The sequence below is a fragment of the Silene latifolia genome, chromosome X (genome assembly GCF_048544455.1).
Source record: "Silene latifolia isolate original U9 population chromosome X, ASM4854445v1, whole genome shotgun sequence".
Lineage (NCBI taxonomy): Eukaryota > Viridiplantae > Streptophyta > Magnoliopsida > Caryophyllales > Caryophyllaceae > Silene > Silene latifolia.
The window spans coordinates 2,947,605-3,019,693 of record NC_133537.1 but is presented as its reverse complement, the minus strand read 5'-3'; the positions used below and the strand labels follow the sequence as shown (position 1 = coordinate 3,019,693).

The 72,089-nt window shown below is 38.8% G+C and overlaps 5 protein-coding genes across 5 annotated transcripts in view; 1 reads left to right on the top strand and 4 right to left on the bottom strand.

Moving 5' to 3' along the window:
• Positions 1–36,452: 36,452 nt before the first annotated feature.
• On the bottom strand, positions 36,453–38,822 carry LOC141622256 (NADH dehydrogenase [ubiquinone] 1 beta subcomplex subunit 3-B-like). Its single transcript, XM_074438302.1, has 2 exons — positions 38,504–38,822; positions 36,453–36,598 (listed from the first exon to the last, which is right to left on the bottom strand). Exon 1 carries the CDS (start codon positions 38,737–38,739, stop codon positions 38,539–38,541), a length of 201 nt encoding a protein of 66 aa, XP_074294403.1. The 5' UTR covers positions 38,740–38,822; the 3' UTR covers positions 36,453–36,598; positions 38,504–38,538.
• Positions 38,823–40,445: 1,623 nt separating this feature from the next.
• On the top strand, positions 40,446–41,366 carry LOC141621148 (16.9 kDa class I heat shock protein 1-like). The gene has a single exon (XM_074437840.1). It carries the CDS (start codon positions 40,608–40,610, stop codon positions 41,196–41,198), a length of 591 nt encoding a protein of 196 aa, XP_074293941.1. The 5' UTR covers positions 40,446–40,607; the 3' UTR covers positions 41,199–41,366.
• A 2,441-nt stretch (positions 41,367–43,807) lies between these two features.
• LOC141622255 (zinc-finger homeodomain protein 4-like) lies at positions 43,808–46,828 on the bottom strand. Its single transcript, XM_074438301.1, has 2 exons — positions 46,482–46,828; positions 43,808–45,497 (listed from the first exon to the last, which is right to left on the bottom strand). The coding sequence occupies exon 2, from the start codon at positions 45,015–45,017 to the stop codon at positions 44,121–44,123; it is 897 nt and encodes a 298-aa protein (XP_074294402.1). The 5' UTR covers positions 45,018–45,497; positions 46,482–46,828; the 3' UTR covers positions 43,808–44,120.
• Positions 46,829–62,377: 15,549 nt separating this feature from the next.
• Positions 62,378–69,272, bottom strand: LOC141622254 (uncharacterized). Its single transcript, XM_074438300.1, has 10 exons — positions 68,829–69,272; positions 68,375–68,450; positions 67,105–67,246; positions 66,695–67,012; positions 66,465–66,612; positions 64,168–65,112; positions 63,822–64,060; positions 63,642–63,715; positions 63,088–63,223; positions 62,378–62,746 (listed from the first exon to the last, which is right to left on the bottom strand). Exons 2-10 carry the CDS (start codon positions 68,428–68,430, stop codon positions 62,720–62,722), a joined length of 2,085 nt encoding a protein of 694 aa, XP_074294401.1. The 5' UTR covers positions 68,431–68,450; positions 68,829–69,272; the 3' UTR covers positions 62,378–62,719.
• A 974-nt stretch (positions 69,273–70,246) lies between these two features.
• The window catches only part of LOC141622252 (uncharacterized), a 3,832-nt gene continuing 1,989 nt past the window's right edge, over positions 70,247–72,089 (bottom strand). Inside the window, exon 2 of the mRNA XM_074438299.1 lies at positions 70,247–71,003. Within this exon, the coding sequence (XP_074294400.1) occupies positions 70,501–71,003 (503 nt within the window). The 3' untranslated portion in view covers positions 70,247–70,500. The remainder of the gene's footprint in view (positions 71,004–72,089) is intronic.

The window sequence follows — 72,089 nt, the reverse complement described above, 5'->3', positions numbered from 1 at the left end:
ATTCAGGGGTCCCTTAACAAAATTCTCCGGAAATCACATTGAAAGTTCCTCGGGTGAGATAAAGCTGCCACGCAAAGTTTGAGCACCAACGGAAGACATTTGGGGTGCGGTGTGCCTGAAACCAAAGCATTCGCGAAACTCGGATTATCGTGAAAAATGTGTTAAAGCTCGTTATTTGAGGTTTGAAATCGAACGAGTTGATTCCTGAAATCGAACAGTTGATTCTTGAAATGAGCTTGGACGCGTGATTGAAAAACGGGGAGAAAAAGAAACATGGTCCGTCGACCTTCCGAACGGCTGAAATTGAAGTGTATAATACACGGTTTTTCGGGATTACGGGGTCCGGAACAAAATTCTCCGGAAATCACATAGAAAGTTCCTCGGGTCAGATAAAGCGCCACGCAAAGTTTGAGCACCAACGGAAGACATTTGGGGGTGCGGTGTGCCTGAAACCAAAGCATTCGCCGAAACTCGGATTATCGTGAAAAATGTGTTAAAGCTCGTTATTTGAGGTGAAATCGAGCAGTTGATTCTGAAAATCAAACAGGTTGATTCTTGAAATGAGCTTGGACGCGTGATTGAAAAATAGGAGAAAAAGAAACATGGTCCGATCGACCTTCCGAACGGTTGAAATTGAAGTGTATAATACACGGTTTTTCGGGATTCCGGGGTCCCGGAACAAAATTCTCCGGAAATCACATTGAAAGTTCCTCGGGTCAGATAAAGCTGCCACGCAAAGTTTGAGCACCAACGGAAGACATTTGGGGTGCCGGTGTGCCTGAAAACCAAAGATTCGCAAAACTTCGGATTATCGTGAAAAATGTGTTAAAGCTCGTTATTTGAGGTGAAATCGAACAGTTGATTCACTGAAATCAAACAGTTGATTCTTGAAATGAGCTTGGACGCGTGATTGAAAAACAAGGAGAAAAAGAAACATGGTCCGGTACGACCTTCCGAACGGATAAAATTGAAGTGTATAATACACGGTTTTTCGGGATTCCCGAACAAAATTCTCCGGAAATCACATTGAAAGTTCCTCGGGTCAGATAAAGCGGCCACACGCAAAGTTTGAGCACCAACGGAAGACATTTGGGGTGCCGGTGTGCCACAAACCAACATTCGCCGAAACTCGGATTATCGTGAAAAATGTGTTAAAGCTCGTTATTTGAGGTGAAATCGAACAAGTTGATTCTGAAATCAAACAGGTTGATTCTTGAAATGAGCTTGGACGCGTGATTGAAAAAGAGGAGAAAAAGAAACATGGTCGTGCATCGACCTTCCGAACGGTAAAATTGAAGTGTATAATACACGGTTTTTTCGGGATTAGGGGTCCCTAACAAAATTCTCCGGAAATCACATTGAAAGTTCCTCGGGTGAGATAAAGCTGCCACGCAAAGTTTGAGCACCAACGGAAGACATTTGGGGGTGCCGGTGTGCCACAAACCAGCATTCGCCGAAACTCGGATTATCGTGAAAAATGTGTTAAAGCTCGTTATTTGAGGTTTGAAATCGAACAGTTGATTCTGAAATCAAACAGGTTGATTCTTGAAATGAGCTTGGACGCGTGATTGAAAAACGAGGGAGAAAAAAAGAAACATGGTCCGTCGACCTTCCGAACGGATAAAAAATTGAAGTGTATAATACACGGTTTTTCGGGATTAGGGGTCCCTTTAACAAAATTCTCCGGAAATCACATAGAAAGTTCCTCGGGTCAGATAAAGCGGCCACGCAAAGTTTGAGCACCAACGGAAGACATTTGGGGTGCGGTGTGCCTGAAAACCGACGTTCGCAAAACTCGGATTATCGTGAAAAATGTGTTAAAGCTCGTTATTTGAGGTGAAATCGAGCAGTTGATTCACGAAATCAAACAGGTTGATTCTTGAAATGAGCTTGGACGCGTGATTGAAAAACAGGAGAAAAAGAAACATGGTCCGTACGACCTTCCGAACGGATGAAATTGAAGTGTATAATACACGGTTTTTCGGGATTAGGGGTCCCTTTAACAAAATTCTCCGGAAATCACATTGAAAGTTCCTCGGGTCAGATAAAGCGGCCACGCAAAGTTTGAGCACCAACGAAGACATTTGGGGGTGCCGTGTGCCTGAAAACCAAAGATTCGCAAAACTCGGATTATCGTGAAAAATGTGTTAAAGCTCGTTATTTGAGGCTGAAATCGAACAGATTGATTCCTGAAATCAAACAGGTTGATTCTTGAAATGAGCTTGGACGCGTGATTGAAAAACGGGGAAAAAGAAACATGGTCCAAGTCGACCTTCCGAGCAGTTTGAAATTGAAGTGTATAATACACGGTTTTTCGGGATTCCGGGTCCCTTTAACAAAATTCTCCGAAAATCACATAGAAAGTTCCTCGGGTCGATAAAGCGGCCACGCAAAGTTTGAGCACCAACGGAAGACATTTGGGGTGCGGTGTGCCCTGAAACCAAAGTTCGCCGAAACTCGGATTATCGTGAAAAATGTGTTAAAGCTCGTTATTTGAGGTTCAAAATCGAAACAGTTGATTCCTGAAATCGAACATGTTGATTCTTGAAATGAGCTTGGACGCGTGATTGAAAAATAGGAGAAAAAGAAACATGGTCCGTCGACCTTAGAACGGCTAAAATTGAAGTGTATAATACACGTTTTTCGGGATTAAAGGTCCTTGAACAAAATTCTCCGAAATCACATTGAAAGTTCCTCGGGTCAGATAAAGCGGCCACGCAAAGTTTGAGCACCAACGGAAGACATTTGGGGGTGCGGTGTGCCTGAAACCAAAGATTCGCCAAAACTCGGATTATCGTGAAAAATGTGTTAAAGCTCGTTATTTGAGGTGAAATCGAAATTCCTGAAATCGAACAGGTTGATTCTTGAAATGAGCTTGGGCGCGTGATTGAAAAACGAGGAGAAAAAAGAAACATGGTCCGATCGACCTTCCGAACGGCTGAAATTGAAGTGTATAATACACGGTTTTTCGGGATTAAAGGGTCCTTGAACAAAATTCTCCGGAAATCACATTGAAAGTTCCTCGGGTCGGATAAAGCGGCCACGCAAAGTTTGAGCACCAACGGAAGACATTTGGGGGTGCGGTGTGCCACAAACCAAAGATTCGCAAAACTCGGATTATCGTGAAAAATGTGTTAAAGCTCGTTATTTGAGGTGAAATCGAAGCAGTTGATTCTGAAATCGAACAGGTTGATTCTTGAAATGAGCTTGGGCGCGTGATTGAAAAACGAGGAGAAAAAGAAACATGGTCAGTCGACCTTAGAGCGGTTAAAATTGAAGTGTATAATACACGGTTTTTGGGATTCAGGGTCCCTTTAACAAAATTCTCCGGAAATCACATTGAAAGTTCCTCGGGTCAGATAAAGCTGCCACGCAAAGTTTGAGCACCAAAGGAAGACATTTGGGGTGCCGGTGTGCCTGAAACCGATTCGCCAAAACTCGGATTATCGTGAAAAATGTGTTAAAGCTCGTTATTTGAGGTTTGAAATCGAGCAGTTGATTCACGAAATCGAACAGGTTGATTCTTGAAATGAGCTTGGACGCGTGATTGAAAAACGAGGAGAAAAAGAAACATGGTCGTGCGACCTTCCGAACGGATAAATTGAAGTGTATAATACACGGTTTTTGGGATTAAAGGGTCCCTAAACAAAATTCTCCGGAAATCACATAGAAAGTTCCTCGGGTCAGATAAAGCGGCCACGCAAAGTTTGAGCACCAACGGAAGACATTTGGGGTGCGGTGTGCCTGAAACCAAATTTAACAAAAACTCGGATTATCGTGAAAAATGTTTTAAAGCTCGTTATTTGAGGCTGAAATCGAACAGTTGATTCCTGAAATCGAACAGTTGATTCTTGAAATGAGCTTGGACGCGTGATTGAAAAACAGGAGAAAAAGAAACATGGTCAGTGCGACCTTCCGAGCGGCTGAAATTGAAGTGTATAATACACGGTTTTTCGGGATTAAAGGGGTCCCTTTACAAAATTCTCCGGAAATCACATTGAAAGTTCCTCGGGTCAGATAAAGCTGCCACGCAAAGTTTGAGCACCAAAGGAAGACATTTGGGGTGCCGGTGTGCCACAAACCAGGCGTTCGCAAAACTCGGATTATCGTGAAAAATGTGTTAAAGCTCGTTATTTGAAATTTGAAATCGAGCAGTTGATTCCTAAAATCGAAAAGGTTGATTCCTGAAATGAGCTTGGACGCGTGATTGAAAAACGGGGAGAAAAAGAAACATGGTCCTAAATCGACCTTCCGAACGGATGAAAATTGAAGTGTATAATACACGGTTTTTAGGGATTCCGGGGTCCCGGAACAAAATTCTCCGGAAATCACATAGAAAGTTCCTCGGGTCAGATAAAGCGGCCACGCAAAGTTTGAGCACCAACGGAAGACATTTGGGGGTGCCGGTGTGCCTGAAACCAAAGATTCGCAACTCGGATTATCGTGAAAAATGTTTTAAAGCTCGTTATTTGAGGTTGAAATCGAAATTCGAAATCGAACAGGTTGATTCTTGAAATGAGCTTGGACGCGTGATTGAAAAACGCGGAGAAAAAGAAACATGGTCCGATCGACCTTCCGAACGGCTGAAATTGAAGTGTATAATACACGGTTTTTGAGATTCCGGGGTCCCCGAACAAAATTCTCCGGAAATCACATTGAAAGTTCCTCGGGTCTGATAAAGCGGCCACGCAAAGTTTGAGCACCAACGGAAGACATTTGGGGTGCCGGTGTGCCACAAACCAAAGATTCGACGAAACTCGGATTATCGTGAAAAATGTGTTAAAGCTCGTTATTTGAGGTTGAAATCGAACAGCAGTTGATTCCTGAAATCAAACAAAGTTGATTCTTGAAATGAGCTCGGACGCGTGATTGAAAAACGGGGAGAAAAAGAAACATGGTCCGATCGACCTTCCGAACGGATAAAATTGAAGTGTATAATACACGGTTTTTGGGATTAAAGGGGTCCCTTTACAAAATTCTCCGGAAATCACATAAAAAGTTCCTCGGGTCGGATAAAGCGGCCACGCAAAGTTTGAGCACCAACGGAAGACATTTGGGGTGCCGGTGTGCCTGAAACCGACGATTCGCCGAAACTCGGATTATCGTGAAAAATGTGTTAAAGCTCGTTATTTGAGGTCAAATCGAACAGTTGATTCTGAAATCGAAAAGGTTGATTCTTGAAATGAGCTTGGACGCGTGATTGAAAAACAGGGAGAAAAAGAAACATGGTCCGATACGACCTTCCGAACGGATAAAATTGAAGTGTATAATACACGGTTTTTCGGGATTCCGGGTCCCTTTAACAAAATTCTCCGGAAATCACATTGAAAGTTCCTCGGGTCGAGATAAAGCGCCACGCAAAGTTTGAGCACAAACGGAAGACATTTGGGGTGTCGATGTGCCCAAACCAAAGCATTCGCCGAAACTCGGATTATCGTGAAAAATGTGTTAAAGCTCGTTATTTGAGGTGAAATCGAACAGATTGATTCCTGAAATCAAACAGGTTGATTCTTGAAATGAGCTTGGACGCGTGATTGAAAAACGGGGAGAAAAAGAAACATGGTCGATACGACCTTCGAACGGATAAAATTGAAGTGTATAATACATGGTTTTTCGGGATTAAGGGGTCCGAACAAAATTCTCCGGAAATCACATAGAAAGTTCCTCGGGTCAGATAAAGCGACCACGCAAAGTTTGAGCACCAACGGAAGACATTTGGGGGTGCCGGTGTGCCAGAAACCAGCATTCGCCGAAACTCGGATTATCGTGAAAAATGTGTTAAAGCTCGTTATTTGAGGTGAAATCGAATGATTGATTCTGAAATCGAACAGGTTGATTCTTGAAATGAGCTTGGACGCGTGATTGAAAAACGAGGAGAAAAAGAAACATGGTCCGTCGACCTTCCGAACGGATGAAATTGAAGTGTATAATACACGGTTTTTTCAAGGATTAGGGGTCCGGAACAAAATTCTCCGGAAATCACATTGAAAGTTCCTCGGGTCAGATAAAGCTGCCACGCAAAGTTTGAGCACCAACGGAAGACATTTGGGGTGCCGGTGTGCCTGAAACCAAACATTCGCCGAAACTCGGATTATCGTGAAAAATGTGTTAAAGCTCGTTATTTGAGGTTTGAAATCGAGCAGTTGATTCCTGAAATCAAACAGGTTGATTCTTGAAATGAGCTTGGACGCGTGATTGAAAAACAGGGAGAAAAAGAAACATGGTCGATGCGACCTTCCGAACGGCTAAAATTGAAGTGTATAATACACGGTTTTTCGGGATTCCGGGGTCCCGGAACAAAATTCTCCGGAAATCACATAGAAAGTTCATCGGGTCAGATAAAGCGGCCACGCAAAGTTTGAGCACCAACGGAAGACATTTGGGGTGCCGGTGTGCCACAAACCAGCATTCGCCGAAACTCGGATTATCGTGAAAAATGTGTTAAAGCTCGTTATTTGAGGCTGAAATCGAACAGATTGATTCCTGAAATCAAACAGGTTGATTCTTGAAATGAGCTTGGACGCGTGTTTGAAAAACAGGGAGAAAAAAAAACATGGTCCGGTACGACCTTCCGAACAGCTGAAATTTAAGTGTATAATACACGGTTTTTCGGGATTCCGGGGTCCCGGAACAAAATTCTCCGGAAATCACATAGAAAGTTCCTCGGGTCAGATAAAGCGGCCACGCAAAGTTTGAGCACCAACGGAAGACATTTGTGGGTGACGGTGTGCCACAAACCAGCATTCGCCGAAACTCGGATTATCGTGAAAAATGTGTTAAAGCTCGTTATTTGAGGCTGAAATCGAACAGGTTGATTCCTGAAATCGAACAGGTTGATTCTTGAAATGAGCTTGGACGCGTGATTGAAAAACAGGGAGAAAAAGAAACATGGTCCGTCGACCTTCGAACGGCTAAAATTGAAGTGTATAATACACGGTTTTTCGGGATTAAGGGTCCCTAAACAAAATTCTCCGGAAATCACATAGAAAGTTCCTCGGGTCGATAAAAAACGCCACGCAAAGTTTGAGCACCAACGGAAGACATTTGGGGGTGACGGTGTGCCTGAAAACCAACGTTCGCCGAAACTCGGATTATAGTGAAAAATGTGTTAAAGCTCGTTATTTGAGGCTGAAATCGAACAAGTTGATTCTGAAATCGAACAGGTTGATTCTTGAAATGAGCTTGGGCGCGTGATTGAAAAACGAGGAGAAAAAGAAACATGGTCCGTCGACCTTCCGAACGGCTAAAATTGAAGTGTATAATACACGGTTTTTCGGGATTCGGGTCCCTTTAACAAAATTCTCCGGAAATCACATTAAAAGTTCCTCGGGTCGAGATAAAGCTGCCACGCAAAGTTTGAGCACCAACGGAAGACATTTGGGGGTGCCGGTGTGCCACAAACCGACATTCGCCGAAACTCGGATTATCGTGAAAAATGTGTTAAAGCTCGTTATTTGAGGTCGAAATCGAGCAGTTGATTCCTGAAATCGAACAGGTTGATTCTTGAAATGAGCTTGGACGCGTGATTGAAAAACGAGGAGAAAAAGAAACATGGTCCGTCGACCTTCCGAGCAATTTAAATTGAAGTGTATAATACACGGTTTTTCGGGATTCGGGTCCCTTTACAAAATTCTCCGAAATCACATTGAAAGTTCCTCGGGTCAGATAAAGCTGCCACGCAAAGTTTGAGCACCAACGGAAGACATTTGGGGGTGCCGGTGTGCCACAAACCAAAGATTCGCCAAAACTCGGATTATCGTGAAAAATGTGTTAAAGCTCGTTATTTGAGGCCGAAATCGAGCAGTTGATTCCGAAATCAAACAGGTTGATTCCTGAAATGAGCTTGGACGCGTGATTGAAAAACGGGGAGAAAAAGAAACATGGTCCCATCGACCTTCGAGCGGCTAAAATTGAAGTGTATAATACACGGTTTTTCGGGATTCTGGGGTCCCTAAACAAAATTCTCCGGAAATCACATAGAAAGTTCCTCGGGTCATATAAAGCGGCCACGCAAAGTTTGAGCACCAACGGAAGACATTTGTGGGTGACGGTGTGCCACAAACCAGCATTCGCCGAAACTCGGATTATCGTGAAAAATGTGTTAAAGCTCGTTATTTGAGGTTTGAAATCGAATGAGTTGATTCCTGAAATCGAACAGGTTGATTCTTGAAATGAGCTTGGACGCGTGATTGAAAAACGAGGAGAAAAAGAAACATGGTCCGAGTACGACCTTACGAGCGGCTAAAATTGAAGTGTATAATACACGGTTTTTCGGGATTAAGGGTCCCTAAACAAAATTCTCCGGAAATCACATAGAAAGTTCCTCGGGTCATATAAAGCGGCCACGCAAAGTTTGAGCACCAACGGAAGACATTTGTGGGTGACGGTGTGCCCTGACAAACCGAAGTTCGCCGAAACTCGGATTATCGTGAAAAATGTGTTAAAGCTCGTTATTTGAGGTGAAATCGAGCAGTTGATTCACGAAATCGAACAGGTTGATTCCTGAAATGAGCTTGGACGCGTGATTGAAAAACGGGGAGAAAAAGAAACATGGTCCGATCGACCTTACGAACGGCTAAAATTGAAGTGTATAATACACGGTTTTTGGGATTAGGGGTCCCTAAACAAAATTCTCCGGAAATCACATAGAAAGTTCCTCGGGTCAGATAAAACGGCCACGCAAAGTTTGAGCACCAACGGAAGACATTTGGGGGTGCCGATGTGCCACAAACCAGCATTCGCCGAAACTCGGATTATCGTGAAAAATGTGTTAAAACTCGTTATTTGAGGTGAAATCGAACAGTTGATTCACGAAATCAAACAGTTGATTCTTGAAATGAGCTTGGACGCGTGATTGAAAAACGGGAGAAAAAGAAACATGGTCGAGTACGACCTTTCGAGCGGCTGAAATTGAAGTGTATAATACACGGTTTTTCGGGATTCCGGGGTCCCGGAACAAAATTCTCCGGAAATCACATAGAAAGTTCCTCGGGTCAGATAAAGCGACCACGCAAAGTTTGAGCACCAACGGAAGACATTTGGGGGTGCCGGTGTGCCACAAACCAACATTCGCCGAAACTCGGATTATCGTGAAAAATGTGTTAAAGCTCGTTATTTGAGGCTGAAATCGAACAGTTTGATTCCTGAAATCGAACAGGTTGATTCTTGAAATGAGCTCGGACGCGTGATTGAAAAAAGGGAGAAAAAGAAACAGGGTCCGGTACGACCTTCCGAACGGCTGAAATTGAAGTGTATAATACACGGTTTTTGATTCCGGGTCCCTAACAAAATTCTCCGGAAATCACATTGAAAGTTCCTCGGGTCAGATAAAGCGACCACGCAAAGTTTGAGCACCAACGGAAGACATTTGTGGGTGACGGTGTGCCTGACAAACCAAAGTTCGCCGAAACTCGGATTATCGTGAAAAATGTGTTAAAGCTCGTTATTTGAGGCCGAAATCGAACAGTTTGATTCCTGAAATCGAACAGGTTGATTCTTGAAATGAGCTTGGACGCGTGATTGAAAAACAGGGAGAAAAAGAAACATGGTCCGGTACGACCTTCTGAACGGCTAAAATTGAAGTGTATAATACACGGTTTTTCGGGATTCCGGGGTCCCTAAACAAAATTCTCCGGAAATCACATAGAAAGTTCCTCGGGTCAATATAAACGGCCACGCAAAGTTTGAGCACCAACGGAAGACATTTGGGGGTGACGGTGTGCCACAAACCAGCATTCGCCGAAACTCGGATTATAGTGAAAAATGTGTTAAAGCTCGTTATTTGAGGCTGAAATAGAACAGATTGATTCCTGAAATCGAACAGATTGATTCCTGAAATCGAACAGGTTAATTCTTGAAATGAGCTTGGGCGCGTGATTGAAAAACAGGGAGAAAAAGAAACATGGTCCGGTACGACCTTCCGAACGGCTGAAATTGAAGTGTATAATACACGGTTTTTCGGGATTCCGGGGTCCCGGAACAAAATTCTCCGGAAATCACATTAAAAGTTCCTCGGGTCAGATAAAGCTGCCACGCAAAGTTTGAGCACCAACGGAAGACATTTGGGAGTGCCGGTGTGCCACAAACCAGCATTCGCCGAAACTCGGATTATCGTGAAAAATGTGTTAAAGCTCGTTATTTGAGGTTTGAAATCGAGCAGTTGATTCACGAAATCGAACAGTTGATTCTTGAAATGAGCTTGGACGCGTGATTGAAAAACGAGGAGAAAAAGAAACATGGTCCCAGTCGACCTTCCGAACGGATAAAATTGAAGTGTATAATACACGGTTTTTCGGGATTCCGGGGTCCCGGAACAAAATTCTCCGGAAATCACATTGAAAGTTCCTCGGGTCAGATAAAGCTGCCACGCAAAGTTTGAGCACCAACGGAAGACATATAGGGGTGCCGATGTGCCAGAAACCAAAGATTCGCCGAAACTCGGATTATCGTGAAAAATGTGTTAAAGCTCGTTATTTGAGGTGAAATCGAACAGATTGATTCCCGAAATCAAACAGGTTGATTCTTGAAATGAGCTTGGACGCGTGATTGAAAAACGAGGAGAAAAAGAAACATGGTCCGATGTACGACCTTAGAGCGGCTAAAATTGAAGTGTATAATACACGGTTTTTCGGGATTAAGGGGGTCCCTAAACAAAATTCTCCGGAAATCACATAGAAAGTTCCTCGGGTCATATAAAGCGGCCACGCAAAGTTTGAGCACCAACGGAAGACATTTGTGGGTGACGGTGTGCCTGAAAACCAAAGTTCGCCGAAACTCGGATTATCGTGAAAAATGTGTTAAAGCTCGTTATTTGATGCTGAAATCGAACAGATTGATTCCTGAAATCGAACAAGTTGATTCTTGAAATGAGCTTGGACGCGTGATTGAAAAACGGGAGAAAAAGAAACATGGTCCTAAGATTTACCTTACGAACGCTAAAATTGAAGTGTATAATACACGGTTTTTCGGGATTAGGGGTCCCTAAACAAAATTCTCCGGAAATCACATAGAAAGTTCCTCGGGTCATATAAAGCGGCCACGCAAAGTTTGAGCACCAACGGAAGACATTTGTGGGTGACGGTGTGCCACAAACCAAAGATTCGCCGAAACTCGGATTATCGTGAAAAATGTGTTAAAGCTCGTTATTTGAGGCTGAAATCGAACAGATTGATTCCTGAAATCGAACAGGTTGATTCTTGAAATGAGCTTGGACGCGTGATTGAAAAACGAGGAGAAAAAGAAACATGGTCCCAGTTACGACCTTCGAGCAGGCTAAAATTGAAGTGTATAATACACGGTTTTTCGGGATTCTGGGGTCCCTAAACAAAATTCTCCGGAAATCACATAGAAAGTTCCTCGGGTCAGATAAAACGGCCACGCAAAGTTTGAGCACCAACGGAAGACATATGGGGGTGCCGATGTGCCACAAACCGAAGATTCGCAAAACTCGGATTATCGTGAAAAATGTGTTAAAACTCGTTATTTGAGGCTGAAATCGAACAGGTTGATTCCTGAAATCAAACAGGTTGATTCCTGAAATGAGCTCGGACGCGTGATTGAAAAACAGGGAGAAAAAGAAACAGGGCCGGTACGACCTTTCGAACGGCTGAAATTGAAGTGTATAATACACGGTTTTTCGGGATTCCGGGGTCCCGGAACAAAATTCTCCGGAAATCACATAGAAAGTTCCTCGGGTCAGATAAAGCGACCACGCAAAGTTTGAGCACCAACGGAAGACATTTGGGGGTGCCGGTGTGCCACAAACCAGCATTCGCCGAAACTCGGATTATCGTGAAAAATGTGTTAAAGCTCGTTATTTGAGGCTGAAATCGAACAGATTGATTCCTGAAATCGAACAGGTTGATTCTTGAAATGAGCTTGGACGCGTGATTGAAAAACAGGGAGAAAAAGAAACATGGTCCGGTACGACCTTCCGAACGGATGAAATTGAAGTGTATAATACACGGTTTTTGGATTAAAGGGTCCCTTTAACAAAATTCTCCGGAAATCACATTGAAAGTTCCTCGGGTCAGATAAAGCGACCACGCAAAGTTTGAGCGCCAACGGAAGACATTTGTGGGTGACGGTGTGCCACAAACCAGCATTCGCCGAAACTCGGATTATCGTGAAAAATGTGTTAAAGCTCGTTATTTGAGGCTGAAATCGAACAGATTGATTCCTGAAATCGAACAGGTTGATTCTTGAAATGAGCTTGGACGCGTGATTGAAAAACAGGGAGAAAAAGAAACATGGTCCGGTACGACCTTTTGAACGGCTAAAATTGAAGTGTATAATACACGGTTTTTCGGGATTCTGGGGTCCCTAAACAAAATTCTCCGGAAATCACATAGAAAGTTCCTCGGGTCAGATAAAACGGCCACGCAAAGTTTGAGCACCAACGGAAGACATTTGGGGGTGACGGTGTGCCACAAACCAGCATTCGCCGAAACTCGGATTATAGTGAAAAATGTGTTAAAGCTCGTTATTTGAGGTCAATTGAAATAGAGCATTGATTCACGAAATCGAACAGATTGATTCCCAATCGAACAGGTTAATTCTTGAAATGAGCTTGGGCGCGTGATTGAAAAACGGGAGAAAAAGAAACATGGTCCGATGCGACCTTCCGAACGTTGAAATTGAAGTGTATAATACACGGTTTTTCGGGATTAGGGGGTCCTTTACAAAATTCTCCGGAAATCACATTTAAAGTTCCTCGGGTCAGATAAAGCGGCCACGCAAAGTTTGAGCACCAACGGAAGACATATGGGGTGCCGGTGTGCCTGAAACCAAAGATTCGCAAAACTCGGATTATCGTGAAAAATGTGTTAAAGCTCGTTATTTGAGGCTGAAATCGAACAGATTGATTCCTGAAATCAAACAGGTTGATTCTTGAAATGAGCTTGGACGCGTGATTGAAAAAACGGGGAAAAAAAAAACATGGTCCGGTGCGACCTTCCGAACAGCTTAAATTGAAGTGTATAATACACGGTTTTTCGGGATTCCGGGGTCCCGGAACAAAATTCTCCGGAAATCACATAGAAAGTTCCTCGGGTCAGATAAAGCGGCCACGCAAAGTTTGAGCACCAACGGAAGACATTTGTGGGTGTCGGAGTGCCACAAACCAAACGTTCGCCAAACTCGGATTATCGTGAAAAATGTGTTAAAGCTCGTTATTTGAGGTGAAATCGAAGATTGATTCACGAAATCGAACAGTTGATTCTTGAAATGCGCTTGGACGCGTGATTGAAAAACAGGAGAAAAAGAAACATGGTCCGTACGACCTTCCGAACGGCTAAAATTGAAGTGTATAATACACGGTTTTTGGGATTCAGGGTCCCTAAACAAAATTCTCCGGAAATCACATAGAAAGTTCCTCGGGTCTGATAAAGCGGCCACGCAAAGTTTGAGCACCAACGGAAGACATTTGGGGTGCCGGTGTGCCTGAAACCAAAGTTCGCCGAAACTCGGATTATCGTGAAAAATGTGTTAAAGCTCGTTATTTGAGGCTAAAATAGAACAGTTTGATTCACGAAATCGAACAGGTTGATTCTTGAAATGAGCTTGGGCGCGTGATTGAAAAACAGGAGAAAAAGAAACATGGTCCGTCGACCTTCCGAACGGCTGAAATTGAAGTGTATAATACACGGTTTTTCGGGATTCCGGTCCCGGAACAAAATTCTCCGGAAATCACATAGAAAGTTTTTCATGTCAGATAAAGCAGCCACGCAAAGTTTGAGCACCAACGGAAGACATATTGGGGGTGCCGGTGTGCCACAAACCAAAGATTCGCAAAACTCGGATTATCGTGAAAAATGTGTTAAAGCTCGTTATTTGAGGTGAAATCGAACAGTTGATTCACGAAATCGAACAGTTGATTCTTGAAATGAGCTTGGACGCATGATTGATAAACGAGGAGAAAAAGAAACATGGTCCCATGCGACCTTCGAACGGCTAAAATTGAAGTGTATAATACACGGTTTTTCGGGATTCCGGGTCCCGGAACAAAATTCTCCGGAAATCACATAGAAAGTTCCTCGGGTCGGATAAAGCGGCCACGCAAAGTTTGAGCACCAACGGAAGACATTTGGGGGTGCCGTGTGCCACAAACCAGGATTCGCCAAAACTCGGATTATCGTGAAAAATGTGTTAAAGCTCGTTATTTGAGGTGAAATCGAACAGATTGATTCACGAAATCGAACAGGTTGATTCTTGAAATGAGCTTGGACGCGTGATTGAAAAACAAGGAGAAAAAGAAACATGGTCCGATGCGACCTTCCGAACGGCTTAAATTGAAGTGTATAATACACGGTTTTTCGGGATTCAAGGGTCCCGAAACAAAATTCTCCGGAAATCACATAGAAAGTTCCTCGGGTGAGATAAAGCGGCCACGCAAAGTTTGAGCACCAACGGAAGACATTTGTGGGTGCCGGTGTGCCTGAAACCAAATTCGCCGAAACTCGGATTATCGTGAAAAATGTGTTAAAGCTCGTTATTTGAGGTGAAATCGAACAGTTTGATTCCTGAAATCGAACAGGTTGATTCTTGAAATGAGCTTGGACGAGTGATTGAAAAACGGGAGAAAAAGAAACATGGTCCTGATCGACCTTCGAACGCTAAAATTGAAGTGTATAATACACGGTTTTTCGGGATTCCGGGTCCCCGAACAAAATTCTCCGGAAATCACATAGAAAGTTCCTCGGGTCAGATAAAGCGGCCACGCAAATTTTGAGCACCAACGGAAGACATTTGGTGGTGCCGGTGTGCCAAACCAAAGTTCGCCAAACTCGGATTATCGTGAAAAATGTGTTAAAGCTCGTTATTTGAGGCTGAAATCGAACAGGTTGATTCCTGAAATCGAACAGGTTGATTCTTGAAATGAGCTTGGACGCGTGATTGAAAAACGAGGAGAAAAAGAAACATGGTCCGATGCGACCTTCGAACGGCTCAAATTGAAGTGTATAATACACGGTTTTTCGGGATTCCGGGGTCCCCGAATAAAATTCTCCGGAAATCACATAGAAAGTTCCTCGGGTCAGATAAAGCGGCCACGCAAAGTTTGAGCACCAACGGAAGTCATTTGGGGTGCCGGTGTGTGCCTGAAACCAAAGATTCGCCGAAACTCGGATTATCGTGAAAAATGTGTTAAAGCTCGTTATTTGAGGTTTGAAATCGAACAGTTGATTCCTGAAATCGAACAGTTGATTCTTGAAATGAGCTTGGACGCGTGATTGAAAAAACGAGGAGAAAAAGAAACATGGTCCGGTACGACCTTCCGAAGTTGAAATTGAAGTGTATAATACACGGTTTTGGGATTCGGGGTCCCTAACAAAATTCTCCGGAAATCACATAGAAAGTTTCTCGGGTCAGATAAAGCAGCCACGCAAAGTTTGAGCACCAACGGAAGACATTTGTGGGTGCCGGTGTGCCACAAACCAGCATTCGCCGAAACTCGGATTATCGATAAAAATGTGTTAAAGCTCGTTATTTGAGGCTGAAATCGAACAGATTGATTCCTGAAATCGAACAGGTTGATTCTTGAAATGAGCTTGGACGCGTGATTGAAAAACAAGGAGAAAAAGAAACATGGTCCGGTACGACCTTCCGAACGGCTGAAATTGAAGTGTATAATACACGGTTTTTCGGGATTCCGGGGTTCCGAAACAAAATTCTCCGGAAATCACATAGAAAGTTCCTCGGGTCAGATAAAGCGGCCACGCAAAGTTTGAGCACCAACGGAAGACATTTGGTGGTGCCGGTGTGCCTGACAAACCAAAGATTCGCCAAACTCGGATTATCGTGAAAAATGTGTTAAAGCTCGTTATTTGAGGTGAAATCGAGCAGTTGATTCCTGAAATCGAACAGGTTGATTCTTGAAATGAGCTTGGACGCGTGATTGAAAAACAGGGAGAAAAAGAAACAGGGTCCGGTACGACCTTCCGAACGGCTAAAATTGAAGTGTATAATACACGGTTTTTCGGGATTCCGGGGTCCCTAAACAAAATTCTCCGGAAATCACATAGAAAGTTTCTCGGGTCGATATAAGCAGCCACGCAAAGTTTGAGCACCAACGGAAGACATTTGTGGGTGCCGGTGTGCCTGAACCAAAGATTCGCGAGAAACTCGGATTATCGTGAAAAATGTGTTAAAGCTCGTTATTTGAGGTGAAATCGAGCAGTTGATTCCCGAAATCGAACAGGTTGATTCTTGAAATGAGCTTGGACGCGTGATTGAAAAACGAGGAGAAAAAGAAACATGGTCCCGATCGACCTTCGAACGGCTAAAATTAAAGTGTATAATACACGGTTTTTCGGGATTCCGAGGTCCCTGAACAAAATTCTCCGGAAATCACATAGAAAGTTCCTCGGGTCAGATAAAGCGGCCACGCAAATTTTGAGCACCAACGGAAGACATTTGGTGGTGCCGGTGTGCCTGAAACCAAAGATTCGCCAAACTCGGATTATCGTGAAAAATGTGTTAAAGCTCGTTATTTGAGGCTGAAATCGAACAGATTGATTCCTGAAATCGAACAGGTTGATTCTTGAAATGAGCTTGGACGCGTGATTGAAAAACAAGGAGAAAAAGAAACATGGTCCGGTACGACCTTCCGAACGGCTGAAATTGAAGTGTATAATACACGGTTTTTCGGGATTCCGGGGTCCCGAAACAAAATTCTCCGGAAATCACATAGAAATTTCCTCGGGTCAGATAAAGCGGCCACGCAAAGTTTGAGCACCAACGGAAGACATTTGGGGGTGCCGGTGTGCCCTGAACCAAAGATTCGCCGAAACTCGGATTATCGTGAAAAATGTGTTAAAGCTCGTTACTTGAGGCTGAAATCGAACAGATTGATTCCTGAAATCAAACAGGTTGATTCTTGAAATGAGCGTGGACGCGTGATTGAAAAACAGGGAGAAAAAGAAACATCGTCCGGTACGACCTTCTGAACGGCTAAAATTGAAGTGTATAATACACGGTTTTTCGGTATTCCGGGGTCCCTGAACAAAATTCTCCGGAAATCACATAGAAAGTTCCTCGGGTCAGATAAAGCGGCAACGCAAAGTTTGAGCACCAACGGAAGATATTGTGGGGTGCCGGTGTGCCACAAACCAGCATTCGCCGAAACTCGGATTATCGTGAAAAATGTGTTAAAGCTCGTTATTTGAGGCTGAAATCGAACAGATTGATTCCTGAAATCGAACAGGTTGATTCTTGAAATGAGCTTGGACGCGTGATTGAAAAACAAGGAGAAAAAGAAACATCGTCCGGTACGACCTTCCGAACGGCTGAAATTGAAGTGTATAATACACGGTTTTTCGGGATTCCGGGGTCCCGAAACAAAATTCTCCGGAAATCACATAGAAAGTTCCTCGGGTCAGATAAAGCGGCCACGCAAAGTTTGAGCACCAACGGAAGACATTTGGTGGTGCCGGTGTGCCACAAACCAGCATTCGCCGAAACTCGGATTATCGTGAAAAATGTGTTAAAGCTCGTTATTTGAGTCTGAAATCGAACAGGTTGATTCCTGAAATCGAACAGGTTGATTCTTGAAATGAGCTTGGACGCGTGATTGAAAAACAAGGAGAAAAAGAAACATGGTCCGGTACGACCTTCCGAACGGCTGAAATTGAAGTGTATAATACACGGTTTTTCGGGATTCCGGGGTCCCGGAACAAAATTCTCCGGAAATCACATAGAAAGTTTCTCGGGTCAGATAAAGCAGCCACGCAAAGTTTGAGCACCAACGGAAGACATTTGTGGGTGCCGGTGTGCCACAAACCAGCATTCGCCGAAACTCGGATTATCGTGAAAAATGTGTTAAAGCTCGTTATTTGAGGCTGAAATCGAACAAGTTGATTCCTGAAATCGAACAGGTTGATTCCTGAAATGAGCTTGGACGCGTGATTGAAAAACGGGAGAAAAAGAAACATGGTCCTAAGATTTACCTTCGAACGCTAAAATTGAAGTGTATAATACACGGTTTTTCGGGATTCCGGGTCCCCGAACAAAATTCTCCGGAAATCACATAGAAAGTTCCTCGGGTCAGATAAAGCGGCCACGCAAATTTTGAGCACCAACGGAAGACATTTGGTGGTGCCGGTGTGCCTGAAACCAAAGATTCGCCGAAACTCGGATTATCGTGAAAAATGTGTTAAAGCTCGTTATTTGAGGCTGAAATCGAACAGATTGATTCCTGAAATCGAACAGGTTGATTCTTGAAATGAGCTTGGACGCGTGATTGAAAAACAAGGAGAAAAAGAAACATGGTCCTAGTCGACCTTCCGAACTAAAATTGAAGTGTATAATACACGGTTTTTCGGGATTCCGGGGTCCCGAAACAAAATTCTCCGGAAATCACATAGAAATTTCCTCGGGTCAGATAAAGCGGCCACGCAAAGTTTGAGCACCAACGGAAGACATTTGGGGGTGCCGGTGTGCCAAAACCAAGGATTCGCCGAAACTCGGATTATCGTGAAAAATGTGTTAAAGCTCGTTATTTGAGGCTGAAATCGAACAGATTGATTCCTGAAATCAAACAGGTTGATTCTTGAAATGAGCTTGGATGCATGATTGAAAAACGAGGAGAAAAAGAAACATCGTCCGTTTACGACCTTACGAACGGCTCAAATTGAAGTGTATAATACACGGTTTTTCGGATTCCGGGGTCCCGGAACAAAATTCTCCGGAAATCACATAGAAAGTTCCTCGGGTCAGATAAAGCGGCCACGCAAAGTTTGAGCACCAACAGAAGATATTTGGGGGTGCCGGTGTGCCACAAACCAGCATTCGCCGAAACTCGGATTATCGTGAAAAATGTGTTAAAGCTCGTTATTTGAGGTGAAAATCGAGCAGTTGATTCCGAAATCGAACAGGTTGATTCTTGAAATGAGCTTGGACGCGTGATTGAAAAACAAGGAGAAAAAGAAACATGGTCCGTGCGACCTTCCGAACGGCTGAAATTGAAGTGTATAATACACGGTTTTTCGGGATTCCGGGTCCCGAAACAAAATTCTCCGGAAATCACATAGAAAGTTCCTCGGGTGAGATAAAGCGGCCACGCAAAGTTTGAGCACCAACGGAAGACATTTGGTGGTGCCGGTGTGCCACAAACCAAAGATTCGCGAAACTCGGATTATCGTGAAAAATGTGTTAAAGCTCGTTATTTGAGGCCGAAATCGAACAGATTGATTCCTGAAATCAAACAGGTTGATTCTTGAAATGAGCTTGGACACGTGATTGAAAAACGAGGGAGAAAAAGAAACATGGTCCTATTTACCTTCCGAACAGTTGAAATTGAAGTGTATAATACACGGTTTTTCGGGATTCCGGGTCCCGGAACAAAATTCTCCGGAAATCACATAGAAAGTTTCTCATGTCAGATAAAGCAGCCACCAAAGTTTGAGCACCAACGGAAGACATTTGTGGGTGCCGGTGTGCCAAACCAAAGATTCGCCGAAACTCGGATTATCGTGAAAAATGTGTTAAAGCTCGTTATTTGAGGCCGAAATCGAACGCATTGATTCCTGAAATCGAACAGTTGATTCTTGAAATGAGCTTGGACGCGTGATTGAAAAACGAGGAGAAAAAGAAACATGGTCCGTGCGACCTTCCGAACGGTAAATTGAAGTGTATAATACACGGTTTTTGGGATTAGGGTCCCGAACAAAATTCTCCGGAAATCACATAGAAAGTTCCTCGGGTCAGATAAAGCGACCACCCAAAGTTTGAGCACCAACGGAAGACATTTGGGGGTGCCGTGTGCCACAAACCAAAGATTCGCGAAACTCGGATTATCGTGAAAAATGTGTTAAAGCTCGTTATTTGAGGCTGAAATCGAACAGTTTGATTCCTGAAATCAAACAGGTTGATTCTTGAAATGAGCTTGGACGCGTGATTGAAAAACGAGGAGAAAAAGAAACATGGTCCGTCGACCTTCCGAACGGTTTGAAAATTGAAGTGTATAATACACGGTTTTTCAGGATTCCGGGGTCCCGGAACAAAATTCTCCGGAAATCACATAGAAAGTTTCTCATGTCAGATAAAGCAACCTCGCAAAGTTTGAGCACCAACGGAAGACATATGGGGGTGCCGGTGTGCCACAAACCAGCATTCGCCGAAACTCGGATTATCGTGAAAAATGTGTTAAAGCTCGTTATTTGAGGTCGAAATCGAAGATTGATTCCTGAAATCGAACAGGTTGATTCTTGAAATGAGCTTGGACGCGTGATTGAAAAACAAGGAGAAAAAGAAACATGGTCCGGTACGACCTTCCGAACGGCTGAAATTGAAGTGTATAATACACGGTTTTTCGGGATTCCGGGGTCCCGGAACAAAATTCTCCGGAAATCACATAGAAAGTTTCTCGGGTCAGATAAAGCAGCCACGCAAAGTTTGAGCACCAACGGAAGACATTTGTGGGTGCCGGTGTGCCACAAACCAGCATTCGCCGAAACTCGGATTATAGTGAAAAATGTGTTAAAGCTCGTTATTTGAGACTGAAATAGAACAGATTGATTCCTGAAATCGAACAGGTTGATTCTTGAAATGAGCTTGGGCGCGTGATTGAAAAACAGGGAGAAAAAGAAACATGGTCCGGTACGACCTTCCGAACGGCTGAAATTGAAGTGTATAATACACGGTTTTTCGGGATTCCGGGGTCCCGAAACAAAATTCTCCGGAAATCACATAGAAAGTTCCTCGGGTCAGATAAAGCGGCCACGCAAAGTTTGAGCACTAACGGAAGACATTTTGGGGTGCCGGTGTGCCACAAACCAGCATTCGCCGAAACTCGGATTATCGTGAAAAATGTGTTAAAGCTCGTTACTTGAGGCTGAAATCGAACAGATTGATTCCTGAAATCAAACAGGTTGATTATTGAAATGAGCTTGGATGCGTGATTGAAAAACGGGAGAAAAAGAAACATGGTCCGGTACGACCTTCCGAACGGCTGAAATTGAAGTGTATAATAGACGGTTTTTCGGGATTCCGGGGTCCCGGAACAAAATTCTCCGGAAATCACATAGAAAGTTTCTCGGGTCAGATAAAGCAGCCACGCAAAGTTTGAGCACCAACGGAAGACATTTGTGGGTGCCGGTGTGCCACAAACCAGCATTCGCCGAAACTCGGATTATCGTGAAAAATGTGTTAAAGCTCGTTATTTGAGGCTGAAATCGAACAGATTGATTCCTGAAATCAAACAGGTTGATTCTTAAAATGAGCTTGGACGCGTGATTGAAAAACAGGGAGAAAAAGAAACATGGTCCGGTACGACCTTCCGAACGGCTGAAATTGAAGTGTATAATACACGGTTTTTCGGGATTCCGGGGTCCCTGAACAAAATTCTCCGGAAATCACATAGAAAGTTTCTCGGGTCAGATAAAGCAGCCACGCAAAGTTTGAGCACCAAGGGAAGACATTTGTGGGTGCCGGTGTGCCTGACCAAGTTCGCCGAAACTCGCATTATCGTGAAAAATGTGTTAAAGCTCGTTATTTGAGGTTGAAATCGAGCAGTTTGATTCCTGAAATCGAACAGGTTGATTCTTGAAATGCGCTTGGACGCGTGATTGAAAAACGGGAGAAAAAGAAACATGGTCCGTCGACCTTACGAACGGCTGAAATTGAAGTGTATAATACACGGTTTTTCGGGATTCAGGGGTCCCCGAACAAAATTCTCCGAAATCACATAGAAAGTTCATCGGGTCGAGATAAAGCGGCCACGCAAAGTTTGAGCACCAACGGAAGACATTTGGGGGTGCCGGTGTGCCTGAAACCAAAGATTCGCCGAAACTCGGATTATAGTGAAAAATGTGTTAAAGCTCGTTATTTGAGACTCGAAATAGAACAGTTGATTCCTGAAATCGAACAGGTTGATTCTTGAAATGAGCTTGGACGCGTGATTGAAAAACAGGGAGAAAAAGAAACATGGTCCGGTACGACCTTCCGAACGGCTGAAATTGAAGTGTATAATACACGGTTTTTCGGGATTCCGGTGTCCCGGAACAAAATTCTCCGGAAATCACATAGAAAGTTTCTCGGGTCAGATAAAGCAGCCACGCAAAGTTTGAGCACCAACGGAAGACATTTGTGGGTGCCGGTGTGCCAAAACCAAAGATTCGCCGAAACTCGGATTATCGTGAAAAATGTGTTAAAGCTCGTTATTTGAGGCTGAAATCGAACAGATTGATTCCTGAAATCAAACAGGTTGATTCTTGAAATGAGCTTGGACACGTGATTGAAAAACAGGGAGAAAAAGAAACATGGTCCGGTACGACCTTCCGAACGGCTGAAATTGAAGTGTATAATACACGGTTTTTCGGGATTCCGGGGTCCCGGAACAAAATTCTCCGGAAATCACATAGAAAGTTTCTCATGTCAGATAAAGCAGCCACGCAAAGTTTGAGCACCAACGGAAGACATTTGTGGGTGCCGGTGTGCCACAAACCAGCATTCGCCGAAACTCGGATTATCTCGAAAAATGTGTTAAAGCTCGTTACTTGAGGCTGAAATCGAACAGATTGATTTCTGAAATCAAACAGGTTGATTCTTGAAATGAGCTTGGACGCGTGATTGAAAAACAGGGAGAAAAAGAAACATGGTCCGGTACGACCTTCCGAACGGTTGAAATTGAAGTGTATAATACACGGTTTTTCGGGATTCCGGGGTCCCGGAACAAAATTCTTTGGAAATCACATAGAAAGTTTCTCGGGTCAGATAAAGCAGCCACGCAAAGTTTGAGCACCAACGGAAGACATTTGTGGGTGCCGGTGTGCCACAAACCAAAGATTCGCAAAACTCGGATTATCGTGAAAAATGTGTTAAAGCTCGTTATTTCAGGCTGAAATCGAACAGGTTGATTCCTGAAATCAAACAGGTTGATTCCTGAAATGAGCTCGGACGCGTGATTGAAAAACAGGGAGAAAAATAAATGGGTCTGGTACGACCTTCCGAACGGCTGAAATTGAAATTTATAATACACGGTTTTTCGGGATTCCGGGGTCCCGGAACAAAATTCTCCGGAAATAACATAGAAAGTTCCTCGGGTCAGATAAAGCGGCCACGCAAAGTTTGAGCACCAACGGAAGACATTTGGGGGTGCCGGTGTGCCACAAACCAGCATTCACCGAAACTCGGATTATCGTGAAAAATGTTTTAAAGCTCGTTATTTGAGGCTGAAATCGAACAGATTGATTCCTAAAATCGAACAGGTTGATTCTTGAAATGAGTTTGGACGCGTGATTGAAAAACAGGGAGAAAAAGAAATATGGTCCGGTACGACCTTCTGAACGGCTAAAATTGAAGTGTATAATACACGGTTTTTCGGGATTCCGGGGTCCCTGAACAAAATTCTCCGGAAATCACATAGAAAGTTCCTCGGGTCAAATAAAGCGGCCACGCAAAGTTTGAGCACCAACGGAAGACATTTGGGGGTGCCGGTGTGCCACAAACCAGCATTCGCCGAAACTCGGATTATCGTAAAAAATGTGTTAAAGCTCGTTATTTGAGGCTGAAATCGAATAGGTTGATTTCTAAAATGAGCTCGGACGCGTGATTGAAAAACAGAGAGAAAAAGAAACAGAGTCCGGTACGACCTTCCGAACGGCTGAAATTGAAGTGTATAATACACGGTTTTTCGGGATTCAGGGGTCCCGGAACAAAATTCTCCGGAAATCACATTGAAAATTCCTCGGGTCAGATAAAGCAGTCACGAAAAGTTTGAGCACCAACGGAAGACATTTGGGGGTGCCGGTGTGCCACAAACCAGCATTCGCCGAAACTCGGATTATCGTGAAAAATGTGTTAAAGCTCGTTATTTGAGGCTGAAATGGAAGAGGTTGATTCCTGAAATGAGCTCGGACGCGTGATTGAAAAATAGGGAGAAAAAGAAACAGGGTCCGGTACGACCTTCCGAATGGCTGAAATTGATACACGGTTTTTCGGGATTCCGGGGTCCCGGAACAAAATAATCCAGAAATCACATAGAAAGTTACTCGGGTCAGATAAAGTGGCCACCCAAAGTTTGAGCACCAACGGAAGACATTTAGGGGTGCCGGTGTGCCACAAACCAGCATTCGCCGATACTCGGAATATCGTGAAAAATGTGTTAAAGCTCGTTATTTGAGGCTGAAATCGAACAGGTTGATTTCTGTAATGTGCTCGGACGCGTGATTGCAAAACAGGGAGAAAAAGAAACAGGGTCCGGTACGACCTTCCGAAAGGCTGAAATTGAAGTGTAATACACGGTTTTTCGAGATTCCGGGGTCCCGGAACAAAATTCCCCGGAAATCACATAGAAAGTTCCTCGGGTCAGATACATCGGCCACGCAAAGTTAGAGCACCAATGTAAGACATTTGGGGGTGCCGGTGTGCAACAAACCAGCATTCGCCGAAACTTGGATTATCGTGAAAAATGTGTAAAAGCTTGTTATTTGAGGTGAAATCGAACAAGTTGATTCCCGAAATCGAACAGTTGATTCTGAAATGTGCCGGACGCGTGATTGAAAAACAGGGAGAAAAAGAAAACAGGGTCCGGTACGACCTTCCGAACGGCTGAAATTGAAGTGTGTAATACACGGTTTTTCGGGATTCGGGGTCCCGGAACAAAATTCTCCGGAAATCACATAGAAAGTTCCTCGGTTCAGATAAAGCGGCCACGCAAAGTTTGAGCACCAACGGAAGACATTTGGGGGTGCCAGTGTGCCACAAACCAGCATTCGCCGATACTCGGATTATCGTGAAAAATGTGTTAAAGCTCGTTATTTGAGGCTAAAATCGAACAGGTTGATTCCTGAAATGTGCTCGGACGCGTGATTGAAAAACAGGGAGATAAAGAAACAGGGTCCGGTATGACCTTCCGAAAGGCTGAAATTGAAGTGTATAATACACGGTTTTTCGGGATTCCGGGGTCCCGGAACAAAATTCTCCGGAAATCAAATAGAAAGTTCCTCGGGTCAGATACATCGGCCACGCAAAGTTTGAGCACCAACGTAAGACATTTGGGGGTGCCGGTGTGCAACAAACCAGCATTCGCCGAAACTTGGATTATCGTGAAAAATGTGTAAAAGCTTGTTATTTGAGGCTGAAATCGAACAAGTTGATTCCTGAAATCGAACAGGTTGATTCCTGAAATGTGCCCGGACGCGTGATTGAAAAACAGGGAGAAAAAGAAACAGGGTCCGGTACGACCTTCCGAACGGCTGAAATTGAAGTGTATAATACACGGTTTTTCGGGATTCCGGGGTCCCGGAACAAAATTCTCCGGAAATCTCATAGAAAGTTCCTCGGGTCAGATAAAGCGGCCACGCAAAGTTTGAGCACCAACGGAAGACATTTGGGGGTGCCGGTGTGCCACAAACCAGCATTCGCCGAAACACGGATTATCGTGAAAAATGTGTTAAAGCTCGATATTTGAGGCTGAAATCGAACAAGTTGATTCCTGAAATGAGATCGGACGCGTGATTGTTAAACAGGGAGAAAAAGAAACATGGTCCGGTACGACCTTCTGAACGGCTGAAATTGATGTGTATAATACACGGTTTTTCGGGATTCCGGGGTCCCGGAACATAATTCTCCGGAAATCACATAGAAAGTTTCTCGAGTTAGATAAAGCGGCCACGCAAAGTTTGAGCACAAACGGAAGACATTTGGGGGTGCATGTGTGCCACAAACCAGCATTCGCCGAAACTCGGATTATCGTGAAAAATGTGTTTAAGCTCGTTATTTAAGGCTGAAATCGAACAGGTTGATTTCTGAAATGAGCTCGGATGCGTGATTGAAAAACTGGGAGAAAAAGAAACAGGGTCCGATATGACCTACCGAACGGCTGAAATTGAAGTGTATAATACACGGTTTTTCAGGATTCCGGGGTCCCGGAACAAAATTCTCCGGAAATTACATAGAAAGTTCCTCGGGTCAGATAAAGCAGTCACGCAAAGTTAAAGCACCAACGGAAGACATTTGGAGGTGCCGGTGTGCCCTGAAACCAAAGATTCATTTGAAACTCGGATTATCGTGAAAAATGTGTTAAAGCTCGTTATTTGAGGCTGAAATCGAACAGGTTAATTCTGAAATGAGCTCGGACGCGTGATTGAAAAACAGGAGAAAAAGAAACAGGTCCTCCGGTCACGACCTCTCGAACGCGGTGAAATTGAAGTGTATAATACACGGTTTTTCGGGATTCCGGGGTCCCGAACAAAATTCTCCGGAAATCACATAGAAAGTTCCTCGGTCCAGATAAATCGGCCACGCAAAGTTTGAGCACCAAAGTAAGACATTTGGGGGTGCCGGTGTGCCACAAACCAGCATTCGCCGAAACACGGATTATCGTGAAAAATGTGTTAAAGCTCTTTATTTGAGGCTGAAATCGAACAAGTTGATTCCTGAAATCGAACAGGTTGATTCCTGAAATGAGCTCGGATGCATGATTGAAAAACAGGGAGAAAAAAAAACAGGGTCCGGTACGACCATCCGAACGGCTGAAATTGAAGTGTAATACACGGTTTTTCGGGATTCCGGGGTCCCGGAACAAAATTCTCCGGAAATCACATAGAAAGTTACTCGGGTCAGATAAAGCGGCCACACAAAGTTTGAGCACCAACGGAAGTCATTTCGGGGTACCGGTGTGCCACAAAACAGCATTCGCCGAAACTCGGATTATCGTGAAAAATATGTTAAAGCTCGTTATTTGAGGCTGAAATCGATCAAGTTAATTCCTGAAATGAGCTCGGACGCGTTATTGTTAAACAGGGAGAAAAAGAAACAGGATCCGGTACGACCTCTCGAACGGCTGAAATTGAAGTGTAATACACGGTTTTTCGGGATTCCGAGGTCCCGGAACAAAATTCTCCGGAAATCACATAGGAAGTTCCTCAGGTCAGATAAATCGGCCACGCAAAGTTTGAGCACCAAAGTAAGACATTTGGGGGTGCCGGTGTGCCACAAACCAGCATTCGCCGAAACACGGATTATCGTGAAAAATGTGTTAAAGCTCTTTATTTGAGGCTGAAATCGAACAAGTTGATTCCTGAAATCGAACAGGTTGATTCCTGAAATGAGCTCGGATTCATGATTGAAAAACAGGGAGAAAAAGAAACAGGGTCCGGTACGACCATCCGAACGGCTGAAATTGAAGTGTAATACACGGTTTTTCGGGATTCCGGGGTCCCGGAACAAAATTCTCCGGAAATCACATAGAAAGTTACTCGGGTCAGATAAAGCGGCCACACAAAGTTTGAGCACCAACGGAAGTCATTTCGGGGTACCGGTGGCCACAAAACAGCATTCGCCGAAACTCGGATTATCGTGAAAAATATGTTAAAGCTCGTTATTTGAGGCTGAAATCGAACAAGTTAATTCCTGAAATGAGCTCGGACGCGTTATTGTTAAACAGGGAGAAAAAGAAACAGGATCTGGTACGACCTTCCGAACGGCTGAAATTGAAGTGTATAATACACGGTTTTTCGGGATTCCGGGGTCCCGGAACATAATTCTCCGGAAATCACATAGAAAGTTTCTCGGGTCAGATAAAGCGGTCATGCAAAGTTTGAGCACCAACGGAAGACATTTGGGGGTGCAGGTGTGCCACAAACCAGCATTCGCCGAAACTCGGATTATCGTTAAAAATGTGTTAAAGCTCGTTATTTGAGGCTGAAATCGAACAGGTTGATTCCTGAAATGAGCTCGGACGCGTGATTGAAAAACAGGGAGAAAAAGAAACAGGGTCCGGTGCGACCTTCCGAACGGCTGAAATTGAAGTGTATAATACACGGTTTTTCGGGATTCCGGGGTCCCGGAACAAAATTCTCCGGAAATCACATAGAAAGTTCCTCGGGTCAGATAAATCGGCCACGCAAAGTTTGAGCATCAACGGAAGACATTTGGGGGTGCCGGTGTGCCCTGAACCAAAGATTCGCAAAAACTCGGATTATCGTGAAAAATGTGTTAAAGCTCGTTATTTGAGGCTGAAATCGAACAAGTTGATTTATGAAATGAGCTCGGACGCGTGATTGTTAAACAGGGAGAAAAAGAAACAGGGTCCGATACGACCTTCCGAACGGCTGAAATTGAAGTGTATAATACACGGTTTTTCGGGATTCCGGGGTCCCGGAACATAATTCTCCGGATAATTAATCTTTCAAACAAACTCCAAACTTAATCAACAAAATGAATGATATCATCCTTAAGACTCTTAATATGATCGAGAACAACAACAGTTTCATCCGCCGGTTGCTCCACATTGAGGACAGTTTCAGGAGCTACCTTGTAGATGTTCGATCCGTACTCAAGGACGCCAAAAAAGATGGCTTGACAGAGCAGCAGTTGTTGCAGCTATATGACGATATAGCAACTGCTGAACGGAACCTCCAAATAGCTAAGGAGGAGAGGACGGATATCATAGAAGAGAATAAGACTCTCTATGAAAATATAAGAATTGCATTTTTATTAATGTAATTTTTTTTTTAATTTATGTATTTATACATATATATATTAATTAATTAAGTTTATCATGCATTCCTCTCTATCATCTTGCTTCTTCTTTGTTTTATTTTATTTAATTTGTTTTACTAGCTAATTAAGCGAATAATACTTCGAGAAATAACATAATGATCGATAAAAACACATACATGCAAATGAAATAATTACAAAAAAAAAATAATGACGATGATAGACGATGAAACCAACAGTGACGGCGAGATTCACCTGATAATTAGAGAAAGTAAGAGACGATGAAATCAACAGTGACGGCGAGATGATAAAGCGACGATGAGAAAGAGAGAAAGAGACGATGAGAAAGTGTGTGTGTTTGTGTTTGTGTTTGTGTTTGTGTTTGTGTTTGTGTTTGTGTTTGTGTTTGTGTTAAGGTTTGTATTTTGTGGCTGTAGTTGATCTGTGTTTGTGTGGTTTATAGTATGGAAAGTATTGACAACGGTTGTTAAACAAAAACCGTTGTTAAAACGTTTTAACAACGGTTGTAAAATAAAAACCGTTGTTAAATAAGTTTTAACAACGGGTTTCAAAAATAACCGTTGTGATTACTTTTCACTAACTTTGCGCCAATTTTGCGCCAAATTATTAACAACGGTTGTGCATGTTTGACCCGTTGTTAAAACTTATAACAACAGTTATATAACCATACCCGTTGTAATTAATTTTAGTAAAATTCGCGTCATACATTCTACAACGTCTATTGTGATTTTCGTGAATAAGCGTTGTTAAAGGGGCGTTGTAGTTACCTGGATTTGTAGTAGTGGTAATTACTACCTTTGTCCTCGTCTTTTGTTATCTATTTGTATTGACACAAAGATCAAGAAAAAAAAGCGAAAATAATGATAAACTAAATAGTTATCTCACATGTCCACTTAACCATACTTGTGTAAAACTGACCTAGAGTATCAATTCAATAACATACTTGTAGAATCTTTATATTAAGAAATCTACTCAAGTAAGAGGTCACAATGCCCTTTACTATCAAGTGATGCGTATCGAGTTGCAGCAAGGAATGTGCAACCGGGAAAACCATTGGCAAATGGGTTATCTCCATGTACATGATGCTCACTGATTGGAGTTGAGCAGGAAAAGAGAAATCGGTATAGCATAGGTGATCCGAAAATCGATAACTTAAATGAGGATGATGAGTTTGTGTTCGATATTGGGGTAATGGGCAACGCAGCTCACGAATTATTATTATTAGAATTTCAGAAATAATTAGTTTATTAGCATATTAGTTAATTTCTTAAATTCCAGAATAAGCAAGTTAATTTTATTTCCTAGTTAACAGAATAAGGCAAGACGGTTTTAGGTAAGTTTTAGATTGTGTATTAGGTTAGCTAGGTCGGTTTATAACTCCTATATACGAAGGTCTAATGTATTGTTTATCACACATCAATTGAGAATTAATAAAAGTAAAAGTTGTTGCTTTGTTTGGTGTTTACAAGTTCTGTAAACCCTAGGATCGACGCGTTTCGTTCAATTCTCGTTATTGTTTGACGCGTTTCAGACATTAACACGATTGATAGCAACAGGTCTTGCGACTCAATCACCATTGTTCGAATTATAGGTCTAATTCGAGCAAATATCCCATTGTTTCAATATCTTGACAGGTTTTCAAACAAATATCCTTTTATCATTATTGTTCTTTATTCTGTTAAACCGCTTCCGCGCAATTTTCATATCATAAGGGTCTAATTCGAGCAAATATCCCATTGTTTCAAGATCTTGACAGGTTTTCAAACAAATATCCTTTTATCATTATTGTTCTTTATTCTATTAAACCGCTTCCGCGCAATTTTCGTATCAATAGGTCTCGTGGTTCGAGAATGAACCCCCGCAAAACTCTTGCAGTGTAGGCGTTGTTTGAAAAAGTTCACCAAATGAATGAGGTCTATGTCCCCGATTTTAACCGACTTTAACAGACATTTCTTAGCAAGAAGCTCAAGGTATCTAACATTGATGTCCTACACATAAGTCATATCCAGACCTTGTCTATACAGACAAATCAGGCAGGAGGAATCCAGAGTACATCAGCTTAGGCTGTGATTCGCTACCCGTGCTTAGAGGGAGAACACTGAACACCTATTCAAGTACAATTGGTCTTCCTTGTGACGGGTTACCATTTGTGACGGATATTTTGTGAGATAAAATGGTAACAAAATGGGTTAGTGGAGAAAGGGGACCACATGAATAGTGTTGCAGAGAGAGAAAAAGTGGGTACTTTATGAGGTAAAATGGTATCCGTCTTCAGCTTGTGACGGATATGTCATGTCTTCAATGAGAATTTGTGATTCAAGTATACTCCGACTTCATAGGCAGGAACCTTACTCCGTGTTGAATGTTGTTTTCAGTAACCTGTAGTGAAAATTGCATCCAACCGACCAAACTAATTACACACTAAAATACAGAGAATATTAGCATACCACTAAAAACATATTTTTCTCATCTACACACATTTTATTGCAATAACAGTACATGAAAGCATCACTGCAAGCAGCAACAGAGGCATATGGACAGAAGGAATGGGGTAGATGAGATTCACTGAACACGGTGACAACATTCTTCCTAAAGTGGTACAGCGGGAAACTCATTGAACACGGTGACAACATTCTAGGAGCTGCAAATGGAATATTTAAGGGAACTGGGGAAAAACTATCCGGTAAAGTAGATCGCATGCAGCTGAATTAACAGCTGGCTATAATAATTCAAGAAATCAAGATGGGTACTTACCAATAGCGAGAATGTTTGCTAAACATGGAGTAGTATTCAACTTCACATGCATGGGGATAAAAGACGGCGAGCAACCACACCAAGCTGCTCACCAGAGAGCCTAGTGCAGCAAGTAAAAATGGCAACACAGTCAGCTGGAATAGAACTTGCTTTGGAGAGATATGACGCAAGTGCATTTGGACAAGTTCTAACAACCAGCAAATCACAGTCTGGAAGCGGGTTATCTGCATTTACATATTTAAGGATGAACAAAAAGTTGTTTGAAGGTGAGAATTGGCGGCAATTGGTAAAGTTTGTTAAAAGTATGTCAGAAGGTGGACGAAACCAGAGATTGTCAGCAAGCGACTTAACCAGGTCGGACCTTTATGTAGGATTCATAGCAAAGAAGAGTAGTCTGAAGGTCAAAGAGTCCGCTCTAGTGTAAAACGTCATAGAATTCTGCTGTATAATTGTGTATAATGAGCAAAGTAACATATACTCTCGTACAAATAATAGGCAAATATTGAGGATGGGGTAGTATAAAGCACGATTTGAACATATTTGTATAATTGCATGCCTGTTTGAAGGCATTTTCAGAAATTTATAAAAGAAGAAGCCATGTTCATCCAAAGAAATGCTGCACTGAAAATAAAATCGCGACAAAAGAATCGTTTTTTACCCGTTAATAAACGTTAACAGGACATCGAAAAAATCAAAGTTTGAGAAGATGAGTTCTGCTGCAAGTTTAAAACCAGGAAGCATACTTCACTCATTATTTGACAATGCATCACATCTTTGATGCTTTCACAATGAATCATATAATTTGATGTTTAATTACACGTGGTATGAGTAAATAAATTGACAAAAATTATCTGAAACACCTTAAATGACCCCAACCTGTAATCATTCAACTCAAGATGGTTCAAATTCAATTCGAGCAACCCAATTGCCAGTCTTGTAGTAAGTAAACAGTAATATAATGTTGGTGCTACTCCAAATTTGAATGGGAGTGAAGCATTTTTTGAAGAGGGTATATTAGTTTGCATATGAGAGCAATTTCCAGGTTTGGGTTGGTGGCGCTAATCGTACTACCACCGTAACACTACATGTGCCCTAAATTGGGCCCCTAAAACTGCTACTCCCAGCGTGCGGGTCCATTCCCTGCACCCGCTCCATCAACTCCACCGACTCCGTCGTGATGTCATGTATGCTTCGTTTTTTCTTTTCTTTATCATCAACTAGCTGCCTTTGGAAGTACTTTTGTGCATGACTAGCTATTTGGGACGGTCTCTTTGTCCTCACAACATTCTTCGAAATCATTGCCCAATTCCCTTTTCCATACTCCTGCATTCCTCTTAAGAACAACCTGCAAAAACAATTTTTTAGTTTGTTGATGAACATAAATTTGGTAATGTTGTACAAAGAAGAAGATTAAATAAATTTACTGGTGCTCTTCTTCACTCCATTTAATCCCTTTTTTTATCCCTTTCTCGCGGTAGTCAAGAATAGCAACCGCCCCCGCTTCAATATCTCAGATATCGGATTCCAGTCGACTGTAATGTTCGATAACAAAGATTCAAAGGGCAATCTCAAAATTCTTGTTCTCCTCCCAAGTCCAGTTTGCAGACATTTTCAGAGTAAGACAGAGTATAAGATTGTTGTGAAAACAGAGTATAAGAAAACAGAGTAAAGGAAATAGGAGAAGAAGAAGAAGGGTAATAATGGAGAAGAAGGGTGAACGGTATTTATAGACTCAGTACTCTTATGTTAAAATACTTATTAATATATTTTAAAGTAGCCGAATACACAGAAATGCTTTGTAGCACAGGTGGTGGAAGTATTTACCTTCAATCCTATAGAATTCTTCTTCCTTCTCCTACCCTACGAGGCTGAGTACTTGATTGCTAATTTTATAGGGAGTATGATCTCAAGCTTACCAAATTGACTTTTAAGCACATATTCAGTAGATATTCATCAGAATTTCAGAAGTGTATAACATAACACATAAACAAAAAACATAAAGTATTACTTCTAGTAAGCATCAAAAATGCTTAATTGAAAACATTACTATCACGATATGCAAAAACACAATGATATTGTCATATTGATGATAGTTAACGAAAAAGCTAACAGTGTGAGGATAGAGTTCCTCGACTGTAAACTTAGATAGTTTAGGTCCTTAACTGGAAAAAAAGTGATAGTTTAGATCCTTATATTATCCTTTATCGATGCATCTTGTAACCATTATTCTCCATTTGGGTTGGGTCTAATTTATAATTCCTATAAAATGATATTTCGCAACTTATTTTGGAACTTAAACTTAATTATACATTACTCCCTCCATTCAAATGCAAATATACCACCAACATTTTATACACATGCCAATGCACCGAAATTGTCTATAGTTTTACGTTACAAAAAATATAGAATTTTGATATTCTTATTGTACTTTTAAAGCTGAATCAAACAATATTCTACATGACTATGCTTTTCCTTATGTATTGCAAGGAATTGTGAAGATTCTCTTCGATCATGAATAGTGGTAAAAAAAAATGATGTATTTTGGATATGAATGGAGAGAATATTATATTATATATTATACACAATATATTCACAATATATACAAGAAATAATATATTTTTTAAGCTACAAAATTTTCACCATATATATGATACCAATCAATATTATACCTACTAACGACTTGACTTTTCAAGTGATTACGCATTTTGTTACGATTGTTGCCATATAAATTTCTTATTAGACAATCTTACACAGGGGCAGACCCATTCATTAGGCTACTAGGGCTGTAGCCGCCCTAGTACTTTTTCGGCATAAAATTTATTACAATAGCATATTATACATTAATAGACTGTAGCACAGATGGTTAAAAGTAATGACATAAGTGATAAGACTATAATTGACGTATTTTCGACCCTCATTTTAGCTCCTATTTGGTCGAATTTATAAGTCGTCTTAGTATTATTCACTTATTTTAGAGCTTAATATCATATTAGCTAGTTTATTTTAATAAAGGCTATTTTATGTTATTTTCGGAATATGGTACTCCCTCCATTCAACTCCAAATGGTACTTATCACTTTTTCACGTTTGTCAACGCAAGTTTTATTTTGTAAATATCTTTAGTTATACATTTGTGAAAATTATAAAAGTTTGATATTTTAAATGTACTCCTAAAGACGAATAAAACAAGATCCCACATGAATATATTTTATCTTATATATTGGGAGGAAATGAGAAGATTCTTCTTACTTGTGAATAGTGTACAAAAAAGATAACTACCATTTGGAGTTGAATGGAGGGAGTACTGCTTTTGTCTTTTAATTTTGTAGGTACTAGTCCGAATAAGAAAAGCGGGTCAAGATGGATCGATAAAAAAAAAATAAGTCTAATGAAAACGGAGTCCAGCAAACACCCGGGTCCACTCAATTTTCAATAGGCTGGATTGTTTCTTTTTTGGAAATGCAGGCCCATAAGACCATCTCCAACTATGAGTGTTCACTTCCTCATCTCACTCTCTCTTATCACTTCTCACACATCCAATTCACCATTCCTCAACTTTTCAATTTACTACAAGAATGTTTCTCCAACAATGATTTAATGTTACTACTCATCACATTTTATTTAATCATTTTCTAATATATAAATGTATTCCAAATATTATCAATAGTGGTCTCTAATTGTAGAGAAAAATAAAATAAACATTTTAACATAATTTTTATAATTTTTATTTATTGATTTAATATTGAAAAAAGCTCCAAAAGGAAAAAAAATGTTAAACATTACCTTTTCTACTGCATACTTATCCACGTCCTTGTCCACTCTCTCATCTCTCCTCTTTACCCATACACTCACTTGCCATTATTTTAATCATACAACACTGCGCGTTGTATTCCTCGGTTAATAGCGGAGTAAAGTGTTCCTCAACCAAAAAATTGATCCACCTGACACTTTTGTTGTACGACGATGAGTAACGCGTAGTGCATATTTATTGTTGGAGATGCTCTAACATTGTCATACACTAGCCCTTTACTCATGTATTTGGTTTGGTAAAAAAGACGAAAAGAAAAGCCCATCTTTTGACTTTTTAGTAAAAAAAATTGGCGGTAGACAGTAAAGAGGCAGCTCTTAAATTGAGCGATTAGAATCCTCTTCATTACTTCTCCTCTCAATTTTTTTTCAAAGGTTTAGATTATCGCATGAAACGACCTAGCGGTCACATAAAAATAATAGATGATTATGTTTAAGCAAATAATATACAATATTACACCTATTAGAGGGTAATGACCAAATAATAGAGAGAAAGAAATGGAGAGAATCTTTACTCTAAATTGAGGATGGATCTAGGCGAAGAGTAGGCAGTAGAGTTAGATAGTTAGGTTTTACTTATCAAAAATTAATAAAATGGTTCTTCCCTTTAATTGTTCTTAGTTTAATTTAGTTAGTAATTACGGTTCACAAAATTTGTATGAAGATTTCTCTTTTCAATTCCTATTTAATACAAGTTGGGTAATTAATTTCTCCTCGTAGTTTATTGTTACATTTGTTTTGTTTAGTTTAAAGTTTTAATCTTTCTTGTCTTAATTATATTTATTTCATCTTTAATGTTAATGGGTAGTTTAATTAGTGAGTAATTTTCTCACTAGGGTTCGATTTAACCCCACGTATGTAAGTTACCTGATTAAATCCCATTTTAATTAGTTGTTGGGGATGTAGTAAGGGTTGACTAGGGGACTTGATTTATCTTATGGGCTTAATTGTGGTAATTATTGACTCTTGACCCTTGTCCATTGGCGGGACCCGATTAGATTGGAAATCGGGTTACCATATCTAAGTTTAATTGCCAACCTGAGTTGAGACCGAGGGGGAGAACCAAGATCGTGATACTTAACAACCTGATATCCAAATTAACCATAAAATTGCAACTAAATCGATCAAATTTTTTAGGACAAGTTTACTCGTGGGGCATGCACAATTGCAGGAAAACTGCCTCCGAGACTGCTCTTGATGGGACTCTACTCTCAACAATGGGTGCTTCGATGGGTAGCATACTAGCATCAGATTTCCAATATGACTCCCACGGCTTTTGTTTCTATACATACATTGCATTCATCCAATTAATCATACACAAGTAGTGCCTTGCAAAAAACGGGCGGTGTCCGTGTGAGGATGTAAGAGAGCAGGAGATTTTGAACTGAATTATACGCAGTATGTTCCAAAAAAATGGAGAACGGACGTTCCCAGTAAAAGGCCGAATGATGTTTCACATACATTGCTTGAAAAACGAAACATAGAAGTCTTGACTACAGGTATTCAAACATGATCAACAACTTATTAAACACCATGATGAAGATCGGACTAGTTCAGCTTGACGTCTACCACGCTCCAATCTGCAATAATTAAGAATACTAGTTAGCAGTTTAGCGCATCAGGTGAAAACTTATTTTGGTCATAGTGCATTGGATCGAAAGAAAGGAAAAAAAAAAACGCCTCTCCCCACTTTCAAGCCTCCATCACCGCCCTTCGTCAACCAAACTAATACCATCCCTTCAATTTCTCCGTTATTTCAAACTCCATTATCCCCGTACCACTTACTCTTAATCTAAGTTAGCCCTTAGTGTTGAAGTTGAAAGGCATTCTTAATAGCCTTTTAAGGTTTAAGAAACACGTAAGAACCATAATGCAGGCGTTTTAGAGCATGTTTAACACGTTTAACAGCTAAACAATGGGGGAAAATACACACAGGCACACAGCAGCAGCTCATGGAAGGGTGTAATCATTCACCCTCATTTCTGAGGGTAATGTTGGGAGGTCACATACATGAGACGTAAAATTTCCAGGCTTCCAAGGGTGAAATAAAACCGATATTAGACCCATGAAATAAAACATCACGACCTTTAAATATGTAAGTGATTTTATAACCATCTTTTAAGTAGTTGCATTGATGCAATATAAGAACGAGTAAATTTTGCAGCTTAGAACTTTATTTTGAAGGTTGAAGGGCTTGCTACGATAATTCGGTCTGCAGTGAAGAACATGTAAGCAACAGCGCACAAGAACAAAGAGGCAGCATGGAGAAATGAAGGTTCAGATCAGATATTTGTAAAGTCACAAGAACAAAGAGGCAGCATGTAGAAATAAATGACACAATTGGATTTTCGTCACAACCAAGACAAAGAGACCAGAAATCATGCAAGCAGACAAGTTGATCTGCGGGGTAAAAAAGTTCTAGAAGACAATCACTAATTCACAATACTTTGCAGTAGCTAAGAAATTTTATGCTTTTGATCTCTTGACCTCAACTGAAGAATATTGGTCAATCATAACAGTTCGTTGTGAACCTCCACTAGAGAGAAGGGATAAAAAAAAGGAAGGATAATTAAAACTTATTTGCATCGACGGGCTTACCCCCGACTGTTTTGATTGACCAATATGAATGCCAAACTCTCTTACTGTTTTGATTGACCAATAATTCTTGTCTCTAGTGGTTGAAAGTACTTCACAACACTTTCAACACTCGACTATCATATTGGTCAGCTTCATTAATGAAGATAATTTTAGGGTTGAAAATCAATTGAAGCAGAATATATGAAATATGAACCCTTATAGGAAAGAGATAGGCTTGCAATACAAGAAAAGCTTCTAAACTACAGCTTACTTTAAAGCCAAAGCTCTAATGCTCGCGGTATCCTAAACTTCTAACTAGAAAACCAACAATTTCCAAAAGCTATCGATACTCGTATTTGTAAAAAACATAGGTTTTTGAAGTGCAACTATTAAATCTATCTGAGAAGTTAGCAAATCAGACAATTCTCATTTCAAAATGAAGAACCAACATCACTAAAGATCACAACCCAACATCACAACATTTATTCTGCACATATTCCAACATCAACATACACAACACTAATCCACCAAATTCAGAAAAACAAACACACTAATCCCATCAACATAAACCCAAATCAATAAAAACAAAACTAATACTAAACCCAGACATCTCAACCTCAACAACAGCATTAGAGCCTTAGTCTCAAAATGATTTGGGGTTGGCTGACATGAATCATCATCTAAAACCCTCAAGGGCATCCAATAAGACTCAAAATGTCAACCTGGTCAACTACAACAACATTGCAGCCTTAGTACCAAAATGATTCGGGTTCGGCCGACATGAATCATCATCTGAAAACGTCAAGGATATCCAATATGCCTCAAAATGTCAACCTAATCACTACCATAAAATCTGAATCCCATCAACATAAACAAAAAAAAAAACTAATTAAAGCAAGAATATTTACCTAAACCCAGGTGGGCAATGAAGATTAGATGTTAATTAATGATGATCAGAAGGAGCATGAGGAGAAGAGTAGAATTTGTTGTAGACGGTTTCAGCAACAAGGTAGACACAAAAAGCTCCAACACCAAGACCAAGTCCAGGAACAGAATGTCTAAATTGATTGGATAACATGGGATGTTTCCTCCATGAATCCCTTCTTCTGAAGAACTCTCCTGTTGTTCCCAGTTGCTTCGCCATTTGCTTCTTTGTAAAATTGATCTAGTTTGATCTTATTGGTTGTTGATTTGTAAGTGTGATTGTGTTTGTGAGGTTCATGAGATGTTGGATCATCAGTTAATTTGGTCAGTTGTCAACTCGAGTGAATTGGGCCTAATTAGGGGCCAGTAGACCTGGCAAAATCAACCGACGCAACCCGAAAATAATCCAAGCTTTTACGATAGACCTGGCAAAACGGGTCACTCGGGTTGGGTACGGGTCGGGTAAGTTTGGGTCGGGTCATTTCGGGTCTGTCACATATTTCAGGTCGGGTTGGGTCGGGTCGGGTCACTTTCGGGTTTCAGGTCAATTTCGGGTGACCTGTTGTCGTGTCATTTCGGGTCGGGTCATTTTCGGGCATAGGTCATTTTGGGTCGGGTTGCTTTTGAGTTAATGGCTAAGCACTTAAGTTAATACTATTTTGATTAAGAAATACTATTTTGCAAATTTAACTATTTATTAGGGATTATTGTAATCAATGAAACTTTATTTTGATATATATAGTATTAATATGAGTTAATACTAGTCGTTTCAGGTCATTTTAAGTCACTTCAAGTCATTTGGGATCAGGTAAGTTATGAGTCGGGTCTTTTCGGATTGGGTCACCTCGGGTCGGGTCAACATTGGGTCAAACAATGTTCGGGTCTGGGTCTGGGTCGGGTCGGGTTAGTTCGGGTTTCGGGTCGTATTCGGGTCAAGCAAGTTCGGGTCATTTTCGGGTCTCGGGTCAGCCTTTTCGGGTCGGGCCATTCGGGTCTGACCCATTTTGCCAGGTCTATTTTACGAACTCGTAACAGACCCGATCCGAAATGACCCGATCTGAAACCACCCAACCTGAAAATGAGCCGACAAAACGTAACTTTCATTGACCCCAAAAGACTTGAAACGCCTTTTTTTCTCTTAATCATTGACCCGAAAATAACCCGGTCCGAAACAAACCGACCCGCTTGACCCGAAAATGACCTGACAAACATACCCGAAACAATCCGAAAACCCGAAAGGACCCGACTCGAACTAACCAGATAATGTGGCAAACCCGATCTGACCCGACCCGAATTGATCAGACCCGAACCCGACCCGTTGACCCGTTTTGTCAGGTCAAGGGGGGAGCATCGGTGCAAAACCGGGTCGGACTGAAACTGAAAATAAAATTTAGGTGCACCGAAGACCCAATAAAAACATATTCGGTCTTAAACCCGACCGAATCCGTATTTTTCGGTCTGGTTCGAGACAAGTAAATTATATACTGCTCATGTATAACGAAACTTAGCTGGACTTATTGTTGTTATTATCGACCTGAAACTAGACCTTAGTGACCAATCCTCAACTCTATTCTCGATCAACTATTCTCTCTTAAAACAGATATTATTCGTTTTAAGGTTAAAACGAGCCAAGTATATTAAATAAGACAAAAGTAAAATGTATCGGAAATAACAAGATAGTTGTCCTAATTATACTAGGTGAAATATTACTCAACCCATTTTAAGTTTAAAACGAATATTTTTATCTTAAATTAGAATCGTGGAGGTTTTTTTGTGTGTGTATTTTTGTTTTCTCGATTCATACGGTGCGTAGTTAGTCACTTTTACATGATATAAGTCTAGAAATATCTACAATCATCACGCATTCTCGCCACATCATCCCTTCCATCCACCTCTAGACATTTCCATGCAAATTAAACCTAACAATTTCTAGACCACACTAGAAAGTCCTTACTCCTAAAGAACAATTGAGAACTCTCTCTATACATACATCCACTCCTATATATATATATTCACTCAACACCCCCACTCCATCTCATCAACTCAAAAACAAAATACAAAACACAAAAAAACACAAAATCTACAATAATGGCAAAACTAGCATCATTTTCCACAACTCTACTAATCCTAGCAACACTTCTTCTAGGAACAAAAGCACTAGTACCCTTCACAAGGGGATTATTCGACTTAGACGACCCATTCCGCATCCTAGAACAAACCCCACTCTCCCTCCCAAAACCCGGCCTCGGTAATCTCAACCTCGACACAGCTACCCTAGCCTTAGCTAGGGCAGACTGGAAGGAGACACCCAACACGCACATAATAACCCTAGACATTCCTGGCATAAAGAAGGATGATATCAAGATCGAGGTGGAGGAGAACAGAGTGTTGAGGGTAAGTGGAGAAAGGAAGATTGAAGAAGAAGAAAAAGAAGGTGACAAGTGGCATCGTGTGGAAAGGACAAGTGGCAAGTTTTGGAGACAGTTTAGAATGCCGTTTAATGCGGATTTGGAAAATGTCAAGGCTGAGTTGAATGATGGTGTGCTTAAGATTAGTGTTCCTAAGATTGCTGAAGATAAGAGGAAGAAGAATAAGGTTATTGACATTGTTGGTGGTGATAATGCCAACACTGTGTCTAGTGGTGATGAGATTAAGGCTACTAGTAAAGCCGATTTGTAAGTCTGTAACTGAAGAAGTTGTCGTACGTGTTTGTTGTGTTTGTGAGACTATTATATGTGACAGTGTGAGCTTGATAAGTGTAAGAGTGTAAGAGTGTGAAAGTATGAGTATGTATGTATTAACTACGGAGATATTCCAATAATGAATACAATTCAACCTGTGTTTTTTAAGGTTTTTGTTCTTTATCAGAACAATTGTGTTTTTAAACTTTGCAATTTGTGTGATCTGATGTTTCTATTATATCACAAATTCTCTTATAGACCTGAGATATTGTCTATAGCTATAAATATCGACCTTTAGGCCCGCTCGTCCAGTCCGCTAATTATTACGTGTGCTCGGATAAGTATTTTTACCCGAAAAAAATAAGAGGGCGGGTCAGCCCGCCAAGTTAAATGGACGGGTATGAACAACAAGAAAATCTCGTGGGTCAGCCCATTAGGCCCGTTTACTATTTAAATCATTTACTTTAATTCTTACAAAAAAAAATGATATTTTCAAAGGAAATTGTATTAATTTAATATGGATGTGGAACACTAAACTAATATATAAAGGTTAAAATATAACGAAAATATTTATATATTTTAATTAGTAAAACATCTAAATTGAAGTTTCGTGTTATGGTCCATTAGCCCATGGGCTGCCCGACTTTTGATTAAAGGGCGGACAAGGGCAAGGATAATTGACCCATAATTAAGGCCCGGCCCGCCCACTAAGGTCTTAAAGGCGACTTTTTCCTTCATAGCCCAGTCCATGTCCGGCCCAAGCCCGCATTTGAACAGCTCTAGTTATAGATATGTCAAATATCCATACACTTTAAGCCTAAGATAAGCAATAAGTTGCATGGTAGAGTCTAAAAATGTTGCTACTTTAAACATATTTGACCGTCTTTTACTTTAAACAAATATATCCATCTATAGTGAATATTGTAGACTGTAACATTGTTTGACAACCCATGCTATTTAACATGTGAAGACACTACCCCTCCATCAATTAGTTTTCTTACTTAGTATTTTGGTTGCATCATAAGCCTAAAGGATAAAAAATGTCCACAAAGACAATTCAGCTATTGTTGTAACACAAAGGAGTTTTCCACTCATAGCCTCATGGATAACCCGCATTGTTTTCAACTCGAACGACAATTGAAGTAGAGCAAAGCCCTTGTTGTTGTAAAGCCCATGTTGCTTCAATGGAGAAAGACAAAAGCTTGTGAACGGTGTTAGTATGAGTTTCTTAACCGAAAAAAATAATCGTTGAGGTCCTTAACGATATTTTTTTTTTTGCAAAGTTTAGGACTTTAGGTCCTTGTTTTATCCTTAACTCGAGTAAGTAGTAACCGTAGACCTTGATAATTCGCAGTGTATAGCTTGAATACTTTAACCGTCTGTTTCACAAGACATGCTTGCTTCACTTGGTCTCAATTATTTGTTTATCTTTTATGGAATATACAAAGAACAAAAATAAAGAGAGATATAATTTAGCACAAAATCATACGGAGTAGTATATAACTAGAGCTGACCATCAACACAGGCTGACTCGGCCGCCTTGACCCGTTATTTTATACAACTTGGCTCGGCCCGGCTCACCCTTGACCCGGGCCCTAAAATTCCAGTCCGACCCGTCATTGGCCCGTCTCAAGCCTTAGCCCGGGTCAAGCATATCCTAACCCGACCCGGCCAAGCCAAGCCCACCCCTGTCATGGCCCGGGTTTGACCAGGAGAGTCCGGCCCGCCCCGAGCCCGGCGTACAGGTCTATTAATAATACAACACACTATATTGTCGTTGACTTGAACATTTTACAACGTATTTAACGGGGTTGTACTATTGGAAAGTACAAGGTTTGGGCTCACCATTCCTTTTCTCTGACTTACTCCGTACTTCTTTTATTGGGCTCAAGCCGCTCAATCGCTCTGGTTTGGTCCATTATTTATTGTTTTCTTTTTCAAGAAGTTCAATTATTCATACATCATACCCAAGCTCATTTGAACCTTTCAAATTCACCAAGTTTTCCTTGTAACGGATATATTTGTCGCAAACTTACGACGGATTAAATATTATTCATGTGGGTAGATAAGACAAAAGCAATCTGTTAAGTCTTATCCATTGCATTTCCAATTGCTTAGAAGAATAGAAGGTAACACTATGCAATCCTCAATTCCTCATGAAAGAAGAGTGAAACTACCTCAAACCCTGGTTAGTCAAGTGTAAATTTTTTTTTTTCTACCAAAGTGACTGAGTGTAGGGGAGCGCGGGAGTGCCTCAAAGCGTTGCAAAATGGCAATGAATTGAGAGATCTCGGGTTTGACTCCCTACACGAGAGTGTTGCGGTATCCACCTGCCAACCTTGATGACTTACCTGGTCCCCGATTTGCAGGATATCCGGGCTCACCACTCCTCTGACTTACTCCCTATACGAATCTTTGTACTATTCTCTTGCATACCTTTATGTAGAATTTATTATTTTAATCGACTTAATAACATATTGTATGAAAATGGTGTAAATTTAAATTTGGTGTTACTTAAATTTGGTATTACCTGTTAATATTAAAAAATGTACCGAGTAACTACTAACTAAATAAGTAGGACATAATCAATGAAAAATCTTGAGACAATTATGATTTATGAACATCAAGTTCTTTTCTATCAACACCAATTTAAATTACCTAGCTAGTGCTTTAGCCTTCATGTCATATGCTCCATAAGAAAACAAAAAGTGCACCACTCAAACACACACACACACAAATTTACAACTAAAACATAAAAATGACAAATAAAAAATTAAAAAAGACCACATAACAAAGATGAAATAATCATCACATAATTAGGAATAAATAATGTGAAATTAAAGTCCAATCAAAGATAATAATCTAGGGCTTAATTACTACTAATAATAATATGATTAACTTAACAAATACGGAGTAATAATTATATTGAAGAAGATAAATTATTATTATTATTATTGTTATTATTATTATTATTGTCGCCGTTGACGTTGTTGTTGTTGGTCTTGTTGGCAAGACTATGTTTGTTGTTATGCATCCAAACCTTCAAAACTCTCCTCTTAACACCAATTTCTTGACAAAATTGTTGCACAACACTTTCTTCTTGTTTTTGAATTTTCCATTCAACTTTTTCAGCAAATTCCAACATTTTCTCCTTTTGTTCTTGACTAAACTTTGTCCTAAACCTCTTCTTATTATTAAGTACCCCTTGATTAACACCATAATTATTATTATTATGCTTCATTACCATAACTCCTCCACCATTACCATACCCATACCCATCATGACCATGACCATCATGATGGTATGCCATGTTGATGGGTAATGACCTTGTGAAAGGTATAACATTTGCACTCCCTAAAATTACCTTTCTACCCCTAGAAGGGTAAAATTGTCCATTTTCACCTTCAATTTCTTTTCTATGGAAATTTCTATGACAATTACAAACACAACAAGTTAAACCTTCAATACTTCCTTCTTCACCACTTGGCATAAATTCTCCACATCCATCTAATGCATTTCCTCCCATGCTTGCTGCATGGTTCTTTTGACATTCCTTATATTTTACCACCACCTTCTTTTTTACCACCTCTGTGAAATTACCATTATACCCTTGTACTTGAAGATGGTGTTGCTCATCTATGTTGCCATTGTTTGATGATGGTGGGATGATGAGTGATGGTGCATGATCATGATGATGATGATGGGTCATGTCATGCACATGATGGTGACCATGACCATGACCATGGAGTACACCAAGATATGCACTAGAAATTGGCATTGGGATTTCACCTTCTTCATGGTTTGAAATTTGATCCATAATTTATGTGATTTTTGTTATGGAATGGAAACCTAAATAAATAAAAAATTAAAGAAATAAGGACAAAAAGCACTTAATTTATAAGATTATAAGAATCAGAAAAGATATGGTTTTAAGGATGGTCTTAAATTCTAAGGGATATTAAATATTTTAAATTTAAAAAAAAAAAGAATTATTTGTTTTTAATTTTTTTTTTTTTTTTTTTTGAGAAAATATTTGTCAACTCTTTAGGAAGCAAGAAACAGGTCAAGCAGAAGTAAATACTGAAATAAGGTTTAATGATATGCCTTTTTGGTGTGTTCAATTACACTAATATTATTCCAATAAAAGAAAACAAATTATATAAAAAGAATGAAAACATAAGTTAAGATGGTCTGTTTTTTTGCTGAAATCTAAGTGGATGCCATAATCTTGTCATCAATGAAGTTGTACAATTGTTGGCTAGCTAGTTCATCAACTTCTTCACCATTATGGAACTACCTACAACAATTAAGATGTGACCAAAAATATTATTTATGTTATAATTCTAATTTATTTAATAGTTATGCATGTCACCTTCATTAATTTCGGTAATTATCTTGTAAGACGGCCTTACATTGTGAGACTGTCTTTATGTTTAGTTATAAAATTTGTGCATTAATTTTATAATGGGAGTAGTTAATTAAGTGCAAAAATGACAATGTAGTTTAAAATTACTAAAATTCTCGGGGTAAGTCTTCTAAGTAACTGTTTAACACTAAATTAGTGTGAGACATGAGATTTACTACACTAGGAAAAGAAAAAGAAATTAAATAATATAAAGAGACCGTCTCACTACTTATAACATGAAAATGTGACAAAAAAGATTATTTAGTAAATAAATAATTAGAGTTGAATTATGCATGTCAACTTCAATAATTTTATGAGGTCAGGGGTTCGATCTCCGCCCATGAGAATGAAGCAAACCCTTTGGCCAGCCGTTTACCTCTTCGTGAGAGTACGCGCGACGAGGGGATTATACACTGTTGTCGACGGTGGACACCCCGGTTTACACCAAAAAAAACTTCACTAATTTTATAATATGTGTAGTGAATTAGATGCAAAATGGCAATGTAGTTTAAAATTACTAAAATTCTAGGAGTAATTAGTCTCATGGCAGGTCGTCTTATGCTAAATTAGTGTGAGATAGAGATTTACTACTCGAGAAACTAACAAAAGAAAAATAATATAGAGTTAATTAAGACCATTTAAGAATTAAGACCATTAATAAAACACTTATTCTTACTTAAGAGTTAAGACCATTTAAGTTAAGACAACACTCGTAATAATGTTGAAAATTAAAAAGGTCGTGAGAAGTTTAAACTTAAAATCGTATTAAGCAAAACCTGCTGTTAATAAAATATTAGTTGTAACGATGATTTATTTGGGGTCGGCTAACATTAAGCATGACATGTAAAAAAAACATTTTAAGGGTTTTGAGCTTACCAACATTAACTTAAGCTGTTGTTGCATACTTAGTCGGACAAATTGGTACGATGAAGGACATTCTTGAATAATGTACTAAGTATTGACTTAATATAATAATAATAATAATAATAATAATAATAATAATAATAATAATAATAATAATAATAATAATAATAATTAATTAAATGGACAAAATAAGACAAGTATTTTTGAGGTTATTTGGTTAAGTTTAGTGAGAGAAAATATAAATAATAAGAGAGAGAGACAGATGGTGATTTGAATAGGAGAGGGGAGTTAAGGTGTTTTGCTAGTGATGCTTTAAACACCTAAGAGCTTAAGTTTATATGTGTAGTGAAAGGCTTAAAGGGAATAAGTGAACGTAAAAAGAAGTTAGAAATGATTATTTTTACAACAATTCTTATATAAAACCGTTTTCACAAATGCTATTGTAAAATTAAGTAATATTTTACCAAAATAATCTCACGCAAATAATTACCGTTAACTACCACTTTCCATAATAAGAGCATCAAAATTCGTTTTTGTAATATGTTTTGTAAGGATTTACTTTTTTTTTTTAAATGTAACTTATAATTCTTGATGTAAATAAATTCTCTTTGGTATCTGCTAATTTTATCTAATTATCCCAATTTGACTCGAGGTGATCGAGTTATGTTTCATATTTTGTGATGAAATGTCGTCAGTCGTCCTGAGTACCTTACTAAACCTTACTAAATATGGAAATGAGATAATTAAATTGAAACAAAATTAATAAAAATCAGGAGCCAAATTATAGTAACTACGTAGAATGGTATTTATATAAATATATCGACTTTGTATTCGTAGAGCACATATTAAGAACCTAATAATTAAAAGAATCACAATGCAAGAATTTTCCACACTAAAATACTAAATTCAAGTGTTAATTCATTTTTATAATATTTAGTGAAATATTTATGTGAAATTTTCTTTAATTATGTTTATTAACATGTGTTTTAAGAGTATATGTATTTTCTAAAATGATGTTGTGAGTATCCAAGTGCGGAGAATACTATTCCTTCTTGGGCTTCTTCTAATTAAGAGAATATATAGGAGGAAATTAATAAAAGTGTGTAAAATTGTACGAATTTAAGTGTTAACTCTTTTTTATAATATTTAGTTAAATATTTGTACGAATTCTTCTTTAATTAAGCTATTAATAACATGTGTTTTAAGAGTACATGTTAGATAAACAAAAAAAAAAGTTAATGTATGTAAAATCGTAAATAATCCATTTTTCAAAACGATGTTGTCAGTATTCAAGTGTGGAAAATAGTTTTTCTTTTCAAAATTAGGAGCATAGTCGGAAATTAAAAGTGAAATAAATGAAAAAAACAAGAAAAGGGTTTGATAGTTTTTGCTTTGCTTGCAAAATCAGACATCAAGTTTACGCCATATAGATGATATGTTGATCAGGGGTGCATGTGTGTCAGTGATCAGTATGAATAAATGTAGTGGAACTTGAAAGGACACTAGAAATTAAACCACACATACATACATGATACATACCAATATACGAAGTAGAAATGTACTCCGTAGAATTTTACTGTATCGTCTACTCCACAATAAAAAAAGAAAAAGAAAAAGAAAAATGAAAGCAATAAAATCGCTTGTTATAACATAAGCGAAATAAAATAAAAGAAATGTAAAGTAAGTAAACACAGATTTACGTGATTTACTAATAGTGTGTTAGCTAACTCTAGTATTAGGCATAAGAAATTTGTTGATCAAATAGATTACATACAAATTTCATATAGTTTAGTATGATTTGTTGTTAAGGCGTGGCTTTGAGTGTTTGAATACGTAGTATTGCGAAGTATTCTTTAAGACAATATAGAAAACCTAGAAATGCTCAAGAAAATCTTAGCCTAGACTGATTATTTGAAATCCTAACTAGATACGGAGTACTATACTAGCGAGATTCTTGTGCTACTCGTTCGAAGTGACAACTAACAGATTTAAAGGACAAATACAACATCGCTATTTCATGTCATTGCTACATAAAGTGTTTTTCGAATTTTTTTTACATTTGCAATCGTGGGCTCGTGGCATATATCTAACTTTTAATTTTACATGCACATATGTATGTCGAGTACTTATCAATAAACTAAAAATATAGTTATATTAACAAGATATTCTCATTAATTATGGTAAAATTAAGTTTATAATTGAATATCTCATGAGAATGTAGTGTGAAATTTTCCGCATTAGGTTATTACTGTATGCTAGGGCAAGAAATATAGTATGTCTAAAATGTTTATCATGAAGTAAATGTTTATCTATTCTATCACTTTTGTATAGTTCTTTTGTTTTTTTGGTATATAAACATCACCGTTTTCCTTTACGTTCCATTTTAATCTATGAGAAAATCATTAATAATTCACATGAGCAAATGGCTTTTTTCTCTTTTTATATTATATTTTAAATTTATACAATAATTAGTTTGGAATTTCCTAAATAAATATACGCTCCTTTAATTTCATGAAAATAACCTTAAATATATCTAATACCACATCATTATATATCTATCATATATAGTGACCATGTTAACTAATAACATTTCAATTGGAGCTTTACCCAAACATTTGTGTATGACAATTAAAAAACAAGTTCTTTTAATAAATATTTTTATATTTATTGATATGATTGTTAGAATATATTTTGGTAAAAATTTATCGAGTTATTAATTTAATTTGTGAGTTAAAGTGATCGATCTATGGCCTACGGATGAAGTAAAATGCAACGATATGGACGAGCGGAAATGCAACAAAATAAGAGAGTGACACGAGGAATTTTGGTGACGCGGAAAACCCGATGTGGGAACAACCGCGGGGGGAGTCGGAATCCCACCAATTTGACACTATAATCGAGAGGATATGTTAGGGTGCAAACTCATGTCTCACATCGATAGAATAAAGATGGAAGATCATCTTTATAAGTGTTTAGAGAATATAATAGTACGAGGCCTTTATTTTGGGAAGGAGCCCAAGAGTAAATCCGTGAGGGCTTGGCCCAAAGCGGACAATATCGTACTATTATGAGCAGAGGACACAGATGCGGCAGAGGCCCAACATAAGGATATTCACGCTTCCGCATAACAAGTGGTATCAAAGCCCAAGGTTAAAAACTTGGGCCTAGGCCCCGTGACGTACAAATGGTGGAGCTTGGAGAGCGGGACAGATAGCATTCGCGAGTCATGGACGCATGGGCTCGATCTGGCAGACTGCAAGTAAGGAAATACAATGATTAATTTTCTACTGGCATATTGCTATGTGATTGATGAAAACGTGGGGGTATGAGTGTCGGAGTGCGGAATGAGATGATCCTCTAATTGTGACTTGCTTCTCTTTATATAGTTGTTGTCTTGCTAGGGTTGAATGTTTTCCTGCCTTTGCTCTTGGATTCCTGCGTCTGCTTCTGCTTCTGTAAAGTAGGGAGTAGTTGCTTAATAATAGGATGTGGTTAGTTGACTTTTCTTCCCCTTTTTATGTGAGATATTTTGCTGAAGTGTGTTTGTTTTCCAACTTCATCTTATGGTCCATATCGCGCCACGTAATCAATCCTTCCCACTTTTTTTCGTCCAATGGATAGATGACACGTTATTACTTAATAAATTTGTAATTTTTATCCCTAACAGAATATAAAATTGATCATGAGACTCCAACCATCGCCTGCAGTTTTATCCACATTTCAAGCCCAAAGAGCATTTATGTGAGTAGATGTGTTAGAATATAAAATCGATCATGGAACTTTAACTATCAGTTTAAATTTTTAATTGAGATGATTTTACATTAACGTATATAAAATTGTCTTTCACATAACTAACTCGCGAATATAACTTTCAAGTTTCAACCAAGTAAAAGTGCTCCCTTTGCCAAACTACGATGGCAATATGTCACGGTAAATCATCTGAAAAATGGCAGCAAAGTAGCATGAAAAAGGGAAAGTGGCAAAGTGGGGTAAAATATTCTTCACGCTCCAGATTTACCCTGAAGGAAAAACAAGAAATCAGGTGTATTATTATGGACGATGGAGTAGAGTAACAGGAAAAATACACAAAAGAAAGTTAAATACTAAGGAGATGTCTAATACTCTAATGTATTGGTCCCGCATGTGTCAGAAAATAGGAAAAAACCAAATTCTTATTTAAGTTTAAAATTTAAGTTTAAAGTATCCATCCGTTTTGAGTTTAAAATAGGCCAAATAATATAAATAAATCAAAAATAAAATGTGTAAATATAGCAAACTTTGAGCAACTATTTAAGCCTTAAAACGGATATATCTTGTTGTATTTGCGTCTTTAATCTGTTAATCGACACTTTGAGCAACTATCACCCGAAACCTTAACAATATCCGATTTAGACTTTCCTATATCTGCCTGGTGTTAGGATTTCTGTTTGGGATTTTCTAGGTTATTCGTATTGATCGGAGCGTTTTATATAAACTTGTTCTATTTCTGTTTGGTCATTTCTAGGTTATAACAGTTATGTATATCATAACAATTTGTATATGAAACTCTGAAATCTGTATATTTGAACGTAGGTTACACATCATTAATGAAACACGTAAATTTATGTGTTGTTTTCTTTGCATTCGTTCTCTTTTATCATCTCTTGCTTTTAGTATTACATATATATGTCTTAAGGTCGTATTCTTTTTCAGATCTTGAAATGAATCGATGATCCGAATCAACTTATAAGATCTCAACTAAATCAATCAACTTATAGGATCTCGAATCGATCTCGAACTTATAGAATCAATCAACTAAAAACTTATAAGATCTCGAATCAACTTATAGGATTCGAATCGAATCGACTTTATAAGATCTCGAATCAATCGAATCGAATCGAACTTATAGGATCTGAACTAAACTTATAGGATCTGAACTGATCTGAACTTATTGAATCTGAATTGAACTAAACTTATAGGATCTGAACTGATCTGAACTTATAGAATCTGAATTGAACTAAACTTATAGGATCTGAACTGAACTGAACTTATAGGATCTAAACTGAACTGAACTGAACTTATAGGATCTGAAATGAACTGAAATTAAGTGACTTTAAGTCCAAAAGAACATGGCTTAGGAGAGGCTAATTGGAAAAACACAAAAAAACAAAAGGAAGTTAAATACACAAAGGAGAAGGTGGTAAGGTGGTTTGGTCCCGCATGTGTCAGAAAATAGGAAAAATGAGAAGAAGAGCATGCTTCCTGCTGCAGAAGCATTTACTTTTAGGAGAGGGAAGGGAGAGGGAGAGTGTTGTAAGTAAATATCATGAAATTTAAACAACATTACTCAATATGACAATGATGTATTTCATACTAGTGTATCATGTAGTATGTACTACATACTTGCCTTTCGGAATTTCTCATCAAATCCCATCACATGAACTGCCAGGATGAGGTTGCATTTTCCCCACATAATTTATGATTCAATGACTCTGCTTCATCATAATTAGATGACTATTTTCACAAGTATTTCTATGTCCATGTGAATATGTCATTTAATTTGTTTTTGTTTTTGGGTGTCGTGGACCGTGTACTCGATGTGTTTGGTGTTACGGTGATGCTCGCTAGGTCTAGAGTTAAGTGATCTCGGATCATGATGATATTTGAAAGACTCATAATTAGTCGTTCATGTTTGATCGGAAGAGTTAGTAGAAGACGTGAGCGACATCATTGTGGTGTCTCTCGCCTGTATTCCTTCTGTCTACAAACATTAACAATAACAATAACAATAACAATAACAATAACAATGTCTTAAAATCTCGTAGATATCATATGCTAACAGGTTATTATTACAGATGTCTCCTCACTATTAAGCCTCTATCTTAAGCTAATCCTTTTATACTCAAATAAAAGAATGTTCCTAAACAGAATTACTCAAATCAACACTTTTAAACCTTATATAACATCAAAAACATATCAAAATAGTCGATAAATGCAAAATCCCAACCGACGACTTGCACGCACTTGTCAATTATCATGGAGTAGCATCACGCTATTGACCAACAACACGACTACAACGTGCCACTCATCAGTGACGCAACACACCAAATCTGTAGTCATCTCTAAGTCTTTGACGCATCACAGTCTTATCACTTACGATAAAGTTACTATAACTTTACACTTTTGCTATAGCAATAGTAAGTATGTACATGTACATAATAATAATAGTGATTAAGAGAGATGATTATAATTATGAACGAAATAGTAAGGGTTAGAGGTGGCAAAAAGATAAAGATTCAATTATGATATGATAATCATGTTTGATTATGTGATTCCAACTAAATAGGTAACGTAACTAGCATTATTTCAAAATCGATTAGACAACATCCCTTAATAATCCCTCAATTCCACCATATTAATACCCGTTTTAAGAAGGGATGACAAAATTAGTGAGTGTATCTTAAGACAAGCTAAGTACTGTAATTCCACTAGCCAATTTTGAATGCAATACAGCAAAGGTACTTGCACACAATAATAATAATAATAATATTGATTGAGAAGATGGATGAATCTTAAAAATATGGCTATCACATCACATGGAAAATTCAGGTAGGTAGTTTAACTTGAATCATACGTTGCTCCCTTTTTGCCTGCATGTCCTTCAATATTTGAATTCACTAATTCTTACTCCCTCGGGCTTGCTGTTTTTTTTTCCATTTCATTATAATACTCCTCACATATATTAGAGAAATGAGAAGAAAAATAAAAGCCAGAGGGAGTATTTAATTTAAAACGGACATATCTAGACTTGGTAAAATTGACCTTGTCCGAATGATTCGACTGTTCCGACAAGACACTCGAACATAAGACCCGAGTTTGACCTAAACCCGAATTGACCCGATTCAATATAACCCGACCTAAATGTTTATTGTTGCATACACTGATTATTATCCATAACCAACTTGATAATAGTTGACCCGAAAATTACTTGAATTCGAAATGACTCGGCCCGACCTGAAGTCTGAAAACCTGAACTTGACCCGGTTGACCTGTTTGCCAGGTTTGACATATCCGTCTTAAAGAATAAAACGAGTCAAATATATAAGTGGAATAAAAAACACAAAATTTAGGGGATATCAAACTCTTATCTCATCTATTTATATGAGCGATATTTAACTCGGTTTACAAGTAAGAGAAATATAATCGTCTTAAGGAAAGACAAACTGCCTTAATTAGGTTGAAAGCACTTTCCAAATGTTTTACCAATTTTAGTGTTGTAATCCCTTTAATTACATGTGCTTTCAATTGATTACATTAATCTGTTTAGTATGTCTTTGCTTCTACTGTTTATAGTCGGCAGATGTTTGCAAATTGCAATCTCATCATTTCACTTCATTTCACACTCCTTAAGCTCATCAACATTTGGACCACCATGCATAAACTTATTTACTTACTCTCTTTTACTTCTCTCGCAATTCAACCATAAATTTACGTTTGACTTTTCTAGAAAAATTTAGTTCAAATTAGATTAAGATTAGTTAGTCAAATTAGTTTAATCAAGATCAGTTTAATTCAGATTAAATCCATTAAATTCGGTTCAAATTAGTTTAGTTTAAACAATTTTGGCATAAAAGCTCAAGACTTAAATGTCCTTGATAAATTCAATAATACATGTAGCTTGAGAAGGTTTAGAACTTGTTCAACTCGCACCAAATGCATGTAAATTTGCAAAATCAAGCCGAACTTGAATCACGATTGTTCAACCAAAGAATATGTCAAATAACTTAGTTGATAAAGTTATAAGAGCTAACCAAGTGGTGTTACTCCCGTGGTAGCTGAGTTAAACCTTGAAGCTTGCAGAAATGCAGGAGTTGAGAGGTCTCAGGTTCGACTACCAGCTGGGGCGATGATCACTTGGCCACTACAGTCCCGAAGGGGGTGGCTTACATGGTCCATGTGGTGGTGCGGGAATGCATGGGCCCGGGGGGACTTAACCCCCTCGTCATCAAAAAAAAAAGTTATAAGAGCTGATATTCATGACCTGAGTAACTGGGTTCGAACCCCGTCAGCATCAAAATTAGTCTATATACCTAAAAAAATGCTAAAATGCATTGTAATTTTATCCTTTGTATAAATTTAATTCGCTCGACTTATTATAACTAGCTTCAGTTTGAAGAAGATTAAATATTCAATAGTTAAAGGCTACATACAAAATCAGATTTGTAAATTTAAACAAACTCAAAGACCATTTTATTTTATTTAAAAAAAACAGCTACATATAAAGCGTAACGCATGTTATTTCTCCTTGAGTTGAAATATCAATTTTCATATTTTCATTCTAGTAAACGATGTTGAATTACTTCTCGAAATTCAAATTGATTGTAAGACAAAATAATTAATTTTATTAGCAAATAAGCTTAGGTTTTGTACATTCGATTGAGACACGAAATTATTTATCAAACATATTTTAATCCTTGTCAAACTAAAGCCAAGAAAAGAGAGAAAAAAAAACAGAAAAGATTAAAGTTGGAGAATTCAAAATCTTGTCCTTTTGTGTTTTATTTTATAGATGCATCTAGGAAAAGAGGATTTTCCTCAAAAAAAAAGGAAAAGAGGATGGGTGAAAAAGACAAGTCAATAAGAAAGTGAGGGGTGAAGACGTAAACCGTAATTATTTTCACTAACCACTAAAACAAGTGTATTGCATATTAGGCACTCATCTATTCGGAAATGGATCCTCTCCATTTCCTTTCTCTCCATGAATAGAGAGAGTTATTGAGAATAAGGAAAAATCTTTGTGTCTTTCGGAAGATGCAGACTTACACTCAAAAGAATTCACAAAATAGAATATTTTAATAATTGAGAGTGTAAGACTGCAAATCTCTGAGACACAAGAATTTTTGGAGAATAAGAGGGAGAGGTAAACTCACAAATTTTCTCTCTAAAAAGTATCTTTTTAAATAAGGAAACTTTTGATAATTTAATTATATACACTAAATAAGAAAATTAATAAATATAATATATTTTATTATATAATTATTTCATTAAAATTAATTTTTTCATAAAATTATATAATTTTCACTAATTATAATATTTTAATTAAAGTATAAATAATATAAGACAATAAACTATTAAATCTTATTGATATTATTATTTGAGAATGACATGACTCATACATTTATATTATGTATAAACAAAACTATGATTGGTTTTAAGAAAATATTATGAAAAAGAGATTGATACTAACATGGTCTGGTACGACCTTAGGAGTGGCTCAAATTAAAGTGTAATACACAGTTTTCGGCACTACAGGGTCCCTGAATAAAATTCAACGAAAATCTCACAGAAAGTCCCTCGGGTCAGATAAAGCAGCCACACAAAATTTGAAGACCAACGGGAGACATTTGAGGTTGCTGGTATTCTATGAACCGGCATTAGCCAAAACTCGGATAATTGTGAAAAATGGATTGATACTTGTTTTTTGGGGTTAAAGTTCAATAGGGTATTTCTTCAAGAGACCTCGGATATGTGCTAGAAAAACTGGATGAAAAAGAATCATGGTCCGGTACGACCTCTGGAATGGCTCAAATTAAGATGTATAATACACGGTCTTCGGGATTTCAAGGTCCCGGAACAAAATTCACCGAAAATCTCACGGAAGATCTCTCGAGTCAGATAAAGCGGCCACACAAAATTTGAGGACCAACCGGGGACATTTGAGGCTGCGTATTCTATAAACTAGCATTTGCCCAAACCCGGATAATTGTGAAAAAGGAAATGATACTTGTTTTTTGGGGTTATAATCGAATAGGGTAACTCCTCAAGAGACTTCGGATACATGGTGGAAAAATCTGGAGAAAAAGAAACATGGTCTGGTACGACCTCTGAAATGGCTCAAATTGAAGTGTATATAATACTCTGTTTTCGGGATTATAGGGTCCCGCACAAAATTCACTGAAAATCCCACAGAAAGTCCCTCGGGTCAAATAAAGCGGTCACACAAAATTTGAGGACCAACCGGGGACATTTAAGGCTCCTAGTATTCTATAAACCAACATTTGCCTAAACTCGGATAATTGTGAAAAGGGGAATGATACTTGTTTTTTGGGGTTATAATCGAATAGGGTAACTCCTCAAGAGACTTTGGATACATGGTGGAGAAATCGGTAGAAAAAAGAAACATGGTCCAGTACAACCTCTGGAATGTCTCAAATCGAAGTATATATACACGGTTTTCGGGACTATAGGGTCCCGGAACCAAATTCATTGAAAATCCCACGTAAAGTCCCTCGGGTCAGATAAAGCGGTCTAGCAAAATTTGAGGACCAACCGGGGACATTTGAGGTTGCTGGTATTCTATTAACCAGCATGAGCCCAAACTCGGATAATTTTGAAAAAAAGGAATTGATACTTGTTTTTTCGGGTTAAAATCGAATAGGGTAACTCCTCAAGAGACCTCAGATACGTGATAAAAAAAACAGGAAGAAAAAGAAACATCGTCCAGTACGACCTCTGAAATGGCTCAAATTGAAGTTTATAATACTCGGTTTTCGGGAATCCAGGGTCCTGAAACAAAATTCACCGAAAATCTCAAGGAAGGTCCCTCGCGTTAGATATTGCGGCCACACAAAATTTGAGGACCAACCAGGGACATTTGAGGCTGCTGGTATTCTATAAACTAGCATCAGCCCAAACTCGGATAATTGTGAAAAGGGATTGATACTTGTTTTTTGGAATTATAATCGAATGGGGTAACTCCTCAAGAGACTTCAGATGCGTGGTGGAAGAACCGGGAGAAAAAAAAACATGGTCTGGTATGACCTCTGGAGTGGCTCAAATTTAAGTGTAATACATGGTTTTCGGGACTACGAGGTCCCAGAACAAAATTCACCGAAAATCTCACGGAAAGTTTCTCGGGTTAGATAAAGCAGCCACACAAAATTTGAGGACCAAACGGGTACATTTGAGGCTGCGGGTATTCTATTAACCAACATTCGCTGAAACTTGAATAATTGTGAAAAATTGATTGATACTTGTTTTTTGGGGTTAAAGTTGAATAGGGTAACTCTTCAAGAGACCTTAGATATGTGGTAGAAAAACGGGGAGAAATAGAAACATGGTCCGGTACGACCTCCGGAAAAGCTCAAATTAAAGTGTATAATACTCGGTTTTCGAGATTCAAGAGTCCGGGAATAAAATTCACCGAAAATCTCACGGAAGGTCCCCCGCGTCAGATAAAGCCGCCATACAAAATTTTAGGACCAACCGGGGACAGTTGAAGTTGTTGGTATTCTATTAACCAGGATAAGCCGAAACTCCAACAATTGTGAAAAATGGAATGATACTTATTTTTTAGGATGAAAGTTGAATAGGGTAACTCCTCAAGAGATCTTGGATATGTGGTAAAAACTTCGGCAGAAAAATAAACAAGGTCCGGTACGACCTTTGGAATGACTGAAATAGAAGTGTATAATACACGGTTATCGGGATCCAAGGGTCCCGGAACAAAATTCAGCGGAAACCGCACAGAAGGTCCCTCAGGTCAGATAAAGCGGCCACACAAAATTTGAGAACCAATCGGGGATATTTGAGGCTGTTGGTACTATATAAACCAACATTAGAAAAAAATTCACGGAAAGTCCTTCAGGTCAGATAAAGCGGCCACACAAAATTTGAGTAACAACTGGGGACATTTGAGGCTGCTGGTATTTTACTAACCAGGATCAACCCAAACTCGGATAACTGTGAAAAATGGATTCATACTTGTTTTTTGTTGTTAAAGTTGAATAGGGTAACTCCTCAAAAGACCTCGGATATGTAGTAGAAAACCGGATAAAAACGAAACATGGTCCGGTACAACCTCTGAAAAGGCTCAAATTGAAGTGTCACGGTTTTCGGGATTTCAGGGCTACACAAAAAACTCTTGGGAAATGTCACGGAAGGCCCCTTAGATCAGATAAAGCGGCCACACAAAATTTGAGGACCAACCGGAGACATTTGAGGCTGTTGGTATTCTATAAATCAGCATTAGCTCAAACTCGTAAAATTGTGAAAAAAGGATTGATACTTGTATTTTGGTGTTAAAATTGAATAGCGTAATTTTTCAAGAGATCTCGGATATGTGGTAGAAGAACTGCGAGAAAAAGAAATATGGTCCGATACAACATATGGAATGTCTCAAATGGAAGTGCATAATACACCGTTTTCGGGATTTCAAGGTCCCGGAACAAAATTCACCGTAAATCTCACTGAAGGTTCCTCGGATCAGATAAAGCGGTCATACAAAATTTGAGGACCAACCGCGGACATTTGAGGCCGTTGGTATTCTATAAACCGGCATGAGCCAAAACTCGGATAATTCTGAAAATGGATTTATACTTATTTTTTGGGATTAAAATCGAATAGGGTAATTCCTCAACAGACCTCAGATATATAGTATAAAACCGAGAGAAAAAAACATGGTCCGGTACGTCCTATGGAATTGGTCAAATAGAAGTGTATAATATACGATTTCCGGGATTCTAGGGTCCCGGAACAAAATTCACTGAAAATCTGAAGGAAGATCCCTCAGGTAAGATAAAGAGGCCACGCAAAATTTGAGGACCAACCGCGGACATTTGAGGCTATTGGTATCCTATAAACCAGCATCAGCCGAAACTCGGATAATTGTGAAAATGGATTGATACTTTTACTTGAGGGTTAAAATCGAATAGGTTAACTCCTCGAGAGACCTCGGATACGTGGTGGAAAAAACCGGAAGAAAAAGAAACATGCTCCGATACAACCTCTAGAATGTCTCAAATCGAAGTGTGTATTATACGGTTTTTAGGATTTCGGGGTCCCGGAACAAAATTCACCGGATATCTCACGGAAGGTCCCTCATATCAGATAAAACGGTAACACATAATTTGAGGACCAAACGGGGACATTTAAGGCCGTTGTTATTTTATAAACTAGCATTAACCCAAACTCGGATAATTGTGAAAAAAGGATTCATACTTCCATTTTGGAGTTAAAATTGAATAGCGTAACTTCTCAAGAGACCTCGGATATGTGGTAGGAAAATCGGGAGAAAAAGAAACATGGTCCGGTACGACCTCTGTAATGGCTCAATTAAAGTGTATAATACCCGATTTTCGGGATTCTAGGATCCCGGGACAAAATTCACTGAAAATCTCACGGAAAGTCCCTCGCGTCAGATAAAGAGACCACACAAAATTTGAGAACCAGCCAGGGAAATTTGAGGCTACTGGTATTCTATAAACCAACATGAGCCCAAACTCGGATAATTGTGAAAAAGGATTGATACTTTTTTTTGGGGGGGGGGATCGAATAGGGTAACTTCTCAAGAGACCTCAAATACGTGGTATAAAAATCGGGAGAAAACGAAACATAGTCTGGTACGACTTCTGGAAAGATTCAAATTTAAGTGTATAATACACGGTTTTCGGGATTTTAGGGTCTCGGGGACTTTTGAGATTGTTGGTATTCTATTAACCCGCATAAGCCGAAACTCGGATAATTGTGAAAAATGGATTGACATTTTTTTTGGGGGGGGGGGGGGTGTTAAAGTTTAATAGGGTATTTCTTCAAGAGACCTCAGATTTGTGCTAGAAAAACCTGGAGAAAAAGAAACATGGTCTGATTCGACCTCTGAAATGGCTCAAATTAAAGTGTATAATACATTAATACACGGTCTTCAGGACTTCAGGGTCCCGGACCGAAAACCTTACGGAATGCCCCTCAGGTCAGATAAAGCAGCCACACAAAATTTGAGAGCCAACCGGGGACATTTGAGGCTGCTGGTATTCTATAAACCAACATCAGCCCAAACTCGGATAATTGGGAAAAGGGGATTGATACTTGTTTTTTGAGTTAAAATCAAATAGGGTAACTCTTCAAGAGACCTTAGATACGTGGTAGGAAAACCAGGAGCAAAAGAAACATAGTCTGGTACAACATTTGGAATGTCTCAAATTAAAGTGTATACACGGTTTTCGAGATTTCAGGGTCCCGGAACAAAATTCACCGGAAATCTCACGGAAGGTCCCTCGGGTCAGATAAAGCGACCACACAAAATTTGAGGACCAACCGGAGACATTTGAGGCTGTTGGTACTGCCCAAACTCGGATAATTGTTAAAAATGGATTGATACTTGTTTTTTGGGATTAAAATCAAATAGGGTAACTCCTTAAGACACCTCGGATATGTGGTAGAAACCAGGAGAAAAAAAACATGTTCCGGTACGACCTCTGTAATGGTTCAAATTGAAGTGTATAATAGACGGATTTCGTGATTCTAGAGTCCGAAAACAAAATTCACCGGAAATAGCACGGAATATCCCTCGGGTTAGATAAAGCGGCTACACAAATTTGAGGACCAACCGGGGACATTTAAGGCTGCTGGTTTCCCAAACTCGGTTAATTGTGAAAAAGGGAGTGATACTTGTTTTTTGGGGTTAAAATCGAATAGGGTAGCTCCTCAAGAGACCTCGGATACGTGGTAGGAAAATCGGGAAAAAAAGAAACGTAGTCCGGTACGACCTTTGATACGGTTAATGTCTTTGCAGTCATTGCCCATGGAATTTTGTTGTATTGATGACTAGAAATGTACGACATTCTGATGATCAGGACTGTGTTTCTCTCTGATGATTCCATGAGTTATACTGTCTTTATAAACACGTCCATTCGAATTGTCAAAGGAAATATTGTTTGAACAAGACTACTGTTTTCATGTTCAAATGGTTTATTTTATGCGCTCACAAGTAAAATCCCCCCTACTACTAAGAGAATAAAAATTCTCTTAGTTTTCCCTCCAAAAAGCATCTAGCTAAATAAGGTAATAAATAAAATTTTCTTTCATTACATTATTATCTTTTCAATAAATATATTCTTATAAATAAACTTTATTTTTTTAAATAAATTCATAATTATAATTTTTTTCATTAAAATAATATTAAATTACAAAGTATAAGTTAGCTAAATTTTTCAGTAATGCAATAATTATTACTGTAGTGAATAACTTGACACATATTTACTATTAGCTTCGTGACAAAAAACATTCACTAAAAAAAATGCACAACTTAAATAATTTTTTTTATTAGTTTTTCATTTCAATTTTTTTTTCATATCAAAATACAATGGAGCGAGTTGATAAATATTAATGAAGTGCAAATTTTAAAAGTATAAATCTTCCTTATTTATATACTAAGAGAATACAACTTCTCTAAAGTTTTCCCTCCAAAATGCTCAAACTTATATATGGAAATAAATTAGATTTTCATTTATTAAACTAATTTTCCATTTAAAATAATCTATACATAAAAATTGTATCTCCTATTATTAACTTCATGACGAAAAAAGAATTTTTAAAAAATTTGATGTAGTTAAAATATTTTCATAAAAAACAAAATTCATGAAATTATTCAATTCTTTTGATTAATTTTAATATTAGTTATTTTTTATAAAAATTCGCGAGATATAAATCTAAAATCTATAACTAATACACTAAAAATTAAAAGGCCTATATTTACCGCGCATTTGCGCGGGATCTACACTAGTATTGTTTGAACACGACTTCTGTTTTCGTGTTCAAATATTGCCAAAGGAAACATTTCCACCCGAGTTGTGAATGGTTAATTTTTATTGTAAAATGGTCACATTTGCCCCCGTCACAAGAGAGACCAGCTGTTATTTATACTTCATACTCCTTTGCTGACTTCTTGAATTAACCAAAAGTTGAGCTCAAAGTGTTAAACCACTTGGCCATGGCAATATACAAAGGCACAGTGGCGTGGCGTTATAGGATCACCCTTGAGTTAAATGCAAACACTACCCACACGGCCACACCCTGTTACAGTTTGAGCGCAACTTTTGGCCCTTAAAAACCGTCAGTAAAACCAACCAGATAATGTAAACATGCAACAGAAATGATGATTAACGAAGCTAATACTTGATTGAATTCTATAGATAGAGACATCGGTCGATTGATGAAGTAGATTGACATTTATACACTACTTCCAAATTTGCTGATATCTGCAGATCAAGACTAATTGATTGCAGGAAAATTTTAGTATTTTACACATTACGTATGCTATTTACATCTCATTTTGTATCTATACAACAAGCTATTGACACGGTGACTGTAGAAAGAATTAACAAATACAAGGTAAAACGGTGTAACTGTATTTGCCTGATGATGAGGAAATGGTAAGACTCTCTCTGTTGAAGAAGAATGAATGTATCCCGAATCAACTCCTATTTCTCTACATGTTACATTTGTTTATCGACTGACTTTACCTGTAATAAAACATATCAAAATCATTAGGTAAATGTACAACCACAACGACCTACTTCTTTTAGATTGAGGGCAACACACTGATACATAGTTCAGGGTTTAGCCGTTCATCTGGCCAGACTTCAAACCATGTCGCCTGTATAAGAACAAAGTTGGTTCGCGACCCCCTCTCCCTCCCCGTCCAAACTATGTACCTATAGTTCATGATTCTCTCTAATAGAGTTATAGAACCCTTTTATATTATCAGACTGATAAGCTCAGATATGATGGTTGAAGTCAAAGATGCAAATTCAAGTGTGTGTTACTTAATGACTTGCAAACATCAACTTCTTGAACAACTCACCAACTTTGGGGTTTTAGACATCGGCGTCGGATGATGTGAGCCCACGTGCCTTTTTCTATGAGGAGGATCTATATGCTCTGATCGATAAGGTTCGCCGGATAGTTTCTGGATGAGCTCCTTTATGTGGTTATATATACTGCACAGTAAGAAAAAAAATTAAAATTATCACATTCCTGTCCCAAGAAAGAGCTTATACCTTATAATTGCATGTGTAATTGAGCTCTTTTGGGGCGGAGATAGTTTTGCAAGAGTAATAGAGCTCAAAATAAGAATTTGGTTTTCCTTATTACTTTGTATTGAAGATTGAAGCTCAAAATAAGAACAATTTGTTTTTTTATTACAAGTATTATTTTTATACTCCGTATAAGATATGAAGTTTATATTTAATCTGTTGGTTTATTTGTTTTTTCTTCTAATTTAGGAGCCTCACTTCAATATTTTGAACAAGGCCTCCAAAATCTATACGACAAACCTGCTTTTAAAGCTACGTGATAATTCAGAAACTTGAAGTGAAATTGAACCAAGCAAAGAATAAAACAATGTCCATAACGCACCTAAGTCGATGTCTGTTGCAAGCGGCGAAGAAAGCAACAAACCCATTCAGAATGCTTCTAACAGCACGAAAGACCTATCAGAGGAAAGAAAACAAGATGTAAGCAAAAAAGCTAAGCAATTCACGCAAATAACCAAAGCAAAGGCTCAAATTCAGAAGTGATGAGAGTTTTGGCAAGCACTTTTGAGAAAAGATCATTCCACAATGAGCGCCACATCGATGCCTCATATGTTGTAACAGTTCTCTCAGTAGCTGAAGCAATGCTAAATAAGCTACAAACAGAAGACCACACTTCCCCAAGCATTTCATATACTAGGGTACAAAGATAAGCTATAGAACTTGTTAGTGCAAGAATCAAACGGACAGGAGCATATAAGATTTCCCAGAAAGCCCACAAGATCGGCAATATGATAGACATTGCTGCAAAAAGATGAAAATAAATAATGTTACAGCAGTTACCTACAGAATTATATGAAGCTTCAGATAATCTCATTAAGAGTAAGGCATCATATAAGTTGACAAATTACCTGCCATCCAGATAATTGACAGGATCCACCAGATTGGCAATACGACAATCTCGATCATATTTCCAAGAAAACTACAAGTAGATCCGAGCATAATCCAGATGACTGAAAAGGAATTCTCTGCCATTTGAATACAGAGAGTCCAGAATGGACCAAATAAATTGGAAAACTCCATAAGCGGCTCTAATATTGGCTGAGCAAGAACGGAAAAGAATGATTTTGTAGTCCGAGTTATCATCAACATCCACTTAACGGCCTTCTCAAAATTATGTAGAAATAGCATTGTTCCCAGGTACTTGACCCTGGACACCATCTCCCAAGTTTCTATCCAATCAAACAAGGGTCCAAACAAATGAGACGCAGTTGCCTTAAGTAGTGGGACATTCTTGTATAGGTCATAAAACCCAATAACAACAGTAGCAACTGAAATGACCACATACAAAGCTCTTGCAAGAGGACACATCCATGGTCGATAAACATGGCAAAAGACGGGGTATGATTGAAGAAATATAACCCAAGATGGAAGACCAGATTCCAAGAGAGTCAGTAAACGCAGGTCAGACATGACTATGTCTCTTAATTTATAAGGAAGGTCTCTGTCATTGAATCTAAATAAAAGTAACACGTCTTTGTATTCAGTAGATTCAATGTTAATCGCATTATGATTTAATGGGTTGACAATTCCTTTGGGGGGAGTTCTTGGAGTTTCTGAGAAGGTACCAAACTCAGTTCGAGTATTGTCAGATCTTGTGACCTTTCTTCTTTTATAAGGTTCATTGGGTGGTGGGGGAGTACGCAAGATTTTGACGTCGTCTTCAACTGCTTCTTCAAGAGAGACACTCAAATCAATTGGAGCCCCAAAAGATGAATCATTTTCCACAACAGCATCATAAAAGCATAAAGTTTCTTCATCTGAGAAATCTTCTTCAGCATCAAAAAAAATGTCATCTGCAGAAGTTTAAAATCCTTGCAGTCATGAGACATCTGGTAAGTTGATATGTAGAAGTATTATAGACTAAGAAGTAAATATAACACTATCAACCACTTAGACCTAGGTGTTTCCATAGTAATAAGATATACATCAGCATCATTCCATCACTGAATCAGTTGGCAAAAAGATAAAATCTCAACTGGCAGTGTAAGTAAAGAATCATCATTACTTCAAAAATATATTACAAAAGTTACACACCAAAGTGGTACCCTCAAGTTATCAACCGAGTAATTAAAAGCTTATCGCGATCAACACTCAACCCACACCAGCGAGCTACCCACCAACAATCGACTAGCTGACACTAGTTTAGCCTTCTCAACCACCTTGACCCAATCTCAGACCTAAGCCCAAACCCATATTTGGGTCTGACCTGCCTCCAACATCCAACTTTTGTAACCCCAACCACACAACTAGATTTGACCACACTCAAAAATCATTCAATTTTAATCCTCTGTCAATCAGTGGTATAGGGGCTTAAGGAAGAAATTGGAGAGGGTGGTGAGCTGGCAATGGTGAGGAAGGGATAGAGAGGGTGGAGCGGGGAAATGCTGGGGTGGGGAGGAGAGAAATGGATGGTGCCAGGGTAAATTTGGGTATTTGTCTCCTACTTTCTTTTGCCTTGGTCTTTGTGCCACAAACAAATTTAAACAATAGTCGTTACATTCCACCGTTTCAGATATTATGTTAATGCGGACAGTGTCGGTAGCCAAAACAGACATGGCTGAGAGTGATACAACACGATATGAGATTCCTCGGGCTGGATGAGGGAATGGTGACCGAGAGGGCACAATGGAGGGCAATGATACAAGTGGATTTTTAGTATTTGACGTTATTTGAGATATTTCATGTTTTCATTTAATTTTTTAAAAAAAATATTTGTTTTTTCGGCTTTATTACACCTTTTACCAACAACTTTTTATATATTAATACTTGGTTCACTTTTACGGTATTGCGGACCCTTAAGTTTTACTTCGGTTTTGAAAATCGTTTTATTCTTTATTTTATAAAAGAAATCTGGACTTCGATTTTAAAACCTATAAGTTTACTCGGCCTTTGTTTTATGTTTCACTGCCCTTTTGTTTTTCACTTTTTCTTTTCTACTTTTTTTTTTCGCATCGAGGTGTGCGTTCACCAATGGACGGTTCCAAAGGATGATTCATGTCAGCCGACCCCAAATCATTTTGGGATTAAGGCTCTGATGTTGTTGCTGATGTTGTTGACGTACTCAAGAGCAATAAAACCCACAGTTTTCAGCGTAGTATAATATATGGTTCTCTAACGGACAAAATGCCATGGCTGAACAAGTTACCTACAGTGGCAAGCAGATAATCTCTCAGGACATTCTGCTCATGATCTGTCCCTGAAAACCAGGAAGACATACTGTCGACAGCTTCCATTATACTGTCAAATTCCCATCGTCTCATAAACTTGGATTCTAAAGCCATAGATGTATCAGTCTGCAGATGTATGACGACAAGTCAACAAAGGGTAAATTATACGCAAAAGTGCCATCTAATGAGAAGATAGAAGAAAGAGTACCTGAAGTTCATTTAGATAATTCATGCCACGGATATCAGCCCACACAACTTCAAATATAATTAAACCAAATAAAGTCCTGTGAAGTTTATGGTTTAGCTGCAATGAGTTCTTAAGCTTCTTAACTGGTAGCAGTGACCTCTTTTGTGATAACGTAGCAGCATCAATCAGCGTGAACCATCTTTCAGAAAATTTGGATTTAGTAGATTTTGCACATTTACTATAATTAGTTCCTCTGTTGTCAGCCTTTTTCTCTATTTTCTCTTTACCGGCCTTCTTACCTTTCCGAGCTCTATTATTTGCAAAAGGAGACAACCTTGACTGCACCAAGAGAAGAAAAAAAGGATCCATGAGGTCCAAGGCTATTAATACAAGGGAGCATGAAGTCATCAACTTTCATCAACATGAATTACCTTGGTAACCATCAATTGCCACAAGTGTGCTGGACGCGATCCTAGACCTTCGAGCCATGGCCTATTGTCCACTAATATATAGAACTTGTTGCTTTCGGTAGCCAGAAAAAGGCTGAGATGGGAAAGATACGACTGCAAGTCCCTGCGATGTGCCGGGAAGAAACAGTTAATGCAAAGGAGGCAGTAGTGTACCGTGTCCTAGCCGATGCATTAATCAACTGACTCAAGGTATACTAACTATTTTACGGATTTGAACTTACGATAAGACAAACTAGAAGAAGATTAATGAGACTCACAAAAGTTTATTTTATGCTATGATTTTCAGTGTCAACTCAACAAAGGCGAACCCATAATATTTACCCTAAATTGTTATCCTATAAACTTTCTCTACATTTGACTCACATCTGCAGCAAAAGATTGGCTAGAGTCGCCTGCAGATAATGGGAACCAAATTTTTCACCCGGCTAGTTAACAATTTTATACGGAGTCCATAAAGTTTGACAACCTAATCGATCCTTGGAGAGTAACCCAAGAAGAAACCATCGCTTCAGATCACACATAACTCTATAACAATTCACCCCTGCCGTGTTTGTTATTCGGGGTTGGTTATCCTGGCCTAAAAATGTGGTTGTGACTTGTGGCAAGACTGGCAACCTTCAGATTCTATGTAACTCGGTCGACATGGCATTTATTAACTCCAAGGCCCACATACATAATTTTAAATAAAATGGAAATTGAAAGGTGTGACATCAGAGCCGGCAGGTTATCCAGTAACAGCTATATTGCACCTACGTTTTGTGTCGATTATTTTCACTTCCCTGCTAATCCCATATGATCAATGTCTAAGAAACCCTCTCCTCGTTGCAACTAAAATACCAATTAGAAGAACCCAATCCCTAGCTCTTCCGAACCAATTCATTCTATGCCTAAGGTGACATTCAAGTTGCTACGATGCTTGAATTCAGGGTTTCTCGGTGCCAAAAACAGGAAGCATAAAAGTCTCTGCAGTTTTTCGATAACCATTACTACAAATTACACAAGCATCCATTCTCTCTTAATCTATTGCAGGACTTACTACTTCAAACTTGTATATAAAATTTCTACAATTCACACAGCAATGCCTTACAAACAATTAACGCCCTCCGTCTGATTCATTTATTTACCTTTTTATTCTCTGTAAGGTTATCTTAATCAAAGGTAAACAAACAAATTGAGACGGAGGGAGCATCTCAAATGAAGGTAAAAAAAAAAAAAAAAAAAAAAAACTCACCCAACTTGTAAACTGGTTAAAGGGAAAACACAGCAGCCATTATCATCATTTCCCATCACAATTTCGCCCTGAAACACTGCACAATTTAACGGTAAATTTTAAAAAAAAAACACAGAAATTCTCAATTAGACCAGTGGTTGGGTCATTAGCGTAAGACGGTGGTATAAGTCATTATTGTGATTATCATGTTATGTACCGACATAATTATCAATCAATTAATTAATGCACCCGATTCCACAATAATGACTTATACCACCGTCTTACATTCTGACTCCCTCCGTCTCAATCATTTGATTACCTTTTATATTCTTTTCTTTTTGAAACGTATTTTAATCAAAGGTAAACAAACAACTGAGACGAGCGGAGTAACTCCTAAGTGAGACCAGTGGCGGAACTAGGGGGACTACCGCCACTGAATGAGATCAAGTAGAAAAGTAAGAAAACAAAAAATCACCTGAGAAATAATTGATAAAATTGCATGTATTTGAAAAAAACTGAGAATCAAGACAACATTAGTATTAGTATTGGTATGATATAGTGTGAAGATATGATGAATTAAATTGATTGATTGCAACAACACGAGTCACGAAATCCTATGAGATTGAGTTGAATTAAATAAAATTGAATTGAATTAAATTGAAGGATGATGAGAAAAAGCGTAAAGCAATGAATTAAAGTGCATGCAGCAGTTATTATTATTATGATACTATTAATTAATAATGGCGGTAATATAATGTAGGTTTATTGGGAATTGGGAGAAATTAAAATGGTGTGAAGATAAGGGAAGATTAATTAATGAGGAAGGTAGTAAGAAGAAGAAGAAGAAGATAGTTAAATATGGAGGAGTGTTATTGGGGGAGAAGTTTAGAATAGCCGAAGAGGCCATATGCCTCACGTCACCCACACTCTTCCGTATCCTTATTAGTTATTCATGACACAGATTCGGTATACGGTTTTCCAGTACCGCCGGTAAAACCATGTTACCACCCCTTTTTCTTACAAGTTACAACTACTCTCATTTACCACTTTTATTTATTACACGGTTACACATCCGAGGTAGTACCTCAAACCTTGTAGTTTTTGAGCATATACACATTTTTTCTGAGCATATTACCTTTTATAAATATAGTTTTTGAGCAATATTATATTTTTTTAGGTAATATTTTAGTAAATGTCTTTCAAAAACTTTATACTAAATCGAACTCAAAACTTTAAAATAAAACTAAAAATAATCAATAAGAGTACTTTACCCTGGATGTATGGTCTATGAACCTAAAATGATAAATACAAATCGCTTGGGTTGTATTTAGATGTAATAAAAAAAGGAAAGAAAAACTTAAATCAAGCATTAATGACTTCAATTTACGCGTAATTGTGTCATAAATTCCTAATTTAATTCCATTATGGGAAGTAATTTAATTCTTAAATACAGCACTTAGGGCTGTATTTATCATTACTCTTATTTATATACTTTTTATTTTTATTTCATAAACTAAAACATAGGAAGTATAGGACTAATTTGCGCATGTTAAAAATTAAAGGGGGTAAATTATAGTACTCGACAACAATCATATGGGATTAATTTGCTATTTTAACTGTTTTTCACGTGCTAACAATTTAAATTTACACCACCATTTTATAATACACCAAGCCGTAGTGTATGCATTAAAACATACGTGTATATTTTATTGGAGTTTTGCCATTTTATCGGGTGGTCAAGTGAAGCATGTCTCTTTTCCCGTGTGGTACGTTTGTTAGGATGTCACTTTAATACGTACTCCGTATTACAAATCTCGTTTACTTGCAAAGTTACAAGGAACATACTGACTAGTGACTACATTTCATTTGGTTTTACTTCCGATTACAAAGAACAAAGAAATTGAAAATCATGAAGCTAATAATATCATGATTCATGAGTCATCACGTAATATTGCTTTCATTAGAGTACAGATTTCGGGAATGGCAGAGGGAATACTCGGTAGTCAGTACATAAATGACAAATGTATCATTAGAACTTAAAAATACATAACGGAATCCGAAGCCAAACCCTACCACAACCCAGCTGAAGCTTAACTGCACTTGAAATAACAGCAAAAACTGTGACAAACTCAGAAATAAACCTCTGATCAAAGCTTTTTCCCGGCCAAATCTTCGAGGGTCAAATTTAAGGAATCAATAGCACCTCTTTTGATGTCGTCCCCACGGGCGTTAAGGAGATCCTCAACACTTCCCGGCTCCCCAAACCATCCAAGCCTATCTGCCATTAAATGGAGATTATTACATCCACCACAACGCACAACTACTACACCGTTCTCATATGATTCACGACAACATGTCTTCACCGATCTTGTCTCGCACACTTTGCAGGTAAACACCATGGCAAGATCATGTCTTGAGGATACCTTCAAATCAGACATTGCAGAGGACCTGTTTGATATTTCTGAGTTGGCTTTTATGGCATCTGCCTTTAACTCTGAAAGAAACCCGACTTTGGCGGAACCAACTCCAGCTTTTTCGGCAACTTCAGTGCTTTGGGTATATGCTTCTGTCTGTGTCTGGATTCCTCGAGCTAACTTTGTATATCTTTTAATTATTGTATTAGCAACAGACGGAAATTGACAAGGTGTTTCTGTAAGAATGCATTAAAAAACAAATGAGAACATGTCAGACATTCCAATAAGGATAAATAATGCACTAAGCCAACAACACACATGCTAGTTTGATCAACAGGAAGCAAAACTCCAAATTAGACTACTATGCCAGCTAACAGCCACAATAATGACGGGCCTCAAACATGATCGAACATACAAATCAGTTACAAAGTCAGAAAACAAGTGATACCAAATTATCACAGAAGTTACTACTACAGCAGTATCAGACTAGCAGATGAACCAAAAGGCTTCGTCCAACAAGTTACTTTGGGTTTTACGCTTGTTTAACTATCAATGGCAGAGCAAGAATTTTCGTAAGAGGGGTCAAATATGCTAGCTTGGGAGTTCGTTCTCTGTTTTTCATATATGTCGGTTGACTCGGTTCCCACATTTCATGTTCCAATTAATATGGGTTGGTTAAAACTTAATTACGGGAAACCTGGGTTTGGACTAGAAACACCATCTTGTGTGGCGGTTTTCACTACTGGGACCGGGGGTTTTGTCACTCAGGAAACATTATTGGGTCCGGCGTTTCTTATAGTAAAAAGAACCCAAAACAATTCCCCTTGAGATAAACCCAGGATCCCCTACTCTGTCCATTTCCAAAGCAAGTCAAGTAAATACAGATTTCCTCCCCAAATTACTTAGTTTGAACTTTCAAGTAAGAACATTCAGTCTTTCTAACTCCGGAGAATACAATAAGGTAAACATGACAATCCAAAATATAGTGCATGCAATTTCACATGGACGAAATCTTATTGCCTCAACTCCTCAGGGCCGCCCTCAACCAGCTCTTTGAGGGCTCAATTGCTTAAGTTAATGTTGATTAAATCTCAATCGATTCCCAAATCCCAACCACATAACTCTTAATTTCAGCCACCTTCATGTGAATATGGTCTTCAATTGACTTCTAGGTCTACCTCAGACTGAACAAACTTCCACTTCTGATAAAAGGCATGAAGGTAATAAAGAACATAATTGACATTTTAAATCAGAAGTCTTTGAAATTTAGGCTCCGTTTCGTTTGGCAAGGCATGTCAGGTACCTGATTTGGTCAAAGTAGC

Bases quoted from the DNA above. Each gene is read 5' to 3' on its own strand.
- LOC141622256 (XM_074438302.1), bottom strand. From the start codon at position 38,739: ATGGCGAAGCAACTGGGAACAACAGGAGAGTTCTTCAGAAGAAGGGAT.
- LOC141621148 (XM_074437840.1), top strand. From the start codon at position 40,608: ATGGCAAAACTAGCATCATTTTCCACAACTCTACTAATCCTAGCAACA.
- LOC141622255 (XM_074438301.1), bottom strand. From the start codon at position 45,017: ATGGATCAAATTTCAAACCATGAAGAAGGTGAAATCCCAATGCCAATT.
- LOC141622254 (XM_074438300.1), bottom strand. From the start codon at position 68,430: ATGGGAAATGATGATAATGGCTGCTGTGTTTTCCCTTTAACCAGTTTA. The intron at 65,113-66,464 runs GTAACTTGTTCA...AAACTTCTGCAG, and splicing joins TTATCTGCTTGCCACTGTAG to ATGACATTTTTTTTGATGCT. The intron at 64,061-64,167 runs GTAATTTGTCAA...ATCTTTTTGCAG, and splicing joins GTCAATTATCTGGATGGCAG to CAATGTCTATCATATTGCCG.